This window comes from Nothobranchius furzeri, chromosome 1, assembly GCF_043380555.1.
Source record: "Nothobranchius furzeri strain GRZ-AD chromosome 1, NfurGRZ-RIMD1, whole genome shotgun sequence".
Classification (NCBI taxonomy): domain Eukaryota; kingdom Metazoa; phylum Chordata; class Actinopteri; order Cyprinodontiformes; family Nothobranchiidae; genus Nothobranchius; species Nothobranchius furzeri.
Genome location: NC_091741.1, coordinates 79,073,878 through 79,144,957, shown reverse-complemented (window position 1 = coordinate 79,144,957; position 71,080 = coordinate 79,073,878). Strand labels below are relative to the sequence as shown.

At 40.8% G+C, this 71,080-nt stretch overlaps 4 protein-coding genes and 1 long non-coding RNA gene across 9 annotated transcripts in view; 2 read left to right on the top strand and 3 right to left on the bottom strand.

Annotated features, from left to right (window-relative positions):
- The window catches only part of fgfrl1a (fibroblast growth factor receptor like 1a), a 105,572-nt gene extending 98,899 nt beyond the window's left edge, over window positions 1-6,673 (top strand). The window contains exons 5-8 of the mRNA XM_015950231.3: window positions 1-288; window positions 2,306-2,478; window positions 2,558-2,738; window positions 2,932-6,673. The exon at window positions 1-288 is cut by the window's left edge and continues 6 nt beyond it. Coding sequence (XP_015805717.1) covers window positions 1-288; window positions 2,306-2,478; window positions 2,558-2,738; window positions 2,932-3,356 — 1,067 coding nt within the window. The 3' untranslated portion in view covers window positions 3,357-6,673. The remainder of the gene's footprint in view (window positions 289-2,305; window positions 2,479-2,557; window positions 2,739-2,931) is intronic.
- Window positions 6,674-19,726: 13,053 nt separating this feature from the next.
- On the bottom strand, window positions 19,727-29,596 carry rnf212 (ring finger protein 212). Of its 4 annotated transcripts, none has more exons than XM_015950259.3 (13): window positions 29,459-29,596; window positions 29,050-29,166; window positions 28,266-28,327; window positions 28,064-28,138; window positions 27,839-27,895; window positions 27,705-27,763; window positions 27,559-27,618; window positions 26,900-26,964; window positions 26,069-26,126; window positions 24,662-24,704; window positions 24,455-24,506; window positions 23,723-23,792; window positions 19,727-20,091 (listed from the first exon to the last, which is right to left on the bottom strand). In XM_015950259.3, exons 2-13 carry the CDS (start codon window positions 29,156-29,158, stop codon window positions 19,962-19,964), a joined length of 840 nt encoding a protein of 279 aa, XP_015805745.1. In that variant the 5' UTR covers window positions 29,159-29,166; window positions 29,459-29,596; the 3' UTR covers window positions 19,727-19,961. The 4 variants fall into 4 exon arrangements, with proteins under 4 accessions (XP_015805745.1, XP_015805762.1, XP_015805737.1 ...); XM_015950276.3 differs by having other exon boundaries at window positions 24,662-24,701; XM_015950251.3 differs by having other exon boundaries at window positions 29,476-29,590.
- Window positions 29,077-33,425, top strand: LOC107379514 (uncharacterized). Its single transcript, XR_001572216.3, has 3 exons — window positions 29,077-29,172; window positions 33,119-33,210; window positions 33,298-33,425. It is a non-coding gene; the product is annotated as an uncharacterized lncRNA (long non-coding RNA).
- Window positions 30,015-36,056, bottom strand: si:ch211-255i20.3 (transmembrane emp24 domain-containing protein 11). The gene is made up of 5 exons (XM_015950288.3): window positions 35,787-36,056; window positions 33,359-33,450; window positions 33,126-33,251; window positions 32,869-33,015; window positions 30,015-30,289 (listed from the first exon to the last, which is right to left on the bottom strand). Exons 1-5 carry the CDS (start codon window positions 35,914-35,916, stop codon window positions 30,140-30,142), a joined length of 645 nt encoding a protein of 214 aa, XP_015805774.1. The 5' UTR covers window positions 35,917-36,056; the 3' UTR covers window positions 30,015-30,139.
- Window positions 36,057-38,338: 2,282 nt separating this feature from the next.
- Window positions 38,339-61,869, bottom strand: spon2b (spondin 2b, extracellular matrix protein). Of its 2 annotated transcripts, none has more exons than XM_054739264.2 (6): window positions 61,722-61,869; window positions 49,728-49,991; window positions 49,152-49,375; window positions 47,618-47,809; window positions 47,046-47,232; window positions 38,339-38,747 (listed from the first exon to the last, which is right to left on the bottom strand). In XM_054739264.2, exons 2-6 carry the CDS (start codon window positions 49,957-49,959, stop codon window positions 38,569-38,571), a joined length of 1,014 nt encoding a protein of 337 aa, XP_054595239.1. In that variant the 5' UTR covers window positions 49,960-49,991; window positions 61,722-61,869; the 3' UTR covers window positions 38,339-38,568. The 2 variants fall into 2 exon arrangements, with proteins under 2 accessions (XP_054595239.1, XP_015805794.2); XM_015950308.3 differs by lacking the exon at window positions 61,722-61,869 and adding an exon at window positions 50,955-51,085.
- Window positions 61,870-71,080: the final 9,211 nt, after the last annotated feature.

Genomic DNA, 71,080 nt, shown 5'->3' with positions numbered 1-71,080 from the left:
CACGTTTCACAGAGCCTGCAAAGATGAGGAAACGGGTCATTGCTCGCCCCGTCGGCAGCTCTGTGCGTCTGAAGTGCACAGCAAGCGGCAACCCTCGTCCGGACATCGTCTGGCTGAAGGATAACAAACCGCTGGACGATGAGGAAGGTGTAGCAGGAGAAGAAGGGAAGAAGAAGAGGTGGACTCTGAGTCTGAAGAACCTAATGCCAGAGAACAGTGGGAAGTACACCTGCCACGTTTCCAACAAGGCAGGAGAGATCAACGCCACGTACAAAGTGGAAGTGATACGTGAGTCACAAATCAGCTGTGTTGAAAATTATAAGGTGGACATTAAGCAGAGATATTAGTTAGAAATCAAGCAAATGTAACTTGGCAGGTAAATTAACCAGCAAAACTAAAATCACAACTAAAGACTCGCATACCAGGACACATTTAAGATCATCATTCAGTCCTGAAAATTACAGCGTCAGATGATCAATATTAGAATCAATTTAATCCAAAGTCTGGCTAATGAAGAGATTTAAACCACATTCTTATCGCTTCCACGGGGCCCCTGAGATAGGAATTAAGTTTGTTTCCCTTCTGACACGAAAAAGTGATTTTATGGAGCATCAAAGGCAATATGATTACAAATACCATAATTAAATTTACATGTACTTATGTGAATTGTTAGGTGTCTGTATCCAGCGAGGCCTCAGTAAGAAAGAGTTTTAACAGACTTTTAAAAACCTTTCTTTTGTGAATTTTTTATGACTTCTAGGGTTGACTGTAAAATGTATCTGAGTGAGTGTGTGAGTGTGGAATGTTCAGCTGGATTATTGTTCATAGTTAAACATGTGACGAGCTGTGGTTGTTGACGTCAGAAGGCCACAAAAGCTGTGAAACTGGGCAATTTAACGTTCGGTCATTTGTTGGACAACTGGGGTTAAACTGTGTGTGTGTGTGTGTGTGTGTGTGTGTGTGTGTGTGTGTGTGTGTGTGCGTGCGTGCGTGCGTGCGTGTGTGTGTGTGTGCGCGCGCATATGGGCGGGTGTAACTAAATCTAACAGCTCTGTTGAGAGGATCAAACCAGCACTCTTGGCACTTGTAACATCTGCTCTACATTAGACTACAGCTGCAGCTTTTCCTAAAAGACAGTTACACACTCACGCTCGTGTGCACATCTACACACCAATAAAAAGGAAGTAAATCAAATGTCTGCTAGCTAATGTCAGGATTCAATTGGCTGTCAGTCATGTGTAGGGGAAATAGGAACATTTAGGTCAGAAGGTTGATGATGCTGTTAAAAACTCATAAGAAGAGAAGTTTTCAACTGTTTAATTCAAACAAAATTTTCTGATAATTTAGATAAAAAAAATGTTATTCAAATTTGGCTCATTAATTGAAAATTTTGCACTTAAATGTGCAATAGTTGACAATTTTACAGTGAGATCTGCAATAAATAAGAATTTTACAGTGAGATCATCACTAAGCGGTCTAATGTATATTATGTCGGAGGGAAAGGTACAGTGAAGCAGATATTTTCTTTTAAAGGCTGTAGAGGGACATGCTCATTGTTTACTATCTGTCCCACCTTCATACTTTTTGGTTGCAGAGCCAAACGTAATCCCACAAGGTAGCCATTTTGTCTTTTAGTGTCTTCTCCCTCCTACTGGTTGAAAGCAGGATTACAACTGTCATAAACAATCCTGCCACAGCCTGCTGTAGTTAATGCTAACAACAAGCTAACACTAGCAGGAGCCAACTGACACTAAACAAACCACAATGGACAAAAATACACACTGTTGGACAAATGTAATATTACTTAAAAGTCCAGTAGCAACAAAGCCAGGTCACCATCAGTTCATGATTCTGTAGCCTCCTTCCACAATGCCAACCAAAAAATAAATTCCTATTCTTTTGGCAAACTGAAAAAGCTAATTAAATGAGCTGCCTAGAAGTTATTTATAATCTAAGATGCAACAGCATCCTTTTTGTTATACTCTAATATCATCTAAAGAAGGCTTGAGGCTAACGATGAGCTAACAACGCTAACGGTGAATTAGAACTAAAAAGTTGGCTTTAAAAATATCTCAAGCTTCTTTTTAACTACCAACAACTTGAAATGTGTTCATCTACTTAGCAACTGAGTGTGGACTTGTTTGTTTTGATACACAGACTCTAGTCCCACATTTGACCACAAGGTTACATTCTTACTTAATGTTCCTTTACAGTATTTTTTGTATGTTACTGAACATTATAACATTTTAAGAGCATAAAACCTAACCCTCTGGCAAATTTGTATATTCCATATCTGTTTGCTCAGAGCGTACCAACTCTAAACCCATCCTAACTGGCACTCATCCAGTCAACACCACAGTGGACTATGGAGCATCCACGTCCTTTCAGTGTAAAGTCCGTAGCGACGTCAAACCGGTCATCCAATGGCTGAAAAGAGTTGAACCTGGTGAAGAGAACAAATTCAACTCCACCATAGAGGTACACAGATACATATCCAGAATCTTCAAAGATTAAAGACATTTGGACAAGTTTGTAACATCGTGTGTTCACTTCAAAGGTTGGAGACCATCACTTTGTTGTGCTGCCTACTGGAGATGTTTGGTCACGACCAGATGGTTCCTACCTCAACAAGCTGCTCATAACCAGAGCCAAGGAGGAAGATGCCGGCATGTATATCTGCTTGGGAGCCAACACTATGGGTTACAGCTTCCGGAGTGCCTACCTCACTGTGCTACCAGGTCAGAACTAGATGATTAACAGTTATTTTGGAATCAGATTTAGGCAAAGATCCTCAGATATGTTCATATCTGCTTTGTTGTTTTTTTTTTTGTTTGTTTGTTTGTTTGTTTGTTTGTTTTTGTTGTTGCTTACATTAAAATTAGTACCTATACGTGTTTTACTTTAATTCCTTTATTTTTTGCTGTGCTGCAGATCAGAAGGTTCAGTCCAACCCTGTTCCTGCTGCAACATCTCAAAGCCTCCCCTGGCCCGTCATTATCGGAATACCAGCAGGTGTTGCCTTCATCCTAGGCACCGCCCTCCTTTGGTTCTACCAATCAAAACGCACCTGCTCCTCCTCCTCTTCTTCAACCTCAGCTGTCCCTGCCACTCAGCGTCTACCTGCAGCAGCTCGCGACCGAGCCTGCCCATCGCTCCCTCCTCAAACAGCCAACGGAGATAAAGAATGCCTCTCGTACGAGGAATATGTCGCTCATCAGCAGCTGCTCCTGACTCAGGGAGGGGCCGGATTGGCTCCCAAGGTCTACCCAAAGATCTACACAGATATTCACACGCACACGCATTCACACGTGGACGGAAAAGTGCACCAGCATCAACACATTCACTACCAGTGTTAGCAGCAGGGAAAGCGAGCTTCAGTGTTTCACATTCATCTTTTTATGGACATCTTCTGATGCATGCAGAACCAATCGCATAAAGAGCAAGAAAACTGCAGAACCATGCAGATTCATGAACACAAACTTTGGATCATGCATCTCTGCTGCAGCCGCTTGTTTAATAATGGATTCACTCAAGCAATGAAGAATGTGAAGAGAGAAGGTCTTGATTTTCAGCCAATTCAATGAGATCCATGAAAAAGTGATCATCAAATATGTTTTGTTCTAAGATATTTTATGTATGTATCTCTACTATTCTTATACAACTAAAACCTCCGTAGTGGACCTAAAAATACTCATCGCTTATATTATCAGGCCTGCTCTCTAGGTCTATGTTTAAAGAGAAGTAAAACTCGTCTTTATGTGAAAGACAGTTAGTCTCATTCTCAGTTTGAAACTGCAAGTCAAAATTTTCATATGATTTATTAAAATATTTAATTACAAAGCGGAGCCATCATAAATTTGTTTCTGGCATCTTTAGAGGCTAAATAATAAAAATATTTCAGCTTTTGGTTTTTATAAAACACTCAAAAGTGTTGGAAGTTTTTTTTTTTTTAAACAAAGACTTGGCTCATAATTGGTTAATTTCTGAGTGTATTTCAGGCTTAGGTTCGACTGAGCCAAAGCAAACTCTTCTGTTTCTACAAAGTTGGCAGGAAATTTGGCTGCTGGTGTTTGCTTCTGTTGGGCTGACAGCCACTCTCCTCAGAGTCCAGCTGCCGTCTTGGTGCTGTGTGGAAAACGCTGATGTCAAGATGTTGAATATACTCAAATAGATAAATTTTAACTGATAAAAGTAGTATGTTTTTACATTTGTTCCTGTCCTTTTTTTTTTTTTTTACCAATAACAGACCCAAGAAACTTATTTTCCTAAATAAAGATGGCAGCATTTTCTGTTAAGTTTTTCTTGTTTCTAACTGTGCTTGCCTCAGTTCAGCATGATGGACATCAGGGAGTCTTAAAGTCGTTCTTTCCAGATTTCCTGGGTCATTGGAGGATCATCAGATACGTCTCTGATTTTTGTAGTCTGTCGTGAGATTTAGAGAGCTTAAAACTAAGAAAGCTCATCTGAAACTCTTCCATTATGATGTAATGTTTCCTAGAAAAAGCTCTGAATCTGCTCTCTTCTTCAGGTTTGTTCCAAAACAAAAGCTGTCATCTGTAACGTTTAAATATTTTATTGAATCAAGAAATTTTGATTTTTCCAAAAACAAACATAAATAAAGCAGTTTAAAGTTTAACATTTTCAGTCACATTCTTCAAAAAATTAATTATTATTGCAGTTCCCACTGCTTACACCACCGAGCTCATTAAAATTCTGAAAAAGTTGCTTCATCTTAAATATTTACATAATATTTAGGTTGCAATCATTAATAGTTTGAGGATTTTTGTCCTGCAGGTTTTAACACTCGCCGGCACAGTTTATTCTGCATAACTGTTCTCATCAGATTGACATTTATTCATCTGTTTTTGAAATTCACCAAAACTAGGGTCAGATTTTTTTTTTTATTTCCTTGCTAATAATGATGATGCAGTGAAGTTTCTAGCAGGTGTTAAATGAGTAGATACCAACGATGAAAACTGAATCTGATAGCACCCATCAACCCTTCCAAGCTAATTTCATCTGCCTTTGATGTTTTCTCTGGCGTCCATCTTCATGTTTCCGTGTTTTCGTGAATCTGACCACTACTTTAAAAAAATGTGTAAAATGATATGCTAAGATAAGATTTCAGCTGTTTTCCACTTAAGTGCTCACTGACTGACCCCCCCAGAACAAACCCGATACAGCAGATCAAACCTTTGGTTAAGTGTGTTTTTTTAATAATTGCGTGACAGAAAACTGTGGGCTAAAACCACCAGGTAATTGTACTACATGTATTTTATTTTTGCACAAATCTTAAAAGGACAATGTAAACTATATATTTTTATAGAAAAAAAATCATACAATATTCTCTGTTTTCTCATGTTTTTCCCTGATATGTTTTATTTTGCATGAACACACTGCAGTGCAGCTGCAGACTACAGCTTTACCTCCATTTCAATCTTAAAGAGAACGTGTTTCTACCTGCAAATGTTAATCACAAGTTGTTGGATACCCAGCATGCATCCAACCTTCTTTATTCATCATGTGTGTTGATTTCTACAAATACGTTCAAAGATGTCAGACAAAATGCATTATTGCTTAAAGCCTTGCTGCACTCCTTGGCCCATATGAAGTGCATGATTTTATTTGCGGACAGCAAATAAAACTACGACCCACCTCCTGTATGAATGCTTGAGATGTAACGCCTCTGTAATAACTGTGACTGAAGAAAGCATTCAAAACATAACGCCTCTTCATGTCTGACATGACAATTCTGTTTTCATTTCTATTATAAAGAATTTTTATTCCTCTCTTGATGGATTAATAATACATTATTATCCACCTGATATCGTATTTTTCAGTAAAATAGCCTTCCTGTTGTGTTAAACCCTTTAATGCATCAAAGCTAACGGACTGCCTCTAGTCAAACTGCGTAAATGTGCACTTACCACTAGTATGTACCTGGTTGAATTAGTGCTATAGAATCATTTCGATAGATTAAAAGAGCAAGTCACCCCCAAATCAACTTTTTATTTGCTCATAAACTATATAAATGAGTGTCTAATCGAGCTGTAGACATGCGCCGTCTTCAGGTAAAAACTGCACTGCATTTTAACTTAAATCTGCCTTCGCCATTGGCTAAAAAGTACCCTATGATGTCAGCTGGTACCATATGATGTCACAATGCCGTTGTGAGACTGTGTACATGTATTTGTTAGCGGCTCCACCCTATCAGTCTGCCAGGCAACAGCACTTGTTGCATTTTTCAAACAGGAAGTGGGAGTGGAGTAAGACTCTGGTAGGGGGTGACTTGCTCTTTAAAAAGCGCATTAGACCACGTACAAAGCTCTAGCATCATAGTGGCACTCAAAAACTTGTAAATGCTAAATTGTGCTCAAATTTGGAAAAAAAGCGTGTTTTTAATTTATTTTCTTTTTGACATGTTTATTTGTTTCCATATAATTGGGCATTATATTGCATGGATGGATTTTGTGTTATAGTCATAATGTAAGCTATGTGGCATAAACTTTTCATGTCATTGTAAGATACTGTATATGTGCTGACAAAATATACAAATTTTATCATTTATCTTCGTTTTGACAATCTTGCACAGTCTGTCGTTTAGATTAAAAATACTTTCCCTAAATGACGTAATCCTGTTGTTTTATTTGTGCCATTAAAATGTGATATCTGATTGATGCTGCCTTTCTTTGACATCAGCTTGTGTTTGCTGCAGTAACTCACTGCAATACCCTAAAGCACTATCAGCCTCCCTTTTAAGTGATTGTCCTCCCTGAATAGTTGAAGACCCTCACTTGTGAGTGTTGCAGCAGCGTTTCATCTGTCAGCGTGTCTTTCCGGAGAGATGACAGATGGACAAGCGTTGCGTGCATGTGGAGGGTATGAATGCACAATGTCTCTCTCCTCTGACTCATTTAGGAGGAAGATGATGAAAGGAAACACTGCTGAAAGGATGAGGCAGTGCAAAGGGCTGGAGGTGGTAACCGTGGAGAGCAAGAGAGCTACCCTAAACTGTAAACTCTTCAGACTCTGGAATACTGCTGTTTGCTGATTTTAGTTGATTGTAAAATGTTACTAACAATATACAAAGCCAATAAAATACCTATCCAAAAATATTCTGAGAATGTTTGAAAAAAGAGCTAATGGTTATAATCTGAAAGGAATAAATTCTAAAAAAAAAATGCATGTACTAGTGTACAGAAGAAAAGTAGAATATGGTGCAAAGTCATTTTATTTCAATAATCCATCTTAGACTGAGAGACCATCTAAAAGCTCAGGAAGCCTTTGCAGGTGATCTGGATTCATTAGCTGAGTGTGACACTTTGAGTCTAGAATGTTGAACAATATTCTAAATGCCTGTCTGAGATTTAGAATGTGGGGTTTTCATCAGCTGTAAGTCATAATCATCACAATTACAACAAAAGCTTGAAACATCCGGCTTCGCAGAATGAGTTTATCTCATTTATTAGTTTCAGCTTTTAAGTTAAAATGATTTTCTTTACACTTGAAATTATAGCTAACAAATCTTTGGCTTTTTAAAATGGCCAACAGACTCTAAGATGCATTTTCCTTTAATGAAGCACCGTCTTACAACTATGTGGGTCATTTTGTGGCCAATCAGGAAAGTCTGCCCCACATCTGGCTGATTTAGTTAATGTAGAACACCTGAGGACCTGGAGTATCTGTCTATTTAATTCCTGCAGTCTAACCTCTCCCCTAAGGAATGCTGCAACATGTGTGTTCGGTTTGCAGCTCCTTGTTTAAACCTTTTTTTTTTTTTTTTTGGGTTAGTTTGAGGTTCTTTTACTTGAATAAGTTATATTTTAATAACTTTTACACGGTGTGTGCCTGCTTGTGTTATGGCTCATTGAGTCGAGTTGTAATTTTTCAGTGCTTGTCTGGGATTTGCACCCGGGACCTCTCATTCATTTTGTGGAATGGGAAAACACGTATCAGCAGATGCTTTCATCCAAAATAATAAGAAAGAAAATATAAATATTTTTACCAGTGTGGATGAAGCTCATTAACAAACCAGTCATCCTTTGGTTACATTATAGACCCTCCATAAAGTAATGTTCATAAAGTCCAAAAAAAGACACTTTGCAACGCTTTCAGAAAGTCTGCAGAACTACAAATCAAGGCTTCTTTTTGTGAACATTGTGATTCTGCTTGACTTGAAGAATTGAAGACAAGAAGATTGAGAGAAGAGTCAAAAGAGGAGTGATAAGGAGAAACAGGGAGGAGGAAGATGACAGAGCTGAGCTGCTGACAGATGATCTGAGCTCACTGCTGCCGTGGCCTGGAGATGAGAAAGAACACATCAGTGAAAATGTGGAAAGTGTCAAATGAAGGAGAGAGGGAAGTGGGCTAAAAGAGAAGAATGAAAGAAGAGTTTTAGTTCAGTTTTGGTTCATGATTTTTTTTCTTTTCTTTTAACTTCTCAATGAGGGCCTAGAGTTTAACTTATGTTGAATTTAAGATGTTTTCAGAGCATTTTATGTAAAGTTCATTTGATAAAATCTCTGAGTTGTTCAGGATTTCTGTAGTGTGCGTTTTTGTATTCTTAAAAAATTACAAAGGTTAAAACTTTTTTCTGTGAGGTCAAGCTAAGAATTTAATAAAGAGTTAAAGTAACAACAAAAAAAACGAGGCAAAGAATTCAGCTACAGCAAAGAGCAGAGATAAACTTGTGAAAACACACAAGCTATCAAATGTCAAAGTTAATATCTAAATAATTTCAAACAATAGCATTGCGAGCTCTGTGGTAATTTATCTATAGTTTTTAGTAAGACTGCAATCTGTGTTTAGTTAGAATTTGGCTCATTAGACAGTTTAACAGAAAAATACTCTCAAGAACACCAACCTTGGTATTTCCATCATGGATCGAGACAGCTCAATGGGAAAAAAAAGCCAACATTTAATAACAGAAAAATAAATATGAATATTTTAACGGCATATCTGTGTTTCCTGCTATAGTTTATGTGGTATTAAAAAGCCTGTTATACTGTATAATTCACTGTTCTCTTTTAATTTAATTGTAAGAACAAAACTGAATTAAAACAAAACCTTTATAAAAAGCAAGGTGTGGATAACAGGAAAATAAAAAGCTGACAGCACAATATTATTTACGCTTTTATTGTGAAAACTAACAAATAATCATTTAGCCTTTCAGGTTGTCTTTAGATACTTTTCTCAAAATAACTCTCTTCTTGTAATTCTCCAGAACATCAAGTAGGTGTTTCTTTTTCCCTCAAGTAAAATATTTTGAGATGTTTCTTGAGCAGTGAGAATTAATCCATGAGTAAGTCATCACCACTGTAAGTGAATACTTTTCATCCTCCAGCCATCACAATGGCCACTGTTGGGCCACATGATTGGACCTTTGGCCCTTAACTCGTGCTTTATGGCCAGACGGGAGGTGTGGATGGTGGGAAGTAGGATGGGGGTGGTGTTCTGCCATGCAGTTGGCTGGTTAAAAGGGTGTGAACCCATGGAGAAGATTCCTGGGCGCTTGAGTCAACAGCAGCTGTGGCCAAAGGCCCAACGAGCTTTTTACTATCATCTGGCTTTTCACTGTGAAAAAAAGCACGCAGGTGAAAGGAATCAGTGACCATGAAGGACTCAAACACACACACCTGAGAAAAGCACATATGAAACAGCTCATCGAAACCTAAAGATGCCGATGCACACTCACCTGGACAAGTGGTGGTGTGATGAAGTGCATATGCAGCATTATGCGCAGATACAAATAAAAAAGCACAAATGGATGCCCTGGACACACACACACCCAGATGAGAACAACGCAGACACCTGGCTGGCATTGAAACGCAGCTCTGTTTGCATACCTCTCCCTCTCTAATCATCCTTCACACAGCCACAAAGCCACCATTAAAACTAGGAAAACAAAAACACAAAAAAGGGGCAACAGGCGGTTTCCATCGTACCTCCACCCATCCCTCTCTTCCACCTTTCCTCCCTTTCTCCGTAGCTCTGAGCCAAATGTTTACCTTCCCCCTATGAAAAGAGAGGGATGTGGACAGACATGCTGAGAAAAGAAAGAAATCTGGCTGAGGGGAAGGAAGCCAAGGCCTTTAAAGTCTGCAACAGAGCCGTGACAGAAGCCTCCTAATCTCGGTGTTGTCTTTCGGCCCCTTTTCTCCCTTCACATCCTGCCAAGTTTGTGTCTGAGTGAGTGTAAGGGAGTAAAAGAGGGGGATAAACTAGCAGTCGCTGCATGAGCATGTGTTATGCAAGCGCTAATGTGTGCACTGGTACAAGGGAATAATAAAATGGCAAAGTGAGACGGTGTGTGAGAAAAGGTTGTGTGTATAAATAAGGTGCATGTGTGCACCTCATCTTTCTCCTTTAGACCCGATTTATGCAGCAGGTTTCAACTTAAGCTTGTTTTGTGAAAACATAAATCTGTCTACACTGTTGCATTATGGGGGACATCTCACTTATATGGACTGGGAAAAAATCTTTAAGTTGTTAATCATTAAAGTATGCAGTGGTTAGGGTACATCCTCATGGAATAAATGCAGAACAATGAATTAAATTATGCAGATCTCTGTGTTTGTGAGTGTCCATTCCACATCCTGCTGTTCTCCACAGACCTTCACATGACTACAGTGCCATCTACAGACAAGCCTTTATTAATGACATAGATGAGGGAAAAAGGACCTTGTCAATGGTTTAAAAATAAACAAACGTTTTCAGCATGTTGCTCACATGGACACAAACTAGGGATGAGTCCAACCTGAGATCATCTTCCTGTGATTAACAGACATCCCATGTTACTTCCTCATCTTTCCTCACAATGAAAAAGGAAGCCAAAAAACCCTCAATGAAAGAAACTTGACTACCTTGAAAAGAATAATGTTTCAACCTACTTACTGGATTTTTTAGGGGAGGGGGTGATTCTGTTGTGCCGTGATCAATCTGATTGTTCGAAAGTCTCATAATGGTTCTTTACAAGTATTGAGTAGGAAAGGTTTGGCTGGAATTGGTCAAACTAACTCCCACCCTGAATGTCTTCTCTGTGTTATATCTCACAGCAAAGGGTTGAATAGTGTTCAGTTCAATGGGTTTAGTCAATATGTCCATGCTTTTTGCAGATAGAGCTGTTTTCCAAGATTGTGCAGAGCTTTGAATTAATCTAATGTGCTAAGCCAGAGACCTAGTTTTGACTTATGGACACTCATAATAAACCACTTTAATATGATCTGAATCCTGTATGAAAACTTTAATTCCTGCAACTTTTATTTAAAGATGCACCCAGGTGTTAAAATGTCCAGTAGATATGTCTCATGGTTGAGTTGGAGATGTTTTTATTAATTTTGTTAGAACAACAGAAAAGGATGGAAGGGTGGGCGGACAGAGATGTATTTTAGAAAGAATTAAGGGTGTAAATCACTAGTTTTATCACATTTTATTGATATAGTGGATTGGGACTCAATGGTTGCCAATATCTCAAATTCATTCACAACAACATTTAGATTTGGTTTGATTTATGATCCACCGATCGATATGAAACAATATTATAAGTAATTGAACTCTTTCTCGTCTGGCACTCACAGAGCACAGTTGCTTCTGCTTTGCTCCCTTATCTTTTTCCCAAGGCTCTTTTTGTCCCTTCTGCCTACAGGGCGCTTCTCTGTATTTCCTCGGGAAATCACTTTTTTTTAGAAATTGATTTAATTAATTGGTCATTCAACGCGATTGATAAGATTTATTCTACGATGAGAACGGAGGAGGGGGCTCGCGCTTGCCCTCACGGGACACACGCAGCGGGATATATGCTCGATTCCTGGAAGAAGTGGAATGTCATCTGACTCTCTCAGCTGTCCATTGAGGACGTCGAAGATGTGTGGATATTTGGCCTGATGATCACTGGATTTCATCTGATTGGAGTGGGAGGATATCTGGTTTTCCAAAAAATTGGGATGCGATTGGAGGGCGACCCGCAACCATGGACGGTACTGTCCGGGCGGAGACCTCACAGACTGGGACGTTACTCGAGGTGAATCGCAAGCTGGACAATGTCTTAGCTGCGTTACCGGTGTTAGTGCGCAAAATGGATGTCATCTCGGAAAGGGTCACCGGACGGTGTGGAGATGTTTAATCACCAAATTGGCTTCACTGAAGGACTTGAATGATCAATACAGACTTTAAGGCAGAGAGGAAAATTATCTCTGCCTGACCCAAACAAACTCCTGTTATCCATTCTGACGCCATAAGCAGCCTTGGAGTTGCATGCAAAAAAAAACACGATGGAAGGAATGCAGACAAATGCTGTGAAAACCCTACCTACCCCTCCGCCTTCAGATTGTGGTCTCCGCATCGAGGTCATCAATATGGAGGCACTCACTGTGATCTGTGCTTTCCCATGACCTCCCACCCACCTGTGGATTCAGTTGGCCAAGCGCCACACAGGCTGCTCCCACTGAGGAAACCAGCCCCCCCCCCACCTACCGGGTCTCATGTTGTGAACTGTGACGTTCGTGCTTATATGTTGAGGTGTTTTTTTTGCATAGAAGAGCTACTCCCTGCCGGTGTAACTCTGTTAATGCCTTTTTCTCCCTCCCCGAACTCTCCTCATGCAATCCCCTCTTCATCTATTGAAATGAGCGCCATTCATAGGCGTCATTTTAACTGGGGACACCGGGGACATGTCCCCGGCAAAATTTGTGATTGGCAGCTGTGCCCCCCCCCCCCGACCCCCCCCCCCCCCCCCCCCTTAAAAAAAAGCCTGCTGATGAGGATTTTTGTTTTACCAGCTCAGATCTTATACCAGGGGTCGGCAACCTGTTCCCGTCAAAGAGCCATTATTACCCGTTTCCCACAGTAAAGGAAACACCGCAGCAGCTGCGGCGTTGTGGGCGGGGCCTACCCTCAGACAGCAGAGAGCTGCTCACAACAGGTGACAGCAGCCGGTACCGGTCGCTCACATGGGCGTCGCACCCGTGGGGGATTCAACACCCACACTTTTCCTTCTGTTTTGCTCACCTCCACACAAGTCTGGTTTCTTTATGTCGCACTCACTCTGTTTGCCTCATCTCCTTCTTCCCCTCCCGCTTCTGACAGCCGATGTCAGGTTTCCAGAAGAGCAGGAGAGGGAGGGACGGAAGAGCTCGACTGAATTCATAATTTTACATCTTGACATTAGCTGTACAAAGTCTGAGTTTGACAAAGTGAAGAACAACCATTTGCAGAGGTTTATAACTGGCGCCGCGCCAGGTTTTCATTTTTGGGTGGGCCACGGTGATTCTGGACGGACCTTAATAAGCAGTGATTTAGTGAAGCAGGCAGGACGCGCTAGAAATTTTTGTTTAAAAAGACGTCATAAATGTGTTCCCCCGTCATTTTTATTTATAAAATATGAAGTAAAAACTCCCAGTTTAATTTTCATTCATTTGTCATTAATATGTAGTCTACAACCGTGCGTTAAGTGGACCATCTTCCAGTAAAAGCAAAGCATCCAGCCCACCTCTCCAAATGCGTAAAATGTGCATCAGCCGCTAGTTAGGCGCGTTGCGCGCACCATCAGCTACGTCAGCCCAGACAAGAGCAGAGCAACTAGAGAAAGAATAGAGCTCCGGGAGTTGAAGTCACTTCTCCCGGCATGCAACAGTTCAAATCGAAACAGCGCCATATTGGCATGCAGAAGCCGGCAGCTGGACTACTGTATTTGTTATTGTCAGAAAACTCAATCAAACGGGAAATATGGTAGATTCCTGTTGTGCCCCAGGATGCAGAACAGACGCAGACGACATAAGGAATGAGTCATCTAGAGGATTCCCCAAGATCCGGAGCGCCGCAAACGTTGGATCATTATAATAAAACGCGCTAGCGACCGGGCGAAAATGAAGCTGTGGGATCCCGAGAGTAAAGGTTTTCACTTATGCAGCGACCACTTCATATCAGGTACTTAAACCAACGTTTCCTCAACTGTGTATGGTATTTATTTTAAATGCTTTTAATACGATTCTTAGTGGGCTTCCTAAACTTATTTTGGCGTGGCTTTTTCTGTCTTATTACTCACAGCAGCAAGTAAACATCACGTAAAACGTTGCCTCGTGAGTTCTGCGTGCTGCCGTTTCCGTGTTTTATGATGACAGCAATTAACCAGCTAAGCTGTATTTAATTTTTAAGCAATGGTTGATCATTTGTCAGATCACACATAAAAAGCACTTTGGATTGCTATTATCTGTCTCACCGAGACTACTTACGTGTAACTCTGTTATTTGTCCGTCCATCCATCCATTTTCATCCGCGTATCTGGAATCGGGTTGCGGGGGCAGTAGCGTGACTTCCCTCTCCCCAGCCGCCGGAGCCAGCTCCTCCGGGTAAATCCCAAGGGGTTCCCCGGTCAGGTCCGGTGTTGTGCCGGTAAGAAGCCCGCTCCGACAGCTTCTGGCGTCGGAGCGGGCAGTAGAGTCGAGAGTCCCTGACCTCTCCCCAGCTCCTCCGGCCGGGGGAATCCCAAGGGGTTCCCCCGGCCAGGTCCGGTGTTGTGCCGGTAAGAAGTCCGCTCCGACAGCTTCTGGCGTTTTTAAAAAGTATCGCAGGGGCACGGTAAGGGTCGGAGATGTTTAGTCTATTTAATTTCTGACTATATAAAACGATTTCTTCTGTTTTAAAGTGTGAAGTAAACTCTGAATTAAAATCCTAGCGGATCCCGTTCATGTTCATGGTTACATCCGTGTTTGTTTACCTTTTTTGCATGCCAAAATGGCGTCCACTAACTGAGAGTCACGTGGGGTCCGGAGCTCTATAGAGGATAATTGTGTCTGGATGTGGATGGAGATTACATTTTACAGCAGCCTGATCATCATTTAAATACATAAACCATCACCTGGCTTCTAGTCCACGCTATCAGCCTTATTTTAATTGGTGTGTGTGTGTGTGTGTGTGTGTGTGTGTGTGTGTGTGTGTGTGTGTGTGTGTGTGTGTTTTCCACTTCAAACACTGGTCTAACCAACCAGACCAGCATGTCCAGTAACATATTAATGTTACACTTCATGTAGGCTAGGAACATTTCACCTGCCGTGGCCCGACCGCTTCTGCTCCACATAAACTTTGTGCGTAATCAAATGTCTCTACAGGTGCTTTCTGAGCTGAAGAGGCTATTCTGCCTCAGACTGGATGTGTCATGCGTCTCCATATTAGAGACGGGAACAAGCGCTGTTCAGCCAAAGTTTCATAATTTCATAAAAAGAACATTTTTCCAAGTGAAACATCCCTCAGAGAGACCGGGTTTCAAGACCACTTCAGTGGGAGGAAATCTTATCGCATGCACCGTGGTTCTGCACTGCGCTGCGAACCCCTCAGATCTTCAGCCCACTGTCCACCGTGGGCGCTCCGAGCCGCGCTGAACACAGTGTCCAGTATAAAGCTCTGATGTTCTGATGGGAATCAAGTTACCACTGCGATGTGCGTAACGATTAAAATGTCAGCTCATCTATGCGCATCAGTGTGCGTTGGGGTAATTCTTTCAAAACAACCAACATCCTTGAGTTTATCCGTCAATATGTGGCAAGGTGGAGAAACGAGGGCCCGGGCAGGATTCGATCCCCAGACACCCAGGTGAAAGTCATACGCTCTAACCAGTCAGCCAAAGGGACATCCCCTTGGCCAAGTAGCCAGGGCGCATTATCTATCGGGACACTGTGACAGGACACTCACACTGCCACACCTGATTATGAAACTTTGGCTGAATCGTGCTTGTTCCTGTCTCCAATGTGGCGACGCATCCAGGAACCTGTCTGAGGAGAAGCCCAGAATCTGACATCCTCCAGCTCAGGAAGCGCATATGATTACGCACAAGCGTGACGCGTCAACCCGGTCTCACAGTAAGACCGGGTTGGACCTGTTCAGGTTTACGCAGACAATCTTTACATTTAGAATTGGCTTACAGGTGTAAAATTAATGCAATAAAATATAAAGCATTTTATTTAAATATCCATTCATTATTTTACAAGCACAGAGAGCCGCATCAGATGGATGGAAGAGCCGCATGCGGCTCCAGAGCCGCCGACCCCTGTGCTAGCCTACTTTATTGTCCCCAGCAATTTTTAAACCCCACTCAAGTGTATGGTTATTGTCCCCAGCAATTCTGAAAACAAACTGACGCCCTTGGCGCCGTTATGGCTGCTCTCGTTGTCTGCCTGTATCTGTCCTGTCTATATGTGTGTGTGTAATCTTGGTCAGGCTGTTCTGTGGAGTCAAGTTCCTATGCTCTGGTTCGCTGGAGCGCTGGCAATAAAATTCTCTCTGATTCTCTGAAATTTATTTTCCAGGGGAAAGAGGATTTTGTTGACTGTTTTCTCACTTCTCCCCACGCCAATGGGTTAATTATTTAACATGTTTGGTGATGTGCAGTGTAACATCCAGCAATGGCCAGTGTTTAGGTACAGTTTGACCATTCAACATCTGGTCAAAATGGAGACACGAGACTGCATGTGTTCCCTTTAATCTGTCTGCCTTCATCCCATCAGCTGAAGCTAAGTCTCTCTGCAGCTCTGAACACATGATAACGTATTGTCAACAATGATGTTCTCTCCTCAAGCCCTCAAGCTTCCCTTAACGTCCTACAGGATTCTTCATGCCTCTGAATAAGGAACACTCGCAGCTCGGATTAGTTGCTAAATCAAAAAATGATTTCTTAAATTAAATATGAACTTTTAAACTTATAACTTAAATAATCATTAAATAAGTTTATTGCTACTTATAATAATTATAATATAATGAAATGATTTCATCCCTCGAGTTGCGACACGCTTTGAACTTGCCGACTCGCGGTCACGTGTTTCATGGAGCTCTCAATAGTTCCAAACATCCCAGCGCCGTAAGTCAGTTTGAACAGCGTTTGGTGGGACAAATCACAAAAATTTAATATTGTCACATTTCCTCTGGCAATTTTTGGTAATTATTGAATAATATTATATATTATATTATATATTATGTCGTAATTCCTTCACAAAGTAGCCTATTTATTGATTTCCGAGCATTTGTAGGAAGACAGACACCTGTGACTGTTCTACATTACAGGAACACAACAGTCCTAACACACTGTAAATAGATTTAGACCAAATACATTACTATAATATATTGTAGCAATAAATTTGATGTGGTAATGCAACACACTGCTCTAATATAAGCATATTTAATAACTTTAAGTCCTACAAGAAGCCCCAAACTTGAGTTGTAATATCCATCTTAAAGTGGTTTATTGAAAGCTAGAATTCTGCTCCAGCATACCTTGAAGAAAATATGTAGCTGTTTATGCTTTGGATGATGATCTATTATGTTCAGTAGAATACATTTTACTATACTGTGATGGATGGAACTAGATGTGATGTATGAATCTATGTGTGAATGCAATGTTATCTGAACTTCCGTATCTAGGAGAGCTGAGTTCTGGATGTGTTCCTTATTCAGAGACATGAAGAATCCTGTAGGATGATAAGGGAATAAGGGAATATATATATATATATATATATATATATATATATATATATATATATATATATATATATATATATGTACTCTGAGATCCATGGGAAGCATTCACAGAACTCCGGGTCAGAACCAAACAGGGTGAAGCTGCTTTTAGCTACCATGATACTCTCAGATGGAATCAGCTTCCCTATGACCTCAAATGTGCCCCAACTCTAGTAACTTTTAAATCAAAATGAAAAACATTAATGTATTCATTAGCCTTTGAATGTTTTTACTGCACCTTCTGCACTGTAACTGCTCAGTCTTTAACTTTGTCTTTTTCTTTCTAATTTTTAAATATAAATTTATTGTGTGTGTATTTTATTGTGTTGTCATGTTGATTTTAATGTTCTTGTTATTCTTGCTAATTGGAAAACACATTGTATGAAATGTGTTATATTAATAAAGCTGCCTTGCCTAATCTTCTGTTGTTTTTGATCACTTCCTTGCCAGTTTGGTAATTGTGCAGAGTGAGATAATACCATTAGCACAGCTCTATGTAAAAAAATTTAATTCATTATGTACAAAGGATTTTCTTGGGTAAACTTAAATGACATATTTGTATTTTATTTATAAAACTCGCCTTATAATAACAGTTTAGCTTTAGTGTGTAAGAGCACTGACTTTCTGAAATAAATTCTCCCCTGTGGTCTTTTTATGGTGCAATTTAACCAAGATCATTTTCATTATTCTTCAATATTTTTGCGGTTAAACAGTAAAAGTGATTGGGATCACAGATTATCCCCTGCAGGCTTAGGAAAGGAACACTTTCTGTGCACCTCAGAAAGACAAATAGCTCCAGTGTGAAATCATTTAGTTCATGTCATGTCCTGCCTAAAGGGGATTACACTTACACACCAAAGGTACGAAACTAAAATGCAGAGTGACAAAGTGTGAAGTCTGGATCTGATTAAGAGAGAAGCTTCTCTCTCTCTCTCTCATGCATGCACGCACGCACACACACACACACACACACACACACACACACACACACACACACACACACACACACACACACAAAATAAAGATGGAGATGGATGGAGGTCGAGAGAGCTAACAGTCTGTGGGAACATGCTGCTGAATAATTACCACTGACATCAGAATAGTTTTCTTTAGCTCTCTGAAGTGGCAGAGCTCATTTGTACAGCCTGAAGCACAGCACAAGTGAGTGCTTGTGAGTGAGTACAAGAGAGAAAGTAACAGGAAGTGAGATGAACAGAGTGGAATGACAAAATATTGAGAGTTGTTTCGTATCCTAAAACAGACACAAACACAGATCTCCCACTGTATGTCCATGTTTGTACATAAGGAAAGGATTATACTGATTTAGTCTTTGCCGAGTCAACCTGTGACATTATGACAGCTCAGGCCCACCAGGGAGCCGTTTCTCTCTCGGTGGACCTTAAAAAACAGGAAACGACTTCCCACTGGAGCACAGGAGAGGATAAGCCCTACTGACGCTGTACAAAACTTCACACACCAACTCACGCAAAGTAAGTGCCGGAATGTTGCGTGCACAGGGCCAGAACACACACACAGTCACACCTGAGCCCTCTTGAATAGGCACTATTCAACACCCTGACAACAGGGGACAATAGAGGCAAAAACGCCAGTCTTCTTAGAAAGAATGGACCTGTCTGAACACATCGGGCTTCCTCGCCACCCGCTTCATTGCAAGAGCGTCTCCGAGCTGCAGTGACTTCAGGTGATCTCATGTTTCTATACAGATACACTTCTCTTTGTCTTCACTTGCAGCTGTTTTGTAACAGATTTAAGGGTGAAAAAAGAAAAGTCACATTACTAAAGTTACATCCGGCTTGGCAGAATGTGGAAGCTACAGCGGAGGGCAGTACACTGCATTATTTCAAACAGGACTTGGTGATGTTATTGCAAAATCTGTCTGTTGACCTTTACGTGTTTAGGCTAGTCAACAGAGGTAATCTTTTGTGCACAACCAAATCCCAGTTTATCTTTGTAAATTGAACAGGTGCTGGCTGCTGCTTGGTGAGAGTCACACAAAAGCCTGAGGTTAAAAGCTAGTAAGGCTTAAAACCTGTAGGGGTTTCTGCTGGATTACAGGCCTTAGTACTAATAAATCACAAACACTAATATCAGTGTAAGTGGGTTCAATCACAATATATGTAGCAAGGTAGCAAACTGAGCCAGAAACAGACAACTTATAAGCCATTTATAATCATTAATCTGATCAATAAGCCTTAAAAACATATTCTTTTAATGCTTTATTTGATTTTTAGTTTGGAAAAGGTTAGTTGACTTTATTTTTAACATAAAACACACAAGAATACATGTTGGAATTAAGTAAGTTACATTTAACTAAACATGTTTGTTACTGATGTCTAAAACCAATGTATAATCTGTATAGACTGGTGAGTCAGTTTAGTAAGTGGGAATCATAAATAAGTCTACAGAGAAGGCAGCAGCGACTGTGTAACTGTGGTGGTTTAAGGAGGAGGGAAGACCATAGATGGCATGGAGTGTCTGAAGGTGGAAGGAGGCTTGAAGATGGGAGACCTCCACACAGAACTCTGGGTGTTTGACAACTCCGAGGTCAAAGGTGTTCCTTGGAAACGACTAGAAGGAAACAGAAAGACTGTTTAACTATATTCTTCAGGCCAACCAAAGCAAACTCATTCTGTATGCAAGCTTGTTACGGGTGATATAAGGTTCCTCCTTTTGTCTGAAGTTTGACAATGAGAACAAGAAAACAGCAACATAAATTGGATTCATTACATCTGCTGAAGCTAAATCAATAAAAAAGCATTTCTTATCTTAAAACTACACACACACCATGACTCTTGAACTTTCAAACAAAAATTTATTAAAGGTGTGGTTTATTCATCTAATCAATACATTTGCAGTGATCTCTAGTAGGAATGAATGCCTTGTAAGTCTTTCTCGGGGGGAAAATATACCGGTGCACCATTTTCAGGAACTGGCAGTGACCCACATCACAGCTGAGCTTCAGAAAACAAGATCTGGAGTCTTATCCCCTGAGAGTTGGACATCTCACCTCAGATTGGACAGCAACATGACTGACTTGCAATGTTGATGTTTTATCTCCATGAATAACACAATCCTGGAGGAACTTCTGCTGTGTGGTGAAGTTACTTTACTTATTTATTTTTTTGCTTTTTTTTTCTTTGAGTTTGACATTGCCCCTCCCTGGGCTGCCACCTTACCGTGGTGGAGGGGTTTGAGTGTCTCAATGATCCTAGGAGCTAAGTTGTCTGAGGATTTCTGTCTCTTGTAGGGTCCCCCAGGGCAAACAGGTCCTAGGTGAGGGATCAGACAAAAAGCAGCCCGAAGACCTCTTATGATGAATTATATAAATGGAAAACGTGTTCCCTCGCCCAGATGTGGGTCACCGGGGCCCCCCTCTGGAGCCAGGCCTGGAGGTGGGGCACGTTGGCGAGCGTCTGGTGGCCGGGCTTTCACCCATGGAGCCCGGCCAGGCACAGCCCGAAGAGGAAATGTGGGTCCCCCTTCCCATGGGCTCACCACTAGTGGGAGGGGCCAAAGGGGTCAGGTGCAGTGTGTGACGAGTGGTAGTCGAAGGCGGGGACCTTGGCGGTCTGATCCTCGGCAACAGAAGCTGGCTCTTGGCACATGGAATGTCACATCTCTGGTGGGGAAGGAGCCTGAGTTGGTGTGTGAGGTTGAGAGGTTCCGACTAGATATAGTCGGACTCACCTCAACACATGGCTCTGGCTCTGGAACCAGTTTCCTTGAGAGGGGTTGGACTTTCTACCACTCTGGAGGTGATCCCACTGAGAGGCGCTGAGCAGGGGTGGGCATACTAGTTGCCCCCATCTTGGTGCCTGTATGTTGGGGTTTACCCCAGTGAATGAGAGGGTAGCCTCCCTCCGCCTACGTATGGGGGGACGGGTTTTGACTGTGGTCTGTGCTTGTGCACCAAACTACAGTTCAGACTACCCACCCTTTTTGGAGACCTTGGAGGGGGTGCTGGAAAGTGCTTCTTCTGGTGACTCCCTCGTTCTGCTGGGGGACTTTAATGCTAACGTGGGCAGTGACAGTGAGACCTGGAGAGGTGTGTTTGGGAGGAACGGCCCCGTAATCTGAATTCGAGTGGTGTTTTGTTATTGGACTTCTGTGCCAGTCATGGATTGTCCATAACGAACATCATGTTCAGACAAAAAGGTGTCCATATGTGCTCGTGGCACCAGGATACCTTAGGCCGCTGCTCGATGATCGACTTTGTTGCTGTTTCATCTGACCTGCGGCTGCATGTCTTGGACACTCGGGTGAAGAGAGGGGCGGAGCTGTCAACTGACCACTACCTGGTGGTGAGTTGGCTCAGATGGTGGGGGAGGATGCCGGTCAGACCAGGCAGGCCCAAATGTATCGCGAGGGTCTGCTAGGAACATCTGGTAGAGTCTCCTGTCAGAAGGAGCTTCAATTCCCACCTCCGACAGAACTTCCAAAATGTTCCGGGGGAGGCAGGGGACATTGAGTCTGAATGAACCCTGTTCTGTGCCTTTGTTGTTGAGGCGGCCGACCGGAGCTGTGGTCGCAGGATCGTCGGTGACTGTCACGGTGGCAACCCCCAAACCCACTGATGGACACCGGCGGTAGGGATGCTGTCAAGCTGAAGAAAGAGTCCTATCAGGTCTTTTTGGCCTGTGGGACTCCAGAGGCAGCTGACGGGTACTGGCAGGCCAAGCGGAACGCAGCTCGGGTGGTCGCCAAGGCAAAAACCCAGGCATGGGCGGAGGTTGGTGAGACCATGGAGCAAGACTTCCGTACGGCTTCGAGGAGATTCTGGTCCACCATCCGGCGCCTCAGGGGAGAATGCAGTGCGCTACCAACACTATCTATAGTGGGGACAGTGTGCTGCTGACCTCTACTCAGGATGTAGTGGATCGGTGGGCAGAATAATTCGAAGACCTCCTCAATCCCACCGACACGTCTTCCAGTGAGGAAGCAGAGTCTGGGGACTTTGGGTTGGCCTCTCAGATCTCTGGTGCTGAGGTCACTAATACACGCGATGCACTCTTTCTATCCTGATGTCCAAGTCTGGGGGGAGCGTCAGAACTTTATTTAATAAATCTTTAGTAAAGTCTATCAAGTTTCCTCCTTCGTTCTCCTCTGGCACTTGGAAAATCCTCATATTGTTCCTCCTTAGTCTATTTTCGAGATCTTCACAAATGTTTGTCAACTCTGTCTCCTGGTGGAGCAGGTGGTTGAGCACCTTCTGATGCCGCGTCTCCCTTTCTTCCAACGACGCCACCCTCTCCTCCAAACCTGTTATTCCCTCCTCTTGTTGTCCGATTTGGCTCCTTATATCCACCACCGCCTGTTCCAATCAATCCAGGGAGGATTTTGTGAGGCTGTGTCCTTCTTTATTTTCATCCCGCATTTGTTTGATCTCCTCCAAAAGTTTGTTCTCGCTCATCATCATGCAGCTGGTGGCTTGGGTGCTGGCTTCTGAGGGATTGCCCACCTTTTGCTGTTTGTCCTCCATGTCTCTCATATCTGCTTGCTTGTTGAGAGCTTTTTGTCGTGTGGAGGCACTCATATCCTCAAACAGTTTATTCGCGGGGTGTAAATTCTTTAGATTTAAAATATCAAGGAGTTTCTCAATTCTTCTGACGGAGCACCGTGTTCACGCTGCTGCTCGTATCATGACGTTGTTATTTTCTCTTGAAAAAAAAAACATTTATGGCTGTGTTCATGCATTTTTCTGTTTCAGCTGCAAATTTTGAATTTGACTTTGAAAATCTTATAAAGAACCTATGTAAACTAATGTCGTCATCAGGCCCTGCTCCTTTCCGAGAAGCTAGTCTCTTATCTGAAACCTGTCTCCCCTGGCCAGCACAGCCAGTGGTAAGATTGCTGGGCTGGTATGTAGTTTTGCGTAGGTTCACATCCCGGTCTGAGCATTACAGTTTTTCTTCTTATTTAGCTACATTTTCAAATAGTATATTTTCAACTTGGTAACTTGTTTCAAAAGTAAGGACTAATCTGGTTAAAACTGGTTTTGTGTTTCATGTTTGTACATGTTGCTTATTTTAAACTTTTTTACTAAGTCAAACTGAACTGAGCTTACAAAAAGGAAAACCAAGAAAGTACAATATATGGTGTGATCTCTTACAGGTGTATTTAGTGCTACAGCTGCTACTCAGACACGTGCCCAGCATAAATCACCTGCATCATAATGCATTTAAGGAATTAACTTTCTCACCTGATGGTGGCTGACTGAGCAGAGTGGGTGGTAGACAGGTTCTGGCTTGATGATCTGTGAGAGGTGGTGTCTAAACATAACACCAGACAACATCCATATTTAATGCTTTACACAAAGCCAAACAAACGCTTACAATGGTTTTATGAATTACACAACACCTCTGTATCATTACATGGATATTTATAAATCATTACATATTACTCCATCACCGCGGAAGTGTTATTTGGATAATGCTCCAGGCAGACAAGATAAATGAGTGAATCATCTTTACACAATCATATGAGTCTGTTGCTACGAAACATGGAAAAAACACCTGGAGCATGTATGCACAGCTCTGTTGCTGTTAGCTCAGATGGATGGTACACACCACCAAGCAAAAAAATAAAATAAAAAATCATTCAGGTTCAACATTTTATAAGTAGCTCAAGATTTCCACTGGTGGTTCAATACTTGGATTTTAAATCATAAACCATCAACATGTTTGACCTGCAGAAATAGTTCCAATATAACTAATACCAAATATCTGAAAAGATAGAGCAGCTTAAAGAAAAGTGCCATTTAATAATTCTTGATGGTCAACTGTTGATTTTCAAGGGTTCAAGGGATTTATGAAGATTATCTGGTGCTTATAGTGTTTGGATGAACATGTGATTTATTACATTACACTTGTATCTTTACACTGATGTAAAGAAACTCCAAAACATTTATTTGATGATAGAGTACAGCTCCTACCCATCCTTCCCATGGGAGGCTTGATAATTGACAGTCTGCCTGCAGAGTTGGGCTGAAACACAAATAAAACAGAGAACTAGCCAACTGCACAACAAATCTTTCCTCCTTTATGGACCAGATACGTAAAGCAAATATCAGAATGCTTTAAAATCATAATGCATCTCTTTCAACACAACACAAGTGTGTGGCTGAAATAATGGCACCTACTTTCCTGAACAGACTCCTTTCATCCACCTCCATGCTCTCACTGCTGCCAGACAGGAAAGCACACTTCATTAGTTCTGTTGGGTTCTGCTGAATGAACACCACAGTGGTGCCTCAACAGCTTACTTTAAGGTATCAAACGTCTATGTGACAGCAGCGCTTATTTATTTATTTCAAAGTGAGGTCTTACTAGTATAATAAACTTCAAAGCTGCACCAAAGAAATGCTGCAGAAATGTTTATTTAAACCAGAAAGCGGCAGGTAAGTGATACGCGATGCAACGGGCTGAGGTCATTCACTAGAGATTCAAAAGGGGGTTTAAAAGTTGTGGCTGCACAGTGGCGCAGTGGTTAGAGATGCTGTCTTGCAGCAAGAAGGCCCTGAGTTTGAATGCCGGCGTGGGGTCTTTCTGCATGGAGTTTGCATGTTCTCCCAGTGCATGCGTGTGTTCTCTTTACACAGTCCACAGTCGAAAAACCTGACCATCAGGTTGATTGGTCTCTCTAAATTGTCCTTGTGTGTGTGTGTGTGTGTGTGTGCATGGTTGTTTGTCCTGTGTTTCTTTGTGCTGTCCTGCAATGGACTGACAACCTCTCCAGGCTTTACCCCACCTGTTTGGCTGGAGATAGGATCCAGCCCCCCCACAACCCTGCATGTATAAGTGGGTATAGACAGAGGATGGATTGGTCTAAAAGATGCTAATTCATCTGAATAGCAGAGAAAAGTGTATTTTTTGTTTTTATAATCATTCCCATAAGATAAATGTTGATCATCAATTTATTTAATATGTTTTTCAATCAAAACATAAATACACCTAAGGTTTGAGATTATATTGCAAGGCTTGAGGGCTTTAAACAAAAAAATTAATATTTAAAGTCAAATTACTGAAATTCAGTGAAAACAAATGACATTTTCTTTTAAGTTTCATAGCTGTTTTCAGTAGCAGTAATCATTTATAACAAACAAGCTGACTCTGCAGGACATGGGCCTCACATCTGCTATCAATTATCTGTAGCTCACTGTTAGCATCCAAAGCTACGCTGGATAAAAAAAGAGAGAAAAACAATATTAGGACTAATGCATTTCAGCACCTAATCAGCCCTGCCACTGGTGGATAGGAAACTCAATAGGAATTCTTAACTAAACCAAAGCAAAGATATTACTGAGCTGTGGGAGGGCAGGGCAAAGCTATACACAGCTAAAGCTAACATAAGACACTGGGTTTGACCCCCAGATGTAACATTTAGCACAGTGAAATACTTTGTTTTGTTTTTCAAGTGGGCTGACATAAAACAACAAACAAACGAGAAAAATACATCAAAGCATGATTGGGTGGGCTGAAGGGGTTTTCATCTAAAGATTTACAGAAAGAAAATTACTTAGTTATAGAAATAAAGACCAAATACTCACATATTAGAGGCTGGTAAGTGTCGTGAGAGGGGAACCGGTGAGTCAAACGGGATCTGGACTAAATTTAAATAAATTATTAATACAGAAATATTCAGAGCTCAACAGAGGTATGCCAGTTATATAAATATTCAATGACAAAATGGACCAGAATCTAATGTATGCTGTAGGCTTTATGATACATGTCTTTTAGCTGAGTGGTAAAACATTAAAAGATGATTTTTATATAATAATTAGGAATCGAAATGATTATAGGGGACATATAATGTTTATTTTTTCTCAAGTTAAAATAGAATAATGTTCTATGGTGGATACAATGCATGTTTATTTAGTTCTTTGCACTAAATCCCTCTCACATAAAGCAATTTTAGCAGTTTTATTCTTGACAGTTTCCAAAATGAACCATTTCAGGACTCTGTCACTTTAAGAAAACAAGTTGGAGCTGGCCACACCCTCCCATCCCCACTCAGGCTGCTATAAGCTGAGAATCTCCGATAACTGGGAGGGGCTCAGAGTAGAGCTGCTGCTCCTCCAGCAGCACTCTCTCTTACATGTGAGAGGTGATTTTATGCTAATCTCCCCATTTGTGACAGCACAAACTGTGGGATTTTTGAAATGCATATTTCAGGTAAATAATTCATAAAACCTAACACTGACATAACATGGATGGGCCTGCTTTTTTCACGTTTAGGTTTTTTATAGAGGCAGTAGAGACCTACATGGCAGCACAAAAGGAAGCAAAGGTGAGTTTTGCAGAATAAGTCCCCTTCAAAGTTCCTTATGTGTGACTGATTACTTATGTGTGTGATCCAAACTGTAAATGATGAGACTAACCAGACATCTGGCCCTGTGGAGTGCGGGGATGGAGGCTGATCTTAGAAACAGATGATGACTTGGCACTGTGGGAGAGGGGTAATTCATGTTAAATGATCATAACACATCAGCGTTCACCATAGAAAATTGGTTCAATAACAAGAGATTCATAGAAGCAAGCAAGGTCAGTGAGACCTGAAAAGAAGGCAAAAGGTTAAAGATGCATGTAGCTCTGTAACCATGGCATGTAAAAGAACTTTTAAAACATTCTGACTTATTTAGGTCAATATGTATTGAGAAAAAGAATAAGAGTAAAAAAAAAACTAAACTGCAATATTTGGTTAAAATGCTTTTTCATTCATACTTTTGTTTCAGATAACTTTCATTTAAATTGCATTAGATTAAAAAGTGCACTGTTAAAGTGCCCTGTGCTACTTTCAATCAGTTCTTATTGCACCAGTGTGTGTCGTGTGTCATGGGTGACACCTAGTGAGCTTCCTGTAAAGGCTTCTTTGAGAAAAGCAACAACATGAATACTTTAGTCCTCTCTGTGTGGATTGGAAAAACATCCAAAAGATTTTTCAAGATGGTTTAGTTTGTGAAACAGCTGACCATCTGAAGATTAGCTGCTGAAGCAATAACACGAGCTATGAGAATGTAATCGTCCAGACAGACCGTACCATTGTTGCTGGAGAGAGTCTTCCAGCTTAGCAATGTAGGCACGTTGTTCATTCAGTTTACTTTAAAAGAAGAAAAATAAATTTTGTAAGCTTAGAGGTGTGTACTGATTATGAATGTATTTTACAAACATAGGAGTCTTTCCTACTTTGTCATGCGTTGCATTTCCTGCTTCATTTGGACACATGTCTCCTCCAGTTTCTCATTCTGTAACAACCAGACATGTTTTTGAAACAGCAAAACCCATATCAACAACATATAAAAACATATTAGAAATCCCACTCTTTGCTGGTAGTAGCTCAACAGCCTCTTCTGGTGCCTCGCTTGGAACGCAATTACCTGAGAAAGAGTTAGAAAACACTCTGCACTACAACACTTAAACACTGCATAACATTTTGATGACATATCTTTAAGGACATCTGCTATAATTTGATGCAGCATGTTGTGGTAATCAGTGCTGTACATTTAGTAGGAATACAAGTCATGGGAATGAAAAAAGGAACTTACTTTGTTGATTTCTGTTGAATTTTTTGATGCCAAAGTACTGAATTCACTAAACAAGGCCTTCACGTCAGAGCTGCTCTGCAACAATGACAATAACATGGCTGTGATGATTGTGGAACCACAGGAAGTTAGAAATTCTGTCTGTGAACGCTCCAAAGTGTGTTGCATTTTAACAATTTGAGGATGTTTTTTTAATGAGGCTTACTTTTTCACACAGGGGTGATACTTGGCACTGGGTACTGCAAATTAAACATATGCCTTGCTTGCCTGAAAAATAAAGGTGAAAATGACAGATTTGCAAAATTGGGAATAGAATTCCAAAACTCTAAATGGTAAATGGTCTGTATTTTTATAGCACCTTTATATGGTTCCCCCAACGCACTTTACAACACAACCAGTCATTCACACACTGGTGAGGATGAGCTAGACATAGCCACAGCTGCCCTGGGGCGCACTGGCAGAGGTAAGGCCTGCTGAACACTGGTGCCATAAGTTTCTCCGACCACCACCAGCAGGCAAGGCGGGTTAAGTGTCATGCTCAAGGACACAACAGCAGCATCGAACCTGAAACCTTCCAATTCCTGAACAGCCTGCTCTACCTCCTGAGGTACTGCTGCCTCTAGGTTTGTAGAAAATGAAGTGCTGAGGCTAACTCTATTGCGTTACTTGAAATAATCAAATAATAATAATATATGAATCTTGTGATCTTTTCCCAAAGTGGAATGAAAGGACTTCCAAGAACAGTCAAATTCCCACTGACAGTGATCATTAATGAATAATCGTGTTTTTAAAACTAAAACTAAATAGAAAACGGTGGAAACAGTGACAACATCTCAGGTAATTTGGAGTGTAACAACATTTCTGCAGTTTCTCTTTCTGCCCAATAAATGTCCCTGTTTATTCACGTTGTATGATAAAAAAAAATACACTTGATTGTTTCGTTACTCTCGTCACTGATATAAGAGGTATTGATTAGATGCTTTTACTACCTTTCTGGTAACAGACGTTACAGATGACATGGCCGCAGGTGCTGACAGCCAGTTTGTGGTCTGCGCTCGGGGAAGAAAAGCAGGAATTGCAGCAGATCCAGAAAGACATCTTAAAAGCTGAAAGTAAATACCAGTTAAGCGAATTACTTCGTTTTTGCTGCTGCGTTTCTTGAGATAACAAAGAAAGCTAAATGTCAAAGTATGCCGTTTGGCGTTTTATGATGTCTTAGTTTATGTAGAAAGCGTTAATAAAGGGGAAGTTCCCCAAAAGTCAGTTAACTAACATTAACTTGCTGCACTTCTACTGTCACTGAAGCTAAACACCACTTTAGAATATAGCTAACTAGCGTTCCCGTTTAAAACAGCGATTTATACAATATCGTAATAATCAATGTATTCAAGCACCTACTTTAGACTTGATTTTACCTGTTGGTTGAATATTCGTTTTGAAACAAGTGCCAACTCGAATTGTCAGTTAAACACTTACATAATTATTTTTTAGAATTATGTTTATCAACAAAATAAAGACGGTGAACTATATTTCTTCTTCTGTGGTGGCTCAATTAGCTAGCTTAAAGCGCTATCAGTTGGTTGGCCCACAGCAGGAGATGTTAGCCCAAAGGGCTGTTAGGTGAGTAATGCCTTAAATATAAAGTCAACAAAAGATAATGAAAATGTTCATACTTTGTTCAACCACTAGTTGAACGTTAGATTCAGTTGGAACGTCACAATATTTCAATTCAAACATACTTTATTAATTCCAGAGGGAAATTAGAGTCAGTTATTTTCATTTTAGTACCAAATGGAGTTTTCAGTAATAGCAAAAGTAAACACCTTTCAAAAACATTATATTACACAAAAATCTATCATTTCTTTTCTGGTTAGAAACAGATTAGAAACAGTTCTTTTTTTTTTTCATCCAAATTTATTTTGTCATTCATCCATTGTCCTAAAATTGGAAACTATACCTCCAAAACACGTTTTCTTTATAGGTCTAAACTTTCTGGTTACAATAATGTTGGCACTGGGATAACCAAGGCAAGCAAAGAGACAACTAGAAGTCGTGTCTTTGGATGGATAATGTTCATTTTCACACCAGTTTCTTGGCTATGAAAAAGTCTTTGAGTCGTTTGATCTGCCAGAAGCCCACAGACAGCAGAATGATGGTCTGCACCACGGCCCACCACAGAACTTTGTCGTTGGTTTCTTCACTGATTGCACGGAATACCTCCTCCTTCTCCTAAATGTTTAAATGGAGCAGAAAAAAAAGACGTTTGGACACAACTTTTTAAATGATTTTTTCATGACTATTTACATTGTAGATGGTCTGAAGGCACAGAATTAACTCATATGGAATCATCTAAACAAAAAAGAGACTTGTCTCTAACTATATTTTATATTCCTCTAAGCAGCCATCCTTTGCTAGAAATGTAGACAGACAGTAGCCAAAGCAAAATGCCTTTTCTCAGCATGTCAGTCTAGCCACACTCTATAGAGCCTCAGCATGTCTACCATTGGCATGAGCAGTATTATGTTATGCCAATCACAGCACTCTACCGGTTTGGTGGGCGGGATGATCTGACGGAGCGGAACAACTAAAATGGCAATGGCTTGTTTGAAACAGCTTTGGCATCAACTTTGAACCATTTAGGCTTGGACCTTTCTGTGAGTCAATAGCAGATAGAGCAGGCTCTCAGACCTGAAGCCAACAAGGAAGTGGCAGACATTGCAGTTATACCCTCTTCTGCTAGTGGCTGGCACCAGAAGTGAGCAGATCTTCATTGACTCCCATGTTAAAAATGCCAATTTCACAGCAGAAATAAACATGTTTACAGCCCGGTTCAAAAAATATTTCAAATTTAATAGATCTAGTTTGCATTCATGACAACTCTGAGTGGGGTGGATCTTTTTGTAACTACTGTTTAACTGGAAAGAAATGCTTAACATTCTGAATAATTTATGAGTATCAGAGCACTGTGAATTCAAAGCTAGCTCTAGGGAAAGGCCTCAGCCGGGCCTCACGTTAGTAGATTTTCTGCCATTTTGACTCTCTGAATTTTAGATGCCTTCACTTTGGAGTCACTGTACCACGTTTTTCTTGCTAAAAATGCCTGGAAAAATTTGGTTAGCTTTGGGTTAGCGTGTAGCTATTGTCCCTCTCATCTCTGACCGTGGAGCAAGAGCTGATGTAAAAGGCCACGGCGCCTGGCTACGATTGCAGCGGACTGAGGCTCCACTTGTAATTTAACAGTTCCAGTCCATATTAGATCTCCACAGACCAGTATGACTACAGCCTCACATGGGAGCCAGTCAGCCATGCGGGTGGGCTACCCTCGGTACCCCTTCTTACCTTCTTGGGTTAGTTAAGTTAGCTAGTAGCTACACTGGTTCATTTGTTCTGATTTGTTCCAACCGTAACAGCCCCACCCTCAGCTCTGCGGCTTTCCTGATTTTTTAATTGTCTGGGCGTGACGGGGCATGTGACACAACGGTGGTGTTCGGAACCTCCCATTTTATATCCAAAACCTATAATTCCAGACTATGGGAATTATTTGTCCAGTATATATGTCGATGGGTATTCCCCCAGTGCTTTATAACCTTGGCGGGACGCCAGGCTTTGCTTGGTCACCCATCAGGCCAAATGTCACCCCACCCCCGTCACGGGCAACACACGGTAGCGAAACGAATCGCGCACCCGTCCTCCACTGTCACGGACGAGGAATGATAGCGGAACAATCCATGTTTTCTGGGGGAATCTCTGTAGAGGTATCCTTTCTTTAGAAAAAATTATGTACCGTATTTGCTTTTTTTTAACAGTGTATGGCATTTAGATTATTTTCCTGTTTTATATCTTACACAGTGCTGTTATTACAGCAGATTTTAAAATGGCTGTGGCCATCTGTCTCTGCTGCAAGTGTTCTGTTTGTCTCTCAACACTGTGGGTGAGTGACAGACAGAGAGAGAGAGAGAGAGAGAGAGAGAGAGAGAGAGAGAGAGACTGATTCTCCAGCAGTAAAACAGGGTTTACCATACTAACTCTATTGGACCTGATAGAGCAGCTTCTCTTCTTTAAAAAAACTGTTGGAATTTTTCTGATGGCGCACGATATTTCAAACAAGCATGTAAAACATGTCAGAGTTTGGTGTTTTGTGGAGAAAAAACAATGAGATGGCCCAGAAAAACGCCAGCGATGTGTCGGTCACGAACGAAACGGCTCTTAAAGCCGATCGGAGACGGAGCTAGAGTGAATGACACAGACTGTATCCACACACCCCATCCCACGCTGAGCTGTTAACAAGCAGCAAAAATGTAAACACACATTTGAAATCAATTCTTATGTTCAGTTTTCCTCCTTGCATTATTAGAGTAGAACAAGTAGAACATATTTTTTATGTAGCACCTCTCTAGATAAAAATCACAAGCTGCTTCACAAGCACATTAAAAAATAAAAATACCTTCAAGAATATAATATTGGGAGAAATGTTTTTAGAGCTTTTTATGTTTTTATGGTATGATTTATATGACCACACAGTGAATAATGTGTTAAGCCTTGATTTGAAGAACATTTATTTTTGAGTAGTATTTTGTCTTTTTGTGGTTACAAAAACGGAAGTGGTGTCTTGCCTTTACAATCTATCACAAAACATTTGTTTTATGTTGATGTTTCATGATTACTCTGTCGGTATGGCACTAGCACCCTCAATCTTTGATTTAGTATCAAGCAGGTACAGAAAATCAATGGATAGATGGATGTTCATAACACACCATGAACAATGTAATTATAGGATTGTCTTGTCAAGTCACAAATGTCATATGTACCCTTTGATAGTCCTGATGCCTGGTGATGAACTTCATCTGATCAATGAGGTGTGTGAGACTGTTCTCAAGAGTCTGCAAGTTGTCTTTTGTCCTGTCAACGTTGGGATCAATAGAGTGTTCTCCCATCTGGACATCCAAATGTAGCTTCTGTGACGCAGAAATAAAAAAGAGAATGTTGTCACTCTTATGAGTTTATATTCTATATGCTTCTCTGGATTTATTTATTTATTTTCTTGCTTTATTTCCACAGATCTCACCAGTCTTTCTCCAGCAAAGACAGAAAACTTTGTGGAATTGGTTTGGAAGCAAATGTAATGCTGACCAGAGGCATGAGCAGTGAAGGTGAATTTGCCATTTTTTCCAAAGCGTTTTGACATCATGACCTAAAGAGGAGGAAAGATACATAAATGTTTTAATTTTTTTTGTTAGAAATGCAGCTGTCTTATTTTTCATCCTTCAAAAGCCAAGGAAGAGGAAGTGATGACTTTACCTCCTGTTCTGGATCTCTGACTATCGCAGTGACACCAAGGTGAGGGGAGTGGCTCAGTCTCATCCGGTCCCAGGGCTCCAACAGGAAGTGACCTGAAGGTAGGAGTCCCGCTTGAGTTCAGACAAAATACTCACCCCTCTGGTCATTTAACCCAGAAGTTTTGAAGAGCAGGTTCACTGACAAACCATTTATTACTTATTATTTTTGAAAATGATCAGTAACTCTGAGTTTGACGTGCAGGCTGAATGTTACAAAAAGGTCTTCTACACTTATCTCCTCCATTAGTTTCTGATAGAAAAATGACAGTGAAAGGCTAGGATTTGAAAAGCCTGACAGCATGACATCACACTGTTACTTAATATTCAGGGACTCACCCATCACTGATCAACCATCTCAGTAGCCTAGTGGTAGAGTGTCCGCCCCAGGACTGAGAGTTCACATCCCGGTCTCTCATCAATGGCTTTAAAAATGGGACCCAATGCCTCCCATGTTGACACTTAGCTTTAAAGGGTTGGATTGGGGTGTTAAACCACCTAATAGTTCCAGAGCGCAGCCACAACTGCAGCTCACCACGCCCCATGGGGCTGGGTCAAATGTGGAGATGAATTTCACCAGTGTGTGATGACTAATGGGACTTTATCTTTGACTTGCGATGGGGGAGACTGTTGTTGGTTTAGTGTCCAGGAAACAGCAGAGAATGTCTCGGCTAGTTGAAGCTAACCATTAGCATTAGCAACTCCACCACACCGCAGAACTCCTTCAGGCTTGTATTATTTATGGAGATAAAACATCAATGCTGTAGAACAAACAGAGTCAGTGGTAGAGCCTTATTTCTGTTATCCAATCAGAAGCAAGATGTCCAATTATCAGGAAATAAGACTCCAAATCCAAATGTCTGAAGCTACTTTCTCCTCTGGCTGACTTCTACTTTCTCAAACAGAGCTTTTTTTCCCCAGAGAATGACTTACAAGGCATTGATTCCTACCAGAGACCGCTGCAGATGTATTAAAATTATGAGTAAAGTTGACCTTTAAACACTCGAAAACTCACAAGAATACATTTTTACTTGATTTCCCCAACAACTAATTTTTGCAGGCATTAAACATTTGGACAGAGCTGTAGGAAAGCATGTGAGAAGTTGAGTGTCGATTAAAGGTGCAGTATGTAAGATTATAGTGAGAATTTTACAGTGAGAAAATCCCAAAAGAGTCTAATGTTTTAGTCACACAGTGCCGGCAAATCTGTGTAAAATTACTGCAACGGTGTGTTTTATAAATGTGCCATGCTGGCATGGCGTTCCACGAGTTTTAGTAGAAATGTTAACTGTGTCTTATAAACGGTGATTGCGCCTTGGCGCAACAGAGGGAGGTGCTGCAATCATGTGTGGAGTTACTGTCAAGCTCCAGCTGGCAACTATATTGAAATGAAATGAAAGTAAACACGGGTCATAAGTTTTGTTTTGAGAACAAAAACAGCTGAGATGCTAACTGGAGCGTTGCAGCGTTCCAGGAGGTTCTCTCCATTAGAGCTGGAGCTCAAATCACCAGAGACTGCACGAGGACTGTTGAGGACAGAAACCTCTAAGAGCAGCTTGTTAAAAAAAACTTAACGATTGCGGTTTCAATCGCAATAAAAAGTAAGTTATATCCAAGAGAATTAGACGTCCGTGGCAGTGCAAAGGCTTCCCCCACCCCCTTTATAGCACCATTGCGTAATCGTTTATAAAAAAAAGGACAGGATTGCGCCACATTTCCGCCACCGTCTGAGCACTTATAAATTATCTTAGGCTCCCTGATTCACGGCATTGTTTTTTATAAACAGCTACTGAAACATTTCATATCCAGCTGGCTTTGGGGATTGTCAGTTTTTCTCCTTTCAAATCAAAGGAAAAAGGGATGTAACTAATGTTTACCATCATTGAGTGTTGGGGTGCCATGTCTTTACTGCAGCGCTGACAATTGTAATTTGACAACCGCCAGCAAAAAAAGCTCCAGAGTTGTTTAAAGTGGTTGTAGTAACCAAATTTTACCACAGGATGTTATTTTTACTTCATTTCTACATAATGCACCTTTAAGTTTAAGAGTTGTAAAAGTCATGGTTTAGACACGGTTCAGTCAGGATGTCTCAGCAGAATCAGTCTTGGATTGGTCAGCTCTCTCCAAGGCAGTTCTCAGTCATAGCCTACAATGGCCTCACCAACATACTCTTTCTCATATCACGGTGACACATTGTGATTCAAAACAGTTTCTCCGGGACCGTATGATATTAACTCACCAGGACCTGGACAGACATACCACTACACACTTCCAGGTAAATGTATATAACTTTACTGTATAAATAAACTGACCTTGGACGTAGCATCACATCAATTACTGGAGTTGAGGGCAGGATTTAAACTCCAGAGGATGATTGCTTTTAGATAACTTACCTGTCACTAGTGTGTCTTCTGGAATCTCCTCAATGATGCATTTTTCCTCCTGCTCACCTAGATCAAAATACATGGCAGCTGCCAGCATCAGGTAGCACTGGAGAAGAAACCCTACTCCCTGGAAACTCATTTTAGATGAACTGTTCAAGATTTCACTTAACAGTGACTAAATTTTTGTTCAGGAGTTCTGCAAATCTGCAAATTCTAACTCAATGTTCACTTGTTGTTTTCTGAGCACAGCCCATGTTTAACGTGGAAGGCAATGGTTTCAGTGTGAGAAACTAACAGGTGCTGCTTTTGGTGACGAGACATTCTGGTTGTTTTGTGACTGGCTGACTCTGGAGCCAATAGCAAAGCTGGATTACACATTAAATATTCAGAAATCTTTCATTTCCAAAAAATAAATGACAGTTTGGGTTTAATGTGGAATTAAATAATTGAGTTTTGTCCACTTCAGGTAATTTCTATCCATTTGAAGCAGCAATCTGGAGTTTTCCTTTTTTTCAGGAATTGTCAGTCAGGTTTATTGGTATAGCACTTTCCACACCTGCAAGGTGATCCAAAGCACTAAACATAGCGTAAAACAATCAGTATGACAATAAACAACAATAAAAACCAAGAGAAAAAAACTAACATGGACACCCTTTTTTAGAAATCTTTAAAAATGACATTCTTACTTTGTGCTGTGATATAATGTAGGCAATTTGTCTTATATTTGTGCTAGACTTGGACCCATCCCATAGAGCCCTATGCAATAGTGTATACTACAGTTGATGTCACCATGAAAGTGCTGCTGGGTGTTAGGGCTAGACAAACAAACCACATTTGTCACTTTCAAATTACAGACAGAGCGGCACACTAGGACGTTGATTAAAACAAGTCAACAGAAACAAAATCCTAACTTTTATGCTAAAAAAAAATACTTATTACTCACAGTACTCAAGTAACATTTTCTCTAAGTGCTTTTATTTTTACTTTTAGGTTATATTTTGTGTCACCACTTTTTACATACCACCCACCTCAGGTCAAAAGCCTTTTTTGTCCACCTTTGGATGGACATTCTGTTTGGCCTGCACTGTCAGCTGGACCCCTTCTACACTGCTGTGTCCTAGTAACACCACATCTGAGAGTAGTGCTTGTATTGGTTCGTCATTCTCGGATGTAGGACTTTTCCCTCCTGCAGAATGTATGTAACAAACCTACACACACCCCTTGATGTGCTCCACACTGTGAACATCTGGTCTCCCACATAAACACTACCACCTTGAAATGAGTGAAGCAACTCAGACCCATAAGAATCCAAGCAAAATACACGCTTGCTTGTCCAAGGCTACTTTCCACAATGCATCACAAAGTTACACTATTTGGGGGGATGGACTGTTCAGCTACCATTTGTTATGCCATGCATGTGCAGGAAGAACATGCAAACGCAATGCAGAAAGACCCCAGGCCAGGATTTGAACCCAGGGCCTTCTTTCTGCAAGGCAACAGCGCTAACCACTGCACCACTGTGCAGCCCAAAAGATTTATATATTTTTATATGTAAACGGCATAACAAGAAAAAGTAATTGTAAAACGATATGTTTTAGTTCTGTTGGCCAATAAGAAGTGTGTGTGTTTTAATGGGGGGGCATTACTTCACACGAACTTTTTCTGCTAATCAGAAAGGAATAAAATCGCTCGTATAACATATGTTAAGATGTCACAGTTTATTAATCTGTATTAGTTGTATAGGTGGGGAGAAGAGGCCCTTTTCAAAATGCGGCTCTGGATTTTAAAGCTCAGTGCCATTTGAAGTATTTTAGTATAAACATTTGGTGAACAACTTTGTATTGTTGGAGACGCTTCATTATTTTTTATGAGCAACACCTCATCAGAGTGTTTCCTGTCCAGATCCGGGGTTTGAATCCACGCCATTAAGCTCAACTTTGATTTTCTGCAGGATCACAAATGCTGGCTCAGAAACTGTGTAACTGAGCCCATATTTGTTATTTACTGTTAAGAGACGTTAAAAACAAAATACATCAAATAATGGACAGACAAAAGTTAAACTGCTAGTGACACAACCCCCCCCCCCTTCACAAAATAAAAGTGACTATTCAAAATGATACATTTACAGTTTATTAAATTCTTCCATAAAACATTTTGTTTTGTACATTTCTAAAGATTTTTTCCACAAAACCCTATGCTCCTGTTAAACGAATACCTCAATTACATATAAGAGTACACATTTGGGACTATACATACTGTACATGACAGGTTACCATCCTGTCAATAAATATAGTATTTTTGTTTGAGGAGAACAACCTCAGTTAGTCGGGTGGGGCAGCATGTGGATGATATTTAAGATGATGATAGGTAAAATGAAAGTTATTAGCCTTAGAAATTAAAACATAACCAACTGCGTTGCATTTTAATAACAGCTTTGTTCAAAGTTGCTTTGCTCTTCACTAGTTTATTTGATAATATGCCAGAACTAAAGTGGTGTCTAAATTGCTGTTTGGCAAAACTACACCTGTTCAGCACTGGCACAGCTATCCAATGCCCTTCAGATGAGAAATCTATCACAGGGTCACACTCTTCCTGCTAAAACCAGTTGATCGGGTAAGGCCAGTGAGAGGAAACACAATTTAATCTCTTCTGTTTAAGCCTCATGTCAATATACAGTGGACCGTTTACTGTTCTTAGACCGTCTTCGTCCCTTCCGTCCTTTTCTAGATTTCCTCTCTTTTGTCTTTCGTCTGTCCTTCCTCTCCTTCTTCTCCCTCCTGTCCCGGCCTAGTCATAAACAGTTGTCCGGGAAGCACTTCCTTTCTTCCTCCAGCAGGGGGCAGGCTGCTCCACTGTTGGCTGGCTGCATTATAACATACCGTGTGCGGTGCTGCACTCCTGAGTCTCCACACTTGCCTTTGCACAATCCCCAAGGAGACCACGCTGACACCTCACAGTCCAGAGGTGTATCTGTACACAGAGAAACATTGTAATCATGAGTTTTCTTTTTCATTTTGGTCAATGTTTTTTATATTTAAAAATGTGTTTCATTTCTGGTTAAAGGCACGGCAAGCTTACTCTTTTTATTTCTTTGTAGAAGTTTTAACAAACAGAATCAGCGGAACATTTTTTGACAGCAATAGAAAAATAACTGGTCTTCAGCAGATGTTTGTTTTTACAAGTGCAAAGAAGGACTTACAGTAAACGCTGGCTAATGACATGTGCAGGTCCCCGTAAACTCCAAAGCTCTTGTAATGAGTTATTGGCAATTGTTGTGCAATGACAGCTTTATTGAGTTTCTGCTAAATATGCCTTCTTTTTGCCAGCATACATTGGACCCCATAAATTTATCTAAGGTATAAAGTGGTTGCCTTCATCACATAGTTTTCTTAAAGAGTAACTAAACCCCAAAATAACCTTTTTTCGGCTAATTAACTCTATAATTGGGTCTTTACAAATGCAATCTTTCTGTTTCTGTGCATTTTTTGACATGTTTGTGTAAACTTGATTAAATCTAGAATCTAGGTCTAAAAACGTCTTAGTGCTGCCCCCTGTGGCAGAACAGCGGCTACTGCATTTTAAACTTGTGATTGACTGCGACTGGAACAATTTCATGTCATCGGTACAGTCTCCTCCCACTCCCCCCTCCCTCCCAGGATGGAAATTCCCCACACTTGGCCATGCCACCCTGTGCCTCCTGGCAACGCCCACTTTCATGGCATTTTTCAAATCTTGACTAGGGGTGGAGTTACGTTTTCTGATGGTGCGCAGTCCCTCTTTAAATATTTAATAGATATGGTAAACATTTGAGTCTCATATTCATTCTTGCTTTCTCCCTCCACTTTACTAAAACACCATGAACTCGCCTCGCTATGTCAGCCAAGCGGGATGTGAGTTAACCGATGTGGATCGCAGTTGTGGGTTAGGAAGTAGAAAAGCAGAAGGATCGGAGGCGGTGCGGAAGCTGCAAGGATGGATGGATGCAGGGATTTAACCCGAATGTCAAGTCAAGGCTGATTTTTAACATTTTCCATCTTCCTGTGTGTCTGTTAATGACACGATAAAAAAATCAGATGTTAACAAAACACTACAGGGAGCAGAAATTTAGATTGATTATTCGTCAGTATTTTATTTGACAGATAAAATCTACAGCAGGTAATTGTTTATTAAGAAGAGCTTTTGTATGGGCTTTAGGGAGAAGGAGAGAACACAGTAGAGATTCATTGAAGGAGAAAGGAAAAATAAACAGATGGTGAGTCAGGATGGAGCACCAGAGTGCAGGGCAGGAAACCCCAACAGATTGTTGGCCACGCTTTGTTGTGTGTTCAAAGGTAGTCAGGGGAACGGGTTGTGTTCTGTAATGCTGACTCAAACCTTTACCTGTCATCCTAAATGCAGAGTTTGATTAAAGTACTTTGATTTCTGTTTCTCATTTTTAAAGCATGTTACTGCTTAGATCAGGTGCTTAGAGTCAATGTGGTGATTTGTGCTTTCAAGAAAAGCCTGAGGTGAAGTTTGATTTTGTTTACCAACTTATTCTCTAAGGAACAAGAGCGTAAATACTCCAGTGGTCAGAGAATGGAGTTCTGTCTTTTAGATGCTAGATTGTGAGTCCCATTTTGTCACTTCTGTTCACAAGGGTCACAAATTCTCCCAATTCAATTCATTTCAGTTTATTTATATTGCACCAAATCAAAACCACAGTTGTCTCAAGTCACTTATTAAGCAAGCATATAGCGATAGTGGAGATGTAAACTCCCCTTAACAGAAAGAAACCAACAGAACCTGGCTCAGTATTCCATCCTTCATATTCTGCCTGTTTAACGTTATTAGATGTGTTCCTGCATTTTCTGATCCACAGCACTCCCATGGCTACTCTGGTGTCAAGTTAGACATAATAGAGATTGTGTATGGCCTGGTGTTTCCCAAAGGCTCCACTAGGCATGTTTCCATTACCAGAACTCCAGGGTAGTTCCTGGGATGGGGAACTTGACCAGGAGATAGGATGTCCCAGTCCTCTCAGCTGTTGTGTCTCCATTCAAATGCAGCCCTTTGAGAACTTGCACAGACATCAGCATATCAGGACTGCTTTGGCAGTGAGTGATGTCACTGATCAGCCCCAAAAAGCGTCCAAAGTAACATTAATAATATTAAAAGCATATATTTTATAGAAGTATATCATAATTTAATCCATTCAGAGGAAAAGAGCAGCTCTGAGTTTGGTGAGACAAGCACCATTAATTAAGTCTGTGGGGGAGTTTTCCGGTGTCAGGAGTTAGATTTTAAATGCAATCGGTACTTTTTTTTTTTGCTTCCATTCTGCTTCACCAGCTACTCTTCTAATTTTACTTCTGCTGGTTGTTTTGGACACTTGCTGATGTCATTTCCTACTGAGTTACAACCAATCAGCATGAGTTAACCAGAGGTTCCACTCAGCTACTTCACCAGGCCATTCTGAGTTCCAGAGCAGGTACTCAGAAGGTTCCTGAAAACAGCCCGAAAAATGGCCATTCGGACGGCCTGGTCAGGTGGAGACACGCACATGTCGGGAGGTTCCTGTAAATCTACCCTAAAGTTCTTGTAGTGGAAACACGCCTATTGAATCATTACAACAGACATTCACTCCTAATTTAGCTAAATGAGGTGGAAACTCTAATCTTTCTTATGCCTTTGTTTTTTATCATTCTGCACATACCGTATTTTCTGGACTATAAGCCGCTACTTTTTCCCACGCTTTGAACCATGCGGCTTATAATGAGGTGAGGCTTTCCTGAAGATTTTCCTTCACCTGCCAGGGGGCGCTTTAGCAGAAAGTGAAACAGGTGGAAGTCATAAGTGGAAATGGAAGAAAGTGCTCATTTTAATTTAGCACATGCAAGCAGCCGGCACGACGAAGAATTTTTTTTCAATTCCATACCCCCTCATCATGGAAACTACACGTATGAGTTCATATGATGCCACATTTAAGTTGAAGGCCATCGATCTGGCAGTAAAGGAGGGAAACAGTGCTGCCGCACGTAAGCTTGGAATGAATGAATCCATGGTTCGGCGCTGGAGACGGCAGCGGGAAGAACTCATTCAAGCCAGCTTCACCCGGGGATGATGACAGCAACACAGACAGCGACACTGACATCACCACAGAAAAGGTATGTGACGAAGCTCTTCTGAGGCTGTTCAACTCCGACACTGAAGAAGAGGACTTAATGGCTTATGTGCGCAAGAGGAAGATGAGAGCGAATTATTTTTTCTGGTAGGCGAGTGTGTTTTATTTACTAGCCAGGCATGTTTTGTGTGCAGTTTTTATTTTCTAATCATCCAGGGCTTATTAATGCTGTGCCAGCGCTGTTCTTTCCTTCTAAACATGCATGCAAATTACCGGTAATAACGTGTCAGTTCTGTTTTTATTTTATAACCATCCAGAAATATGAATGCTATCAGTGCTGTTTTCTTTTCTAAACTTGCAGGCACGTTCACCCGTGTTTAAAATTAATTTTGTTGAATTAAAACAACGAAAAACATCCGTGTAGCGTCTTTCTGTCTAATTATCTTATGTTATGGCCATACATGCGCTGTGTGCCGGAGACCTGCATGTGGCTGCTGCACCGCGGCTTGTATTTGAGTGCGGCGAGTGTGTGTGTAGAAAACCTTTTTTTTATTGATGTGGCTTATATTGAGGTGCGCTCTATAGTCCAGAAATTACAGTATGTGCTTTCTACACAATCAATTGTTTTAACACAAGGGTCTCTTTTAAAGTCATTACATGCTTTACTTCTTATGGTCTTACGACTCACTCACAGTGATGCAGGGGACTGTTCTGTTCTGGTCCTGCTGGACCTGACTGCAGTCTTTGACACTGTTGACCATCACCTGCTACTGGAGAGGCTGAGAGACTGGGTAGGTCTATCAGGAACTGCTCTGGAGTGGTTCTCTTATCTTTCTGAGCGTTCCTTTTCTGTGGCTGTCTCAAGTTTAGGTCCTCCACCACCTCTCTTACCCATGGTGTCCCACAAGGTGTCCCACAAGGTTCTGTGCTGGGGCCTCTGCTCTTCCTCCTTTTTCTGCTTCCTCTTCAGCACATCCTGAGCTCCTTCAAAGAAATCTACCATTTTTATGCAGATGACATCCAACTGTACATCTCCTTTAAGCCCCATGAGATGTCTAAGCTGCAGCTGTTACACACCTGCTTAGACTCTATCAAAACCTGGATGGCTGGGAGATTTCTTCAGCTGAATGAAGATAAGACTGAGATCTCCATCTGTGCCCCAGAAAAGCTGTTTCCCAAAGTCGGAGACTCTCTTGGTCAGCTTGCTTCTCCCACCAAACCTTCTGTCAGGAATCTTGGTGTGACCTTTGACCCAGTTCTCACTCTGGATTCTCATGTCAGTTCTCTTGTTCGCTCTTCCTTCTTCCATCTCAGGAACATTGCTAAGCTGAGTCCCATTCTGTCCCACTCTGAAATTGAGACTGTTCTCCACACCTTCATCTCCTCACGCTTAGACTACTGTAACTCTCTTTTCACGTGTCTGAGCAGAACCTCCCTGAACCGTCTACAGGTGGTTCAGAATGCCTGTGCTCGGCTTCTGACCAAGTCCTCCAAACACACCCACATCACCCTGCTTCTCCTCCAGCTTCACTGGCTGCCAGTCAACTTCAGGGTTCATTTCAAGATCCTGGTTCTGGTCTATAGGGCCTTACATGGACAAGCACCATCCTACATTGGTGATCTTCTTAATCCCTACACCCCCAGCAGGTCCCTGAGGTCCAGTGATCAAAGCCTACTGGTTGGGCAGCACCAGGCTAAAGACCAAAGGTGACAGATCATTTGCTGCTGTGGCCCCCAGACTCTGGAACTCTCTCCCCCTGAGTCTGAGATCAGTGGACTCAGTGGTCTCCTTTAAAAAGCAGCTGAAGACTCACTTGTTCAGGCTGGCTTTTGCATGACTTTCATCACCCTCTCCTTGTTCTGCTCTCCCCACCTATTCCACCTTCCTCAGGATCCACTGATTTCCCTCTTTCCTGTTCACTCTCTCTCTTTCTTAACATTTTTTATCACAATTGTCTATTTTTCGCTCATTTCAAATATATTTTTAAACATTTTCTAAATTCTTTTTTATATTTTTACATTTTTTGCTTTTGTGAAGCGCCTCGTGATTTTTTTCTTGAGAGGCGCTATAGAAATGAAACTTTCTTCTTCTTCTTCTTATTCACTCAACAGCTTCAGCTCCATGTGCAAACATCTGTTCTCTTGTTTAAATGAAATGGGGTCAGTAAGGAGCAACTACATGCTAACAAACCCCTTTGAGTCTAATAACGCTGTTGGGTAATAAAATCATTACTTTGCATCACATAATGCATCTAATAATCATCACTACCTTCTCCTTCTTCAGCTTTTTCTACCAATTTCGCCTTTCCTGGGATCCACTGATTACCTCTTTCTTTTTCATTTCTCTTTCCATTTCCTCTCATTTTTATCACACATTTTTTTCTCATTTTACTGTAGTTTAATCTTTAAAAAAATTTTGATTTATAATTTATTCATTTGTGTTCTTGTGAAGCACTGTAACGATCTATATAAAATATTGTTTCTTCTTCTAAAAACCTTAAAATCCATATTCATTAAACCCAATTACAAGGTTTTGTTTTTAATGATCTGTCATTTTTTTTTTTTTTTTTTACCGTGTCCTGTCTGGCTGTGAAGCAAGCATAATTGATGTCTGAATGCTGGTGACAAGCCTTACAGATTTATTCTCAGGTGGAGCATCAAAGCGTTTGCTTTTAATGTCACACCTGATACTTAAAACTTTATTGTTATTGTTGTTGAATGCTTTGTAATTCCGACCAGACACGGAGACAGAGGTGAAAGAGAAAGGAAAAGAAAAGGTGGGGGGTGGGGGGGGGGGGGGTCCACAAAAATAAACAATAATGAACAAGAGTCTGCTTCTAGACCTGCAGAAAAAGACAAAAAAAAAACAAAAGGACACAAAAAAAGGGACACAACAACAATACAACAAGATCTACCTATCACTGTGTCAGCTTGATGAAAAAAAAATATATATATAATCAACATTGCTTAACTGAAGAATCACGATAATAAATCACAATGCATTAAGTGCCCACCATAGTCTTAAGACCTGTGTTTATCGTGCCCAAGCCCATACTTTTGAGAGCACCATGTGAGCACCTGTGTGTGTACACGCGCTTGTTTATGTAAGGTTTCTCTATAGGAGCGTCCAACAGAGAGTGTGAGGGACCACAGATCCGCCCCCCAAAGATGCGCAGGAGACGGGGGGAGCTCCAAGTCCCAGAGATTCAGGCGCTGCCCCAGAACACAGGAACCCCAAGGAGACTGCAACCAGGAAGCCCCCCCCCCCCCCCCCCCCCCCCCCCCCGAGAGGCACAGAAGATCGCCCCGGGGGGCCACAACCAGCAGCCGGCAGAGTCCCTGGAGATATCAGCGGCAAGTCCACAGGCCCACCCGCAGCCTCCCACCCCCTAGCCGGCCGAGCCCGGGACCCAGCGACCCGGGACCCAGGGGCGACCACCCCCGCCGGGGACCCAGCAGAGCCCAGGGACCCAGACCCCACCAGGCAGCCACCGGGATCTATCAGGCAGATGCCAAAATCTTAAACCCCCAGACCCGGTTGCCACGAACGCTCAGGCAGACCAAGGCACAAGCCCCCACACCAGGTGTGGCAGGGGGAGGGGGGACAAAGATCTATATCATCAAGAGAAGTTCCAGGAGAGGGGAGGAGTCAAAGGCCCCACCTGACATATACAGTCATACACAAACACAGTCACACGCTCCCTCCCTCATGCTCACACATGCACATACAACCCAAGACTTACAAAAATGCACGCCGGACACCCACTCATGCTCCCCATACACACCCTATTCACTCTGGTCCCGGTACTGCTGCACATGGGGTACAACCATCACCGGTAACCAGAGTTTGACCCTTTCTGCTGGGGTGCTGATGAGCAGGCTCCTCCGCCCAACGCTGAGCACAGCAACCCACCACCCCAGACCCCAACCAGACGGCCAGATCTCCCTCCTAGCCTCCAGCCCCAGGAAGCCTAGCAACAACAGAGGTGGCTAAGACCCCTAGTCTCCCTCCGCCTGCTCCGATATAGTGTTGTGTGATCATGAGGTGTATTCCATGGCTGTGGTGAGTGGGCAGTGCGGGCATCATCCGGCATATGCCAGCTGATGCCACCGCACCACCCCACTTACACCCTCAGCCATCAGTGTCTAAGTGCGGTTTAAAATTGGAAGTGGGCACCGGCACTCGGGAGGAGGCTGAAATAACCCCTGCCAAATGCCGTTGAATGTACTCACTCCCAAGGCCCTAAGTGTGTGTTTGTGTGGAATGTCGTCAGTGGAAGTGTATAAGGTGCAAATAAAATTGGGGGGCAGGTTGCCACAGGAATGCGGAAATGGGGTCCATACCCGCACTCCCTGACTTGCCCACCCCCCAAGGTCCTATGTGTATGTTTGTGTGATGATGTGAGGGAGCAGGAGGAGAGAAGTATGCGGGGATGGGGAGGAATGGCTGGTTGCTCCAGGGAGCCAGCTCCCCTACTGGCCCCAATAGGCACCTCTGTTGTCAAACTGCCACCCAGGGCATGGAGACCCCAGCCCATCCTGCCAGGGCCCAAAGCAGCGGCATTACAGAGCCTCACGGAGTCCGAGGGCACCAACCCAGCCCCATCCCAGCAGAATATCTATGCCCACCCCTGCATTTGCACAACTTCCAGAATATATAAGACATGGGACATCCGGGTAAGGTTGGGTCCTCCCCCTCCTGGACCTCCCCCTCCCCTGTGATGGAACGGCAGAGGAGCCTAGGTCTACCTGAGGCCCCCGAACCCGGGCCAGGCACTGCTGCGTGTCCCTGCCTTCTTCCCGGCAGCATACATGTCAGGACCCGACCCCCAAGGCCCCGCCCAGATCCCCACACGGGGCCGGCCACCCCCAAACCCCGAGCCCCCAGGCCCCCACCCAGACCCGCCCAGGGGCATTGCAGCTGCTAGGCAGTGACCCATGGCCGCCGCCAAGATCCCCAAGGGGCCCCACTCACAACCGCCAGTAGTCCATCCCCCGAGGCAACCCAAGCACCTCCAGAGGGGGGCAACTCCCAATGTGATCCGTCATTTCTAAATAGCAGTTCCAATGTCATAAATATTTCCCTTTTCTTGTTTTGTATTTTATTATCACGTAATAAATATGTAAATAATAAAGTACATAGACATTTCATAGATCAGACTTACTTATGAGCTTGTCTTCGATCTCATTTCCTGTTGGCAGAAGGTTGGACTGGGTGGGCTCCAGCAGCAGACTGATGATTTGATTTGTTTTCTTGATTTTTGTCAGCGTGACCTTGGCAATGGGTGGTAAGTGTTTCAGGCGAGGATAGAAAAAGGAGTTGGCAGGGTGACTAGGGAAGGAGGAGGTGATCTGTGGAAATATAAATGGAAAAAGTTAAAGCAGTTAGAGATGATGTGTCGATCAATAAGTTGTTTTTTTTTTCTAATTATTTAACTTGGTGATAACCTCCTCTGCTCCCTGGGATAGAATTGAACTAGAAATAATTCAAAAATGTATGTTTAGAACTAAATAAATTATCAGGTAAATTATCATTTAATTGTTCCTTTTCATTTAATTGTTCCTTTTACAGTTTTAGAAAAGATAATCAAAACATTTACAGGCTGTACTTTTCCCCCCAGCCAATGATTTAGTAGAAACTCTAAAACACATTTTGTGACCACAGTTTGAACTCCTGTCTGGCTCTGGTGGCTTGTGGTTTTCACTTTTGATTGATGCATTGTTGCTCTTGGCCCACCTGTGAGACTCTGTCCTGTGGGATAGTTTCAAAGTTGGGGGAAGAGAAGGTGAACCCGCTGTCAGTTCCTGCATCATATGGAAAAAGCTCCAGTATCACTTTGTCTTTCCAGCGGTCACCATCACACAGGTCAACACTGTCCACACCCACAAACCAGTCAGGACTTGGAACGATCCGTACGATAAAGGACAGCTGCAGATGGAAGTAAAACAAGGAGGGAGAAGGGGGTTGAGAGAAAAATACGAAAGTGAGTCAGAGATAAACAGAAAGAGGAGGATATAAAATAGTCTTCTTTAGTTATATAAAAGAATTAATTGTAGAATTTGATTGTACTTTAAAGTGCTTTAGAGTCTCTGGAAAAAAATAAAACATCCTTGTCAAGACATTCATCCCCAAAATGTGTTACCATTCACTCATAAACATGTTCCTTCATCAGTCTGTTCTTCAAATACAGCCCACCAAGAAAAATGTTGAAAAAGAGCAGAAATAAGAGCTAAGAGTAGGTTATTTTGAAGATACACGCTGGTGAAGAAGTGAGACACTCCTGCAACACCTGAATTCAGGATTATGGATAAATCAGATGGGCCTTGAAATGTAGGTATTATGCAGTCACATAACCTCATTTCCAAACTGCCCAGTTTCTTGAGCAATCATCCTATGTGATATTGTGTGATACTGTCTTTTCTATGTTATTACCTTCTTTAAACATGTTTAAGTATAAACACAGAGGACAACCTCTGACTCACATCACGGAAAACCAGTGAAGAACACTTTTCATAGGGAAAATAAGAGTTTGGAGCCGTTTTTATTGAAGCATTTGGTGTTTTGCCCTGTCCACATGATGCGATGTGTTTTTCCAAAATGTGCTGTAAATTGTGTACGGTTAGTGATAACATTAAAAAGAAGAAGAAGTCTTTTCTATAGCGCCTCTCAAGATGTAAATGTGTTTATTTGTATTAAAAGACTAGTAGGTTAGGTTTGTAATTTAAAATTGTTAGGTCTATGGGTTTGAACATCCTTATCTCAGTTATGGAGCTATTTCTGTCTTTGCATTCTGGAAACAACAAACACTCAATATCGGGAACAAAAGTGTAATTGAAAATGACCTCACAGCAGTGTTTTCAAGGCCAAACCTCTCACCACAATCTTATTTAAAATACATGTGAAATCCTTTGCTCAACATTGGACAACAGTTAGAAAGTGACGGGCTCTGTATCTCATTACACAATCTTCAGATGCTAATTTCCTCTATTTGTTTAATATTTTTCCTTCCGAATGCATATTTCTGTTCAGATGGGGAACCTCTTTGATCTATGTGACATTAAGGTCGCACATTTTAAGTTTAAAACAAAGATTATCATCAAAGAGAACAAAGCAATAATGTAAGACAATGTGTTTTGTAATAAAAGGTGTAATAGTCATGATCTAGGAAGCTTAAAGAAAGGATCACACTATCTTGCTGTAACTGATAGTAGAGAGGGTTTTCTTTGGCTCCTTGACGAGACTGAAGGAAGCCAGTGGTTGATTGACTTACATACGAGTGTCTGGCAAAGACCTCAAACTCAGTGTTCATATGGCCCGTGCCTCCCACAGCAGCAGGAGCAGAGAAGATCCCATAAACGCTCTGGATGCGTTCGCCGGCCGTCTCCACTTCCTTCACGAGTGTCCAGGCCTCGCCTTTTTCCGCAAACTCCCTTACTCCATTGCTGGCAAATTCATTACTCTGCCACATGTGGTAGTCGAAGCTGTGGGTCACCCCTTGTAGAAGAGAGAGAGGCTTGACATTATCGGTGTATCGGTGTTTAGTCTGCAACATTCAGGTCATACACATCTGTTTGGAATTACGAATATTTAATTATTTGAAGTTCAAAACAATTACAGATATTTTTTCCCAGCCAAAGGGACAAGATAAAGAATAATTTCCATTCTTGATCTTGTTTGATGACCGATTTATTAAATTTTTGTCCTGCCTTTGCCTGGATTTAGTCATCATATTTGCAGATTTAACATATTTTGAAATAAAGGGTTTATGCTTTCCCCTCAGTCATCTGAATACATAAATATATACAAATGTAAACAATAAGTCAGCTGTTAGCTTTGGGCGATTTACCAATGAGTTTGGACCACTGGGCAGGTGGACGGTAGACAGGATACTGCTTAGGAAATGCTGCTTGAGTCCATTTTCCAGTAAACGTTAGGCTGTAGTGGGCTGTCTCAGACGCTGTGCACATAGGGACATCAGTGGGCACTGGCATCGAATGAATGCCTCTACTGATTGTCAACATCAACGCAAGTAGGTGACATACGGCCTCAGAGAAGGAACGAGTGTTCGTTGTGTCCATGACTGAGTCAGATATGTGGAGGATGGGAAAGTCTGAAGGTGAGAACAAAGGGCAAAAATGAATCGTTAATCTGATTGGATCAGCTGAAAGTAAGTTGTGGCATTGCTCTTTTACTCTTTCTGTCATGCTTTCTTGACTTTCAGGTTTCACAGTTTCTGCTTGTTTTTGTTGGAGTTTGCATAATTGGACATTAATAAAATGTGAAAATGTTGAAAGTAGGCATGGCCCTGACTGGAAATAATAATCAGAGTGTAATCATTTGAATAGTATTAATGAGGGCCACAGACCATTTTTGTGTTTGTTGGTCTCCTCCCTCAGCGGCTGAGCTGTTAATTGCAAGCATGTACAACGAAGACTAAAGCACCACTTCAACTTTTTTTCATGAAATGACTGTTTTGGTGTGAATTTGCTACACACTTGATAAAATATAGCTGAGTTTTTTAGGTTTGGTTTAGAATACGAATACCTATGTACTCTTGCTGTCAGATCCCAGACATGACGAGGCTGCCCAGAGAAATGGAAAAGGCAGGAATGTCTGGCTGCACCTTAAGTGTTGGTTTTAAGTGGGGCATGTGAGTCAGTGTAGATTTTTTTCCCCTGGAAACATTTCCACCATTTTTCTTGGCTAGCAAAGTGTTTTAAGCAATAAAAAGAGGACATTTGGCATTTATCAAAATACATATTGCCTTTATTTGTAAGCACCAACATTCACTTTAAAATATATAGATCCTGTAAGGAAATGTCTGTAATTTGAATTTGAATCGACTTTTGTTTTGGAATCCACAAAAAGTTGATCATTGTTGCTCCTCTTTAGACATTCATCTATTACATCCTGCTTCTATTACAAAAACAATTCCACCTGGCTTTAAAAACTATACAAGCTTTTCATGCAGGCCTGATGTCCTCAATCATGTCACTTTATTGTGCATCAGTCCAGAACAACACGCATAGCCAAACTTCAGTCACATTTAGAAATAGGTGTGGGTCTTACTCACTGGTTTAGGTCAGGGTTCCAGATGAATATAGATTTGCAGCAGATGGGTGGAGAAGGAGGGCTGGAGGTGAGGAGAGGGGAAGAGGAGAGCAGTGGATGTGGCTGTCGGGATAAGTGACTGCAACAGTCCAAATCCTCCTTTGCCTATTTATGACTTTTAGGAGGTCCACACCCACCCCACACACCCTGTTCTCATCGCTCAACTCCTCCCTCCACCTCATACCTAATTCTCCTCTTCAGCTTGACCCACTCTTTCTCCCAGCATTGCTATCTTCTCAACTCCCTTGCCCCCTTCATGCCCCCTGACTCTAGTTCTCCCTACTGGATACAGCTACCTTTACTCTTTATAATTGGTCCTTTAACCCTCTGGAGGCAGGCGTTGCAGATTTGCAACGTTAAAACCTACCTACCTACCTACCTGGTTACTCCACTCCACATACGTATTTCATGAGCATTTTTTTTAACTCAGAAGTACTCCTGAAGGACTTAGTTGTTCGTCTTTTTATTAAAACTTATTGTGAGCCTGAGAGGGTTAAAAGATTAATGGCTTCTGCAGCTGGAGATGCACAGCCAGGGGCGCGGTGCAGCTCTGTGGGTAGAGTGTCATTCACAGTATGATACTGGAGGTCTCAGTATGAACATACATGTCTAATGAGGCTACTAATGTATTTTCAGAAATCTGTATAAAGTCGTTGCCAGGTTTTTTCAATTTAAGTGAAGCTACCAGATGCCGTCTCAGTGCTGCTTTTAAACTTATGTGGCAAGTCTTTTTATCTACAGAAATCATGGTGCAATAAAGCACCATGCAGCAAGTTTGGATTTCTGTGGATATCTGTCATTATTTTCCAACTTAGAAGGCATTTACTCTTTCTTTTGCCATCAGTGGACAAACTATCCAGAAGATTGGATGTTTCTCTGACAGAAATCACAAGTTTGCTTCACTTTTCAGTTCTTAAAGAGGTTTATGAATGAAAGACGTGAAGATTTTGGCGTGACTTTGTGTGAATGTGCGGGCGGAGGCCAAGGTTGTGGTGTTTGATTTACAGAAGCTGGAGGTGACAAACCCACACACTCTCGTGCAAACGCAAATATGCCAGCATGCTGAATCAGCCCACACCTAATGATATCCATATGGTCACATTTCCTACAAAAACAAACTATAACACCTACTTACACACAGACACATACACACACACACTCAGACCACTTGCCCTCAACAGAACTCTCTCAATTTCCAGCATTAATTGCTTGAATTGCAGAGTCTAGTCTCTTTGGAGTCTGACATTTGAAAAAGGAAAGTAACTCATCACCACCATCTGAATTCATGCAAACTGAACACTGGTGTACTGTATTCTGTTTTATTGGGGATAATAAATCAGTGAGGCAGCTGTGGGACACACATTTTGCTACTAACTTTATAAAGTGCATACACATACAGCAGGATGCATGTGTTAACACATTGTGTTACTCCTCTAGACTAGACTGTGTGGCAAACTGCCAGATTCTCATTTATTGATTCCCAATGGACACATATGTCCTACAGGGACCAATAAAAGATTAAAGATGACTAGGAGTAGGCATTTACACATAAAATAATGGGTTCTGTGTGAGTATGTGCATGATTCAGTGTTCACCTGTTAGCATTTCACACTCACATCGGGTGTTTATTAGCATTACTAAAAAGCATAATTATTCTTTTAGGAACCCTTTAGCTACCACACCAATAGAAAAGCAAATAAAAACAAAATGTTTTGCTTTTTTTGAAAATTATTTAGATCAACAAGAGAAAAATTAATTACAAAGAACATTAATACAGTAATAATCATGCATGATATTAATGTTTAGCTTCATTTTCAAGTAGACATGTATAATATCTTATTTTAGTTGAGTAGATTTTTTTAAGTTAAGTTCAATGCATGCTTTTAATAATCCTAATCCTAATAACAAGGAATTAATTGTGCGGTTGACCTTCCAGTGAAAAAAATTAAAAAGTTCATGGTTTGTTCAAAAATTTAATGAATTTTAAGAATATTCCAGAACTTTTCTAAAATCCTCCTAAAATAGAATAGTTTTTATCGTCGTTAGACCCGAAGGCCCAATGAAATTGAGCCACAGAGGATGTAGCAAACCTTGATTATCTTCTTTGAAACTTTCTTCATCAAAGTAACATTCCATTTATTCATACACTTTATTCACAAAATGTATGAAGCTACATGTGGTTCAGAGTCTTTCTCAAAGACACTTTCAAGATGGAGAAGCTGGTATAGAACCACTAACCTTAAGATTAACAACATGATTAATGATCTACTCTTGGATTGCGCCTTTCTGAGTCAGACTCCAAAGCGCTTCACACTACAGTGAATCATTCATCCATTCACACACTGTGGTGGTGAGGAGCTACATTGTAGCCACAGCTGCCCTGGGGCTCACTGACAGAGGTGTGGCTGCTATAAAAGTTGCCACCAGGGTGAAGTGTCTTGCCCACTGACACGACTGACATGACTGTGGGAGCCTGGGTTTGAATCTGAAACCATATGACTACAGGTCAAACTCCTAACCCCTGAGCAACCATCAACATAACTGATTGCTCTGCTCACTGAGCTACAGCTGTCTCATTTTATATTGACTTCACTCAATCAACAACCTCAGTGTATTTAGAAAAATCAAACAATACTAAATAACTTCATGCCGGCAACACATTAATAAAACATCAGGAGACAACAAAAGAAAGACAAAAGTTCATAGCATGTTCAAGTAACATGAAACTACAAAATTATACCACCAAGATTTAAATGGGTAGCAGGTGGGAATGTCTGAGTTTTATGCAGTGGTTGAGTCCACCAAAGGCTTTCCAAGAAAACATGGGTGGTGACTCACCACTTAGTCCCAAATACAGAGAATCATTAAATTACACAGAACTCAAACCTGTTGACATCTATAGAGCAAATGAAAGTCACCAGATCCCAGCCAAGGCCAGAAACCACTGGTGGAGGTATAAATAAGTTAGACCCCTGACGGCACAGTGGAATTAACTGTCATAGATCCATATCAAGAGCCACATGAGCTTGTGAGCATTTAGGAAAACCATTGTCATTCAACACAGTCTACCACTACCTTAAGAAATTGAACTTTAAACTATACAAAGAGACATTTCAAATTAGTTTAGAAATGCAGCTGAGCTCTTGGGTTAAATCTCAGATAGACAGAAAGTCAATATTCTCATACGATTAACTGGTGAGGTTAATTAATGACCATGTCTTGGTTTAATTATTTAATTGAAGATATTGAAATTCTAAAGAAGCCCATTTTGTTTAAGAGAGGGATATAAACACTGATCTTATTTCGTATTTCTTTATCAAGAAAATAAACAATATTTTACTGTTTGAAAGGGAACTTGAAATCTATAAGGAAAGAAAATTCAAAGAGTTGTTGGCCAGAAAACATCTCATGTTCCCTGGGTAAAAAAAAACAAGTCTGACATGTCTGCCCCAATGTGGGGGATGCGGGCACTTACTGTGGGAAGGAGGTGGGAATGATGTTGGTATTTTCTATAGTTAAGACTTAATGCAATCCTGCGTCTGGCTATCAGAGAAACCCTCTCATGTGTTTGAGCAGTTGATGTCAAGTATGACTCAATTGTCTATCTCTCTCACTTGACATTTATTTGAAATTATGATTGCACTTACTTTTATATTTTACCATATTTATCCTAGCCATATGCTTAAAGCTCTATAAAAACATTTATTGCCTTACAGTAATTAAAAAACGAACTGAGTTTACTATTGGGTAACCCCTAAATAATCCTTGCTGTTGAATGGAATGGAATATAATTTAGTTTAGGGAATATTTAAATAAACAAAAATGAATAAGTTTGAGCTATTGATCTGACTGCTTTATGTTTGCTAAAGTCATTTTGGCAGGTGTAGCACTCACCTCTGGCTGCTCTTGAAAGCCTTTTCAACCCATCTGAAAAAGGTTTAGTCTTATAATGAGAAGCAAACTTTTATTGTTCAGAAATATAATCCTAAACAGATTAATTTAGCAGGATTGACACTGTTTGCAAATTGCGTTCTTTCCAACAGTCAGAATAAAGCCAGAGCTGAACCCATGTATTTCTGTTACTGGGTGAATGTCAAGCTGTTGTACTGTGTTTTAAGATCCACCATGTGATGGACTAAACTGCCTGTAAACAGAATATCAAAGCATACTGTTGTTAGGTCATTTTCTATGGTGACAGGATACAAAACCAGCTGGCTTTACTTAAAGAGAAAATGTGTAGTTTTTACCGTTATCTCTGGAAATATGATGTCCAGTTGTTGAAAAATATTGTCAGCTTCATACCATATAAACAAAATCAGGTCTAAAGTACATAGGTTGCAGGACTAGCATCTTTGGGGATGTCGCATTAGACGCCATGGGTGTTTCTCAATGTCAAGGCGCCTGACCTAGCAAGACATCGCCTTGCTAGGTCAGGCTTATATCATGTGACCGCAGCTTCCGTGGCGGTCACATCTCGTTACGTGACACGTGAGGTAAAGTTGTATTTTATATGTATAAGTTTTAATATAAGTGTATAACAAGCCTTTTACTTTAATTGTGTATATATTGGTTGAATTAAATATGTAAGCGGGTAACAACATTTACCGTGTTTTGCATTAATTATCAGTTTGCCAGATAAAATGTGTTGTGATTAATTTTATGTTTATTTTAAAGTTGTTAAAAGATTAAACACTTTGATCTAGATTATTTACTAACTGTTAAAATGTGTTTAGGTAAAAATTCTTATAAATTTTTTTTAAACATTTACAATTTTAAATTATTATGGGGTTTTATTTATTAAATCCTTTTATTTATTTAATCCTCTTAAATATTATAAAAATATGAAATTAAATAATTTGATTTAAAACATTAATGGAATTTTCTTTGCCTTTTAAGTATCAAATGTGAAAGTTTTCTAGCAAACTTGATTTATGTTTAGCACATCATATAGAAACATCGTACACATGTGGCACCCATTTACATAAAATGAACAATCAAAAAAGGATGAAGTATTGGCTAAAGGGGTGTCCAGTTTCTTAGTGAATATTTATTGTAGGTAAACAAAGGTAATGAGCAGTGGCGGCTGGCCAGTAGAGGGCGATAGGGCGCCGCCCTCCCAGTTTTCCCCAGTGTTTTTAATTTTTATTTAAAAAAATAAATAAATAAAATTAACAATAATCACATATTCTAAGTTAATTGTGTGTTTTGTAACAAAAATGAATCATATATATATATATATATATATTTATCAGTGGTGGGCAGTCAGGGCCAGCAAAGCCTTCTCTGCTGGCCTAAACATACTCAAAAGCGTAAATGTATTTTTTTCCTTTGGTAATTATTTTTAAATAAAAAAAAATGTTTACTGGTCTATTTTCTTTATATCCTATTATACCCACTTGGCCGCACTGCTTCCAGTGTTAAAATACCAAGGCTGGGTGTTATCCAATCAGATTTAAGCTAGCTTGTGTTTTCAGGCAGATTAACGTCTGCTCTAGGCCTTCAGAATCAATAGAGAAGCCCACAGTCCGCTGTAAGTGAACAGAGACGATCTAGTTGCGATAGCCAATCAGCTCACGAGTCAGCTTGGCCCGGGCCAGCTAGCTGGCCTCACGCAAAAGTTGACATGAACGCATCCTGTGATTGGATGAGCAGTAGTTAGAACTTTTCTAGCGGCACGAAGCAAAATATCAAAACTAAACACAGAGATTTGTATCTATAGGCAGCTATCGGTGTATTTTTGAACACATGATGGCTGAAAGAGGAGAAGAGACGGACTTGGTTGCAGATTAACTTGCCACACCACTTTCAAGACGGACCTTTCAAGAAAAAATGGATCTTGTGAGAACAGGTCGTCTGACCCCAACGCTAGCTGGCTTGTCCCAGCAGGGGAATGGATTTGTTCGTCATTTTCAGGCAAGCAACTATGAGCGGTACCCATGGCTAACAGCTTCAGAGAACCGCCGCAGGTTATTCTGCTGGGAATGCCCGTTGCTCGCATCAGATGGATTTGGTAGCATTAAAGCGCGTTAAAATGTACGCCAGAAACACGACCGGACAGACACGTCTTTCAGCCTCCATGTCCATAGAAAAGGATCTACTCATGGACCTGAAGTGCACAGATAAACTGTATGACAGAGCCATTGAGGTTTTCCTGAGGAAAGAAAGAAGGATGGATTTTATTTTCTAATGAGCAGGAGAGGAGGAGATCCATGCTGGACATTTATGTTGGTGAGTAGAAACATTTTATTAGTATTTTTTTAATGTTTTGTCATTTTATTTTGTTAATAATCAATAAATGGTAACGAAATAAAATGGCAAAATGAAATTATTCTGTGTTCTGTTTCTATGCAATTTATATTGTGAATGACGTGGTGTGTGCAGCTGCGCCAACATGTTCAATTGTTTCGCGGTACAATTTTCTCCAAAACAAATGCAAATAATGTGTTTGCTTTACTTATTTATTTTATTGTCTCATCTCTTAAACCCGTCTTTCATTTCTGAGATTTGACGGTATCCGTGGTCAGCTTCCTACTCTCAACTGGGAATGCGAGTTTGATTTTAAAGGCTCTGGAAATTGTGTCTTGACCAGCCACTGGTGTGTGTGTGTGTGTGTGTGTGTGTGTGTGTGTGTGTGTGTGTGTGTGTGTGTGTGTGTGTGTGAGGTTTCTCCAGCTGTGATGTCCTATTGATGGTATTTTAAGGTGGATTAAATTAGATTGGACTGAATAGGAAATCACTGAAGGCCCAGGGGTGGAACGCACCACCCGCCACTGATATTTATATATATATATATATATATATATATATATATATATATATATATATATATATATATATTGGTCTCTGCCGGTCTCTGCCGAGCGGTGGAGGCTCTAGGCTGTTTTTGAATCGCCCAAACAGGACGGGACCAGCCGTCCAATTGCTGACAAGAAAATCAAAGGGTAGGAATGGGAGTGTATCCAATCAGTGTCGACGTTGTTTCAGAAGCATGATGGGCGATAGAGCTACCGCCAAAGGTTTCGTTGGTGTTTGGTAGAACTCGGCAGAGTCGTTTTTGGTCGTGACGCAGATGGAACATGGACGCCGCCAGTGACTACAACAGCATGGATACCGGATCTCAGCAGCCACTGAATTCAGTTCGGTCTCTTCTCCAGTATCCGTTCGAGAGGAGAACTATGGTGGAAAAACTTAATGTCAAAGAGCTTGGAACAGATCAGCCCGACGTAAAGATAAGCCAGCAGGAGAAGGAGAGAGGTAAACTGTACACACGAGGCTTCTCCCCAAATTGGTACACCAGGAAGGCTTTGCTAGCTGGATGCAATCATGCTAATGCGTTATTTTGCTTTCCGTGTTTGTTATTCAAAACGGCTGGGACAGATAAGGCATGGATTGAGTCAGGAGTTACAGACATGAAACATTTTTCTGAGAAGGTGAAGAAACACGAGTCATCCCGGGCACACATGGACAACAACACGGTGAAGCTAGCCATGCTAGGCAGAGCTAACATTGCCATGCAGCTCGACGAGGGAAACGGAAGAAACGCAGGACGTTTGGCCAGGGAGAACAACAGCAGCTGGGTGCAGAGGTAAGCTGTACATTACATTTTTGTGAACAAGACAATCAGAATCAGAAATCCTTGGTTGTCCCACAAACCGGGACATTTGTTTAACAACATGTTTAATGTGCAATAACTGTAAAAACTAATTTCAACACACATACTTATTATACATATTTAATCACGTAAATGTGTATTTCATGTAAATTTGTACATACATCAATCTGATTCCATTTTACTTGTTACACTTCTGCTGCAGCAAACAAATTTCCCAGTTTTTGGGACAATAAAACATTTCTGATTCTCAATTAGATGTTTTTACCTCAAATGTAAAAACATCTGATTGAGAATCAGAAATGTTTTATTGTCCCAAAAACTGGGAAATATGACATTTGTAAGAGGATACTGATGACATTATTTCTTTCCTTTGAAAGTGTTTCCTATGTACTTATCTGTTGTTTTTTTATTTATCTACTTTAAAGAGGATTAAGACTTTCCTTGAGGAACACCATGACACAGGATGGGCTGAATGCTCTTGCCATGCTCTCCATGGAAAAAAAGCTTGTCACCAACATTCCTGACTTCAATAAAAAGCTCATCGAGAGCTTTGCCACTCAGAAGGACAGAAGGGCAAAATTTCTGTACAAATGAGGTATCACACACACACACAAATGCATCCACTTGATCTTTGTATAAAGTTGACCTTGGCACAACCCTCCAGAAATATTTAACAGTGTAAATTTCTGGCATTTTGTCTAAGTAGTGTTTACTACCATTACTGTAACAGTAACCTGCTCATAATTTTTCGTGTTCACTCAAATGTTGAAATTAAACAAAATGTTTTTGCTACTTGCCTCTTGCATTGCCTATTTACCATTTATGGTCATGTTATTTTATGTGCAATTTAATGCAGTATTTTTCAACCTTGGTCCGCAAGGCAGCGTGCCAATAGTCAGACACACCTGGATTAATCAGTTTGTCCAATGATGTAAGACAGGAAATAAAAGAGCTGTGCTTAATTCAGGAAATAGTGAAGTTGTGCACAAAGCTCAGAAAGCACAAGTTTGTTTAAAAATAAAAAATAGCACAGCCCCACCAAAAAATATTTTTCACCAGCCGCCACTGGTAAAGAGGACACTTAGAAGCTGGTTTTAGGGGAAATACTTGAAAATTGAATTCAGCTGTTGTTTTATATTTTGTCTTCCATCACACCTCATCCAGATTCATATATAGTGTTTATTGTTATCCCCACATTCTCCTTGATTAAATTTGTTTTCTATCAGATTAGTTTTTATTTTCTTTATTTCACCATTTTTATTGTCAAGTTATTTTTCTACACCGTTTGCCTGCCTTTAGATTCCACTTCTCTCTCACACAACAACAGATCAGCCCTCTAAATTTTATAAAAACTCTAAAGCTCCAAACACTGGAACACACAAGTAAATCTGTATGCTTATCTATTAACCCTCTCAGGCTCAAAATAAGTTTTAAGGTAAAAAAGGTAAAAAATGCTCATGAAATACGTATGTGGAGTAACCAGGTAGGTAGGTTTTAACGTTGCAAATCTGCAACGCCTGCCTCCAGCGGGTTAATTTTCTGTGTGGTCTATATGAAAGTGAACAAATGATAATATCAATGTTAGATATTCTTTTTGCTGAGTAGCAAACGTTGAAACACGTGAACTGTCTGCCCTGCCTGAACCATGTTACTACATTTGTTCTGCTTTTGACCACAGAGAAACTGAACTGCTGGTATTGTAACTGACTTTGTTCGATATTTATGCCATCAATCATCAAAACCCACCAAGGTCAGGCTAGCACATATTAGATGTCACGGGCAAAGCAATTTATATCAGCTATGTTCCAGGATATCAGGTGACTTCAAAATATTAAAACACAGAACATATAAATCTGCTATTAGAAAAACACAGCTGCTGAGTCTGCTTTTCATTTTTCATACTCGATGACCCTACCTGGTTCAGTCCTTCATATATAAGTCCAACAGAGCTGTTTTTTGGGGGGATCATGCCTTTGTGCTTAAGAAGAAAAAAACAAATATAATTACTGTCCCATTTTTGTTTATTTAATGTTTACCTTTTACAAACATTTTCACGTGGTCTGGGTAATGTATTTATATGATCTTCAGCTAAATAAACACATAGTTAACGTTTATCTATTTTGCATTAAATACTTACGCACTCTAAACAGATTTCTAATCATTCTAATTTTCCACAGAGCTTTTCAGACCTACCCTGAAGATGTTTAATGAACATATTTTTTAATCTCATATGAGCTGTCTTTGTGTAGTTTTCTGACATGCTGCACCTACAATATTATTATGAATATTGATGGCATAAGGAGAAGGACATTTATGAATTATTACAATCAGAATTTAGATTTTATCAAGAGGAGCCAGTTGAGGTGGCTCGGGCATCTGGTCAGGACGCCTCCCTGGTGAGGTTATCTGGGCACGTCCAACTAGGAGTAGGCCTAAACGGAGACCAAGACCAAGAGGGACAATGTCTCTCACCTGTCTAGGGAACGCCTTGGGATTTCCCCGGAAAAGCTGGCCCAAGTGGCTGGGGAGAGGGAAGTCTGGACCTCTCGACTTAGGCTACTGACCCCGCCCCGACGCGACTCCGGATAAGCGGAAGAAGATGGATGGATGGAGAATTTAGAGTTGTAGCGTAATGGTTTTTGGCTCTTTTATGAAAGATGAACCATCCTACATAATAATCTGGAATATTAATTTTAATAAATTAATAACCACATTTATAGAGATAAGAAGACTCAAAGATTGTTTTCATCGATAAACTGACGATCATATCCGTTTGTCTGTGTTTCAGTTCAATGAAAAGACAAGTTTGAAATTTAAGAGTTTTAATTCTTCAATTTAAACTAATGCTTTGAAATGACAATCATAAGAAAAATAATCAACATTGGCAACCTTGTTGGACAATCTTTAACAGTTGATATTTTAAGCTTGCACAAATAGACCTTGTGTTGGATGTGCTAAGATTGAGGATGATGTAATTATGAATGCGTGCATGCAGGTGTCTGAGATTGCCTCAGGGAGAGAAAAGGTGAATCTGAGTGAAAAATGATGTTTTGAATTAAACTTTAGTTTTTATTAGAAAAACTGCATCAGAACGCTATCTATCGTGTTCTGCCTCACCGTACTCAGGACCCTCTTTCAGATCCGGACCTCGGAGGATGTTTATCCAGGTCACACCTTGGCTGGCAGAGAAGACGAAGGTGTGCTGACGGTCCAGTCCAGAGTTGACCTCGGTACACGTTGATGAAGCGTTCCGGCAGATGCGCTTTCTCAAGTTTAAATTAACTCAGAAATCAAAGACTCTGGGACGAGTCTGCGTTAGCTGGTTGCATTTCAGCTATTCTGTCTGGCTTGACAGAAATAGCGTGGGGGGGGGGGGGGGGGAGGGGGGAGGAGCCGGCAGGGCTCCTTTCCCCATGGCGTTTGTACTGCACGTCCCTCTCTTTCGTTCCCACTCTCGTTCTGACTAACTTACCAAAAACCACTTCTCTTCTCAAAGCAAACTTGTGCGTCAGAGCAAATGTGTTTTGGAGTTACTGTGAATCCATACCTGTGTGAGCGGGTGTGAAGGTCATCACTAAACCCCTTCAAAAACACTATTTAATTAAGTATACTGATTCATTATGATTCCCCAAAGCATAATAATCATTCATTTGATTAAAACACATTTATAATGAGCAAAGTGATCAAATGATTATTTAGCATTAATAATGAAGAAAGTTTGACTTTGTTTTATTATGACTAGAGTGTGGGTTGAAGTTCTTCTTCTGGAGCTGCAGGTGTTGGATTGTTGTGGAATTCTTCAGACTTGCTGTCGGCTCAGGTCTTAATCTGTGGGTGAAAGTTGCTGCGTGACCCAGCTTTGACCCAGCCGGGCAAATACGACCTTGGCACAGAAAACCCATACTTCCTCACGTTACAGAGTTCAGTAAAATCATAAAAGTTTAAATGTTACCTTACTCTCATCACAAACAAGTGCAACATGTGAGTACAGCCACCCTGCATCAATGCAGTTTTGGGGTTAACTCTTAATGGATCGATTTATTGCATCTGTGCACCAATAAAATCAGACATTCTTAGATGAAAAGTGTTCAAGAATGTTAGTTTCTTTTAGGTTTCTGTGTTTTTAAAAAAGTTCACCTTGGTGTAGTTAAGTCTGAATTTGTTTCTTGCAGGAACTGATTTCGTAGTACAACTCTTCTTCTAGTGCCATTCTTGCTGTATGTTTTCTCATTAGTAGAGTTGGGCATCAAGAATCGAGCATCGAATGGAACCGGTTCCAACTGTTCAATTTTCCCAGAATCGCTCGACATTTTTTATTTCGATTCCTAGTTTCGATTCCTAGTGTGCCAACGGAAGAGGAATCCGCGGCCGATCTCCATGAAAAATAAACGTGATCTGCAAATTGTGATCAATGCTTTTCAGAGCTGATCACACCAGCTGTCTGTGTTCAGCACCGAGTCCCCCCTCCCTCCCCCCAGCGGCCAAATCTAAACAAACGTGTCTGCCGAATTTTTACTCCGTAATGTAAACTTTAATTCCTGCAGCGTAGAGGAAACTTGTTAAAATATATCAACATGGTGGATTTAACAGAAGCTTTAAAGAACAAACTGGACGGTGTGAGGTGAGTTTTATCTCACTGCAGAAATAAAAAACACACACGGAGTGTCAGCAGTCAGACACGTGAGCATCAGAAGGCTGAACAATAACCTGTAGAAATTAGTCATCATGTTAGAGAAGCTTCTCTGTGGTGGACCACACCAGCTTCTGCCACAATAAATAATAATAATAATAATAATAATAATAATAATAATAATAATAATAACAAATCACACACAAAGTTGTGAACATTTTAATCTCCTTTCTGACATATTTCTGTTGAGTTTTAGTGTTTAAAATCTGTTAGATTGTTACTGACAGCAGCTGCATTTAAGTTTCACTTCCTGTTCTGACTGAACGCTGCTGCAGCATGGAGGTGTAGTTCTCAGTCATCCTGGACATGATCATCCTGAGAGTTTTAGCTGAAAACAGCTGGACGTTTCTGGATATGTTGGAGACATTTAGCCTCTCAGCCCAGAGGCTGCTTCCAGACTTTGGTTGTAGTCAGAAACAAACACACTGGTTGTGCTGCAAGTCTTTTTATTTTTTTTCTCCCGAACATGTTTTTGTCTAAACGAAGGTGATGTTGTTGTTCATAGAGTTAAAATTCATGCTGAAGTTAAAATTATTTCATCAAGTAGGACCTGTGGTTAGCTGGATCATGTAAAACATGTCATGTCTTCAAAGAATCAGAATCGTGAATCGATAGGAACCGTAATCGAAACGAGGAATTGAAATTGGAATCGTTCAAAATCAAACGATGCCCAACCCTACTCATTAGTAATGCCTGCAGCAGCACGTGTAAAATAAAACGCTGAAAGTCTGCTTCACTTTGATTGTGTAATTCATATATTGTAACTGAGAATTTATAGTATAGTAAATATATTTTGCAGAGTTACTGAATGGGTATGAAACTAATGAAGTCGGTTTGTTAGTGTTTTTTATTCATTTTGCTTTAGATCTAATTTTGGTAGTCAGATCACGTGCAAGTGTTTTTTGTTTGTGAATGCTCACATTTTTTAGTATTTAAGAAATTGTTTCATTAATTGATGTATCTCTTCTTTAGTTGTTTTTTTGTTTGTTTGTTTTGGCATGGAAACTCTGTGAGCTAAATTAAAACTAAGGTTAACTTGCATCATATCATATCATTTTTCAAGTTGTTGACCTATTTTTACTGTATCAGTCTTAGTATTATTGGCCCATCAATGGCTATTTGTATTTACCTTTTTTGTTATTGTCGTTTTCCCAAAAAGTCTGACTGCCTTGCTAAGGGTTGAGTTCTGATCTGTATTTAGACATGTTGGGCAGTATAAATGATTGAGTTACCTTACTGATGTTTGAAGATGTTTGAAATTACAGAGACTAATTTTTATTGCTCTTTTTATTGCCGTTTTACACCCTAATGCTCCTCAGTCTATTTCTTTTTCTTTTATGATTAGTTTTCAGTATTTTAACCCCTGCTGTTTCCCCCTAATCCACTGTAGACATCCCTTTCCTTGCAAGCCTTTATTCTGTTTTGCCAAGTTTTTTTTTTCATTTGTGGTCTCTCTTTGACCCGCCAAAGTGAGAGCTCCTCATGTTTTTCCCATCATTCTCTCCTCCCACCTTGTGGTAAGGCGGTGAACCCCCAGCCGGAGGTATAAAGGACATGATTTACAGGGCCCCTTTGTAAAAAAAAGAAAACTCAAATAAGAGATCAGTTTTCCCGCAAATTGATCCTGTGCTTCTGCACAGGTAAAGCTCCCAGAATTTTGTCTAGATATGTAGAGGTCACTTTTCACTGTGGTCCAATTGTGACAGGCTGCAAAAGTGCCAAAATGCATTTCCACATGGGAGGAAACCCGTGATAAAGTTGGTTTTGGTTTTCTCCATATGTGTTGTGTTGATGTGTCTTTATGGAGTAACAGGGAGATCCAAATCAGGAAGGAAGTAGGAGCAACAGTTAGGTATTAAAGCCCAAGGCTGTGGTATTGATGCTTTACTTTAAGGCAGTGGTTCCCAAACTTATTTAGCCACGCACCCCCTTCTATGTCCCGACCATGTTGACGCACCCCCCAGCCCCACATCAGGGCATGGCTATATATATATATATATATATATATATATATATATATATATATATATATATATATATATATATATATATATATCAGACGTCACGCTAAACACTCGACAGACAGGGTTCAAAAAATATGATCGACCTTTTTCCCCATCACTTTCATTTAACATTCAATACCATTACAATTTCCTTTGATTTAATTTTAAATAAATATTTAGAGTGCCCAGGTAGCACATAAACATTGCAATTTAACGGTTTTCTTAAAGCAGGAACGTTTAACCAGAGCTCTCTCCTTCCTTCTGCTCTGCGTAAACCTGAGCTGGCAACCTACTTGTGCGTAATCAAATGTCTGTAGGGGAAAAGATGGAAAGCTATAGCCATGAGGTTCACTTTTGCCTCAGACCGACTTATTGCTGTTTTATGGTGTGACTGAATCTGGGATCCGCTGCCACGTGGACTGGGATAACAAATGCTGCAGTCACATGAGTTGTGGTCAGGTTAGTGAGGAGTCACTGGCTGGAGCGGACTCGACTTTAATACGTCATCCTAAAATAGAAGCTAATATCAATATGACCTTGAATAAAAAATGTTGTTATAAAACCTCTTAAAAGTTTTTATCACGGAGGAGGCAGCGCTCATTGCTGCCTTCAGTCTGACGGCACAGCGCAGCGTGCGCTTGTTGAATCAGTATGTGTGCGTGTGTGTGTGTGCGTGGCACAGCTCCATGAGCCGCTCCAGTCACCGCGTCTCGTTATTGGCGCTATTTAAACCAATGTTGTAAAATTACTTATGCCCATCCCAGATGTGCTCACTTGTGCACCCGTGAGCCGTGGTTCCGCTGGAACGCGTCTGACCTCTGACAGACGCACTCTGAACTTCAGATCTTCAGCGCGCTGTTAATAGCCTGACATGTTAAGAATGCTGTCCCACAGTCAGTGTGCTAATATAATAATATAATAATGCTAAAATGCTCAGATGGGAATCATTTCATGATTTATTTTGTTACATCCACAATGTTCTGTGTGTGAGGTTTACAATGTCAGAACACCTGCATGAGACAGGGTGTTAATTACAATCTGCCAGAATGACTCACCACCTTCAGATTTCTCCAACATCGTTAAAAATGATCAAATACGGAACATATCTTGCTATTGTCAGCGTGCGCAGGTCAGAGTGCTGAAGCTCGGAGCGCATCATTATTATGAAGCTAGGGCACATGCGGAGGACACACACACACACAAGCAAAATATACTTGTTTCCAATTGCGTTTATTGGGCCCACTTACTTTTTCTTAGGCCCACCCATAAATGAGTTTCTGGCTACGCTAATGTTGACTTTTGACAGACTTCTCTGAGCTCCGCAGCCATTACACTTTTCACCTCGCGCACCCCCTAGCGGCAGCTTGCGCACCGCACCGCACTTAGGGAATCCCTGCTTTAAGGGAAGGTAAAACTATGGCTGGCTTTTTCATCTAGTTAGTCTGGCATTCATACAGTATGAAGGTTTAACCTATAGAACAATGCAAATTGATGCTACATGGGGTAAATGGCTTGACAAATTAGCCAGCAAAGGATATAGGCATTGTTTTAGAAGGTTAGATGATGGGTTTGCTCCTGAAAACCTTTTGAAAATGTTACTTTGATGCTGTTGGACTCTTTTTAAAATTTCCAAAAGTTGGTGTGCATTTTTACTATTTTGAAATGTGGTTGTTGTGGTCAATGACCAGTTTGCCTTTAAAGATCATGTTGCCTCATTCACTCATTCATGCTTTTTGGTCATTTTTTAACATTAGAAAGAGTGGGCCGTACATAACCCAACGTGCCACACAGCTCCAGGTGCAGTCTACATTCATGACTACTTCAATAACATTTTAACACATTTCTCAGCCAGTTCTGTAAAACATTACCAGCAGTAGCTTTCTCAGCCAGTGCTGTAAAACATTAACAGCTGTAGCGCAGGAGGTAGAGGTTGTCCAGTAATGGGTAGGGGTGGGTACCTTTGACATTTGAATCGATCCGGTACTAATTCCCGGGACCTACGAATCGATACCGGTACTTAACGGTACCAATTTTCGATACTTTTGAGTGTTTATTATTTTAATTCTCTTTTATAATTAAATATATTTTTTTCTCAATATATAACAATATTTGATAAATATCACGATGAATAACATACAACTGTTTGTATTTTAACATTGTCCTTGTAGTTTTTTAAGCTGATAATTAAACTGAAGCAAACATCTTTACTGTGAACTAAATTTACTGTGTATCTTCATTCCTTTTGCCGTCCTTTTTCATTTGATTTTTCCTACTGGGAAGTTAGAATTTCCGAGGAGAAAGCGAACGCACCATTAGCTGATAACAATGGTAGCAATTGAAGCTAAGATATCAAGCTAACATTATCTTAAACAGTTTATTTAACTGCTGGAGCTGATTAAAACGATGATGCCTCACACTTAGATCATTGTCACTGGTTTCGTCTTCACCCGTCGCATTTAGTAAAATGAAGCCAAACTTTAGAGCGCGTTCATGTTCTTCTAGTTGGGAATTCGGAGTTCCGAGGAGAAAGCGAACGCACCATTAGCGAAACGGAAGCTAACATATCAAGCTAATTATATTTCCCTACCGGAGCAGTTAAAGATGAGGATGTCTCACTTAGATAGTTGTCGCTGGTTTCATCATGACCCAGTTACCCATCACATTTAGTGAAGTGGACCCAAGCTTTAGCCTGCATTCTCTCTACCATGCTGCTCTGTTTACAACTGGTTTGCAGCGAGCGACGACAAAATGCTCTTGCGCATGCGCAGCTGTCTTGGCAAGTTCTCGTTATGAAGGACGGGTACCGAAATGAGGCACCGTTTGAAATGACGTGAATCGGTGCTCGGTCGGTACTATGGAATTTGGTCGGTACCTTAAAAAGACCGAATTCGGTACCCATCCCTAGTAATGGGGAGGTTGCAGGTGTAATCCCATCTTCCACCAGAGAATGCTGCTGTTGGGCTCCTTGGGCAAGACAGTTAACCACTTTGCCTGCTGGTGGTGGTCAGAGGGACTGGTGGCGCCAGTGTATGGCAGACCTCGCCTCTGTCAGTGCGCCTCAGGGCAGCTGTGGCTACATTGTAGCTCATCATCACCAATGTGTGCATGGGTTGATGACTGATTGTGTTGTGAAGTGCCTTGGGGGGTTGTAGAACTCTAAAGTCAGAATCAGAAAGGTTTATTGCCATATGTGTGAGAACTCACAACATTAAGAAATTGCTGTGATACTTGGTGCAAAAAAGAAAGAAAAAAATAAGAGATAAACAAATATAAGAAATAAGAATATATTAATGATAAAATAATAGTAATATAAGGTGGCAATACTTAGAGAAATTACTACTATACAAGACAGTGTAGGTATAGATCAGACTGGAACAGTTGAGGTGCAAACACAACATAGGGTCAGGTGACTAAATCCAAACGACTGGAGTGGGTAGTCCTAGGATTGTTATTGATGAGACCAACTGCAGATGGGAAGAAACAGTTCTTGTGGCAAGAGGTTCTGTTGCAAATGGATCAGAACCTCCTGCCAGATGGGAACGAGTCAAAGAGACTGTGTCCAGGGTGACACGGGTTAGTTGTTATCTGACCTGCACGCCTCAATGGCCTGGAGGTGTACAGGTCCTGTATGGTGCTATACCAATACAGGCCACTTGCAATCTACAAATGGTCCCGAACATGGTGGTGTATCTGTTCTTCAATCAACCTAAAAGAGCACACATCACCCACCTGCTTATCAAGCTTGATTGGCTACCCTTAGCCTCCTGCTTCAGTTTCAAGTCAATCATATTTGGTTATTCTCGGTCGATTGTAGTAATTTTTTAACATATCGGAATCGATCCGACAAGTAAAACTGGGTCAATATTAACAACTGATATTTTTGGCATTACGCTTTTCATTTGTGTATCTGTTTCAGAGGTGAGTGGGTGATGATGTTTACTTGTTTAGTCATGTGACAGTGATGGTAATCATCTCAGAAGGGTAAATGTGTGTGGTGTGTGTGAATACATGTATGTATGTGTGTATATATATATATATATATATATATATATATATATATATATATATATATATATATATATATATATATACATATATGTATATATATACATATATATATGTATGTATATGTATATATACGTATATATATTATATGTTTGTTAATTTAGTAGGCACGTTTATTCACACCAGTCCTATTGTTAGTTTTGATAGAAACTGCGTTGTGTAATGGGGTAATTATTGTATGTATTTGGGTGCTTTTATAGCTTGATATACTACCCTACACTTTGACCAATGTGATGTGAATTTCCATATAAATATGGAAATCCAGTCCGAATGTTTAACCAGAAGATCTAAAATTCTTTGTTTATTCAGGGATTGTAAGACACTTTGTATTAATTCTGCACTGTTACATAAATTGTTATTTGATAATAATTCCCTATATTTGTTATATAACTCACTGATCATACCATACCTGATGTAGCGTGTTTAACTACATACTAGAATCAACACTGTTTGCTATCAGTTTTGTTAGATTCTGGGAAAAGATCCAAACGAGTCAACAATGAAGCTTCTCTCATATAGAAATATCTAGGATATTATATATTTGATAGAAGTTCATATGCCAACGAGCTTGGTCTAATTTTAATCCAAATATTAATGTTTAATTTAAGATAATTAAATTTAGTAGCAAAAGTTTATTTATTTAATCAGAAGTTAAAGGAATCTTTGCTTTTTCAATAACCAGAAATACACACCATTCTGTGTTTAATTTCAAGAAGAGTCTTTTATCAGAGATATCACCCTCTTACCTCCTGTTTTCTTTTTCTGTTCTGTGGACATCCAATTGATGAGGAGGTGGGTTCAAAATTTATTTTCATATGTATAAAATACTGACTGATATACACTGTTGCTCATTGTCGTTCGAGTTCTGTAATATTAATGCACATCCCATATTAAGGAGAGTGGGCTGCAGCCATATTGCTGTTAACTTAGTGGTTTCCCGTTATTCACATTAATGTGTGATTTATTACAAGGTGGGGGTTTTGGTCATCGTGTTCTTGTTGACGACTGGGGTGGGATTATTGGGGTACCCGCTAGGCCTCTATTAATGGGTTATATCATAAGCTGCTGGTGTGAAGTCCAAGATCCTGTTATAAAAGTAAAATGTTAACACTATAGGACAGGGTTTGGGCTGCTCAGTAAAATTTGTTAGCTGGAATGTCAAATCGTTAAACCATCCTGTGAAACTAAAAAAGGTTCTTGTACATCTTAATAATCTGAAAGCTGATATTGTTTATCTCCAAGAAACCCATCTCCGTGTTGCTGATCAATGTAGGTTGAAGGGGGGTTGGATTGGACAAATGTACCATTCTAATTTCAATTCTAAGACAAGGGGGGTTGCTATTCTTATAAACAGAACGGTTCCATTTATAATGTCTAAAGTAGAGTCTGACCCTGCAGGACGTTATGTGATGGTGGTGGGCCATCTTCATGGAGTTCCAGTTATTTTGGTAAACATGTATGCCCCGAACTGGGATGATTCTGTTTTCTTTAACAATGTTTTTTTCACAATTGCCTAATATGGATTCACATCATATTATTTTGGGTGGGGATATGAACTGCGTTCTTTCCACAGCTTTGGATCGCAGCTCCCCAAGTCAGCAGTCAGTTCAAAGTCAGCTGAGGTCATTAAAAATTTTCCCCAGGCATCAGGTTTAGCAGACATTTGACATCTGCTACGAAGAGCTACTCCTTTTTTTCACCAGTCCATAAGTCATTCT

Coding starts and splice junctions, on each gene's coding strand:
- spon2b (XM_054739264.2), bottom strand. CDS start 49,959: ATGGACACAACGAACACTCGTTCCTTCTCTGAGGCCGTATGTCACCTA. Junction 49,376..49,727: donor CCAGTGGTCCAAACTCATTG/GTAAATCGCCCA, acceptor CTCTTCTACAAG/GGGTGACCCACAGCTTCGAC. Junction 47,233..47,617: donor CACAGGACAGAGTCTCACAG/GTGGGCCAAGAG, acceptor ATATTTCCACAG/ATCACCTCCTCCTTCCCTAG.
- si:ch211-255i20.3 (XM_015950288.3), bottom strand. CDS start 35,916: ATGAGTTTCCAGGGAGTAGGGTTTCTTCTCCAGTGCTACCTGATGCTG. Junction 33,451..35,786: donor AGAAGACACACTAGTGACAG/GTAAGTTATCTA, acceptor TCCTACCTTCAG/GTCACTTCCTGTTGGAGCCC. Junction 30,290..32,868: donor GGCATCAGGACTATCAAAGG/GTACATATGACA, acceptor TTAAACATTTAG/GAGAAGGAGGAGGTATTCCG.
- rnf212 (XM_015950259.3), bottom strand. CDS start 29,158: ATGTCTTTCTGGATCTGCTGCAATTCCTGCTTTTCTTCCCCGAGCGCA. Junction 27,619..27,704: donor GAAATGCAACGCATGACAAA/GTAGGAAAGACT, acceptor CTTCTTTTAAAG/TAAACTGAATGAACAACGTG. Junction 20,092..23,722: donor GCTCAGTCAGCCACCATCAG/GTGAGAAAGTTA, acceptor GTTTCCTTCTAG/TCGTTTCCAAGGAACACCTT.